This window comes from Hemicordylus capensis, chromosome 12 (genome assembly GCF_027244095.1).
Source record: "Hemicordylus capensis ecotype Gifberg chromosome 12, rHemCap1.1.pri, whole genome shotgun sequence".
Taxonomy (NCBI): Eukaryota; Metazoa; Chordata; class Lepidosauria; order Squamata; family Cordylidae; genus Hemicordylus; species Hemicordylus capensis.
In genome coordinates, this window is record NC_069668.1 from 17256096 (window position 1) to 17327203 (window position 71108).

General features: G+C 49.2%; 2 protein-coding genes across 2 annotated transcripts in view; one reads left to right on the forward strand and one right to left on the reverse strand.

The window, feature by feature from the left end:
* Positions 1–16318: 16318 nt before the first annotated feature.
* Positions 16319–47103, reverse strand: AKAP1 (A-kinase anchoring protein 1). The gene is made up of 11 exons (XM_053275261.1): positions 46880–47103; positions 29932–31576; positions 29381–29514; positions 27463–27589; positions 26344–26471; positions 24142–24319; positions 22032–22182; positions 21295–21362; positions 20109–20182; positions 18345–18410; positions 16319–17616 (listed from the first exon to the last, which is right to left on the reverse strand). Exons 2-11 carry the CDS (start codon positions 31550–31552, stop codon positions 17554–17556), a joined length of 2610 nt encoding a protein of 869 aa, XP_053131236.1. The 5' UTR covers positions 31553–31576; positions 46880–47103; the 3' UTR covers positions 16319–17553.
* Positions 47104–68911: 21808 nt separating this feature from the next.
* Positions 68912–71108, forward strand: part of LOC128336146 (nitric oxide synthase, inducible-like) — a 23781-nt gene continuing 21584 nt past the window's right edge. The window contains exon 1 of the mRNA XM_053275335.1: positions 68912–69036. Coding sequence (XP_053131310.1) covers positions 68927–69036 — 110 coding nt within the window. The 5' untranslated portion in view covers positions 68912–68926. The remainder of the gene's footprint in view (positions 69037–71108) is intronic.

The following is a 71108-nucleotide window of genomic DNA, read 5'->3' on the forward strand; positions in this document are numbered from 1 at the left end:
CTAAGAAAACGGTCAATACAGCCTCCCCCAAAGGCCAAGGGGGCGGGGGGAGAAGAGGGCAGAAAATGGGGACGTTGGAGCATGTGTTTTCCAAGTCGACACGAGCCCGATTCAGATTCGACACGAGCCCGATTCATTATGCTGTACAAATGTCCTTTTTTGTGTCCTTTTGTGTGTGTGTTTTTGTAAAAGTACCTGTGTCAATTTTTAATAAGTCGACTTAGAAAACAGGCCCTTCGAAGGCGTGGTACAGATAGGAAATGTGGTTCTGCCCCTGTGTTGGACAGAACCTGTGAATCTCTGTACACACACACACAGCACAAGTGCCGAACGTAATGTGTGAATGGGTTAGGGCCCATTAGTAGCCTGCACTGGTTTGAGCATTAATATAGGAGTGTCAGGTTCAACACACACACACCCACTTGTTAATGAAGCACACGGCTGTAGGGTCACACACACACCCCTTCTGCAGGCATGAGCATCCATCGGGGTGGGGTAGGATGGCTCTTGAAAGCGACCCTGGAGATTCTAACGGCTTCATCTGATGAAAAATGCAGAGGGCGGGAGATCTCCAAAAATAGCTTCTGTCTGAAGTTGGCAACGCTAGGACACCACATCAAGAGGACTCGGTGTTCGATGGGCCCCCTTGTGGGATGTTATCATTTCTCATCTCATTCGGGGCTTTGAGGACAACATAACTGTCGCTGGCAAGGATGCATTTTTTGTCACCTGCGTGAAGGATGAGCTTCAAGCCCCTCTAAGGTCTGGGCTCACTTCATCAGCTGCAGGATTTCTCTTCTCACCCCCCAAAGCACCAGACTTGCGAAAGAAGAAATAAGAGGGAGGAGAGCTGGCCCGGCGAGCATGAATGGTCCCCTTGGCTAAGCAGGGTCCACCCTGGTTTGCATTTGGATGGGAGACTGCATGTGTGAGCCCTGGAGGATATTCTCCTGAGGGGATGATGGAGCTGCTCCGGGAAGAGCATCTGTGGTTCCAAGTTCCATCTCTGGCAGCATCTCCAAGATATAGGTGAGAGCGTCCCGTGCCTGTAACTTTGGAGCAGCTGCTGCCAGTCTGTGTAGACAAGACAGAGCTAGATGGACCAAGGGCTTGACTCATCCCAAGAATTTGCTTAATTTATATACTGCCTTGCAAAAAAAACACCACCACCTTTTATCCCAGGGTGGTTAAACCCCTGCTAACTAAGCAAAGATGCACCTTTTTAACATGGAGAGCAATTGGCCCTATCCGTCCCCAGCACAACATCCCTCCAGTGACTGTTGCTGGTGTCTATCTTATGTTTCTTTTCGTCTGTGAGCCCTTTGGGGACAGGGAGCCTTCTTATTTATCTATCATTTCTCTATGTCAACCACTCTGAACACTTTTGTTAAAAAGCGGTCTATGAAGATGTGTTGTTAATAGAAATAAAATCACATGAACATATTAAAATCAAAAACTAAGACCATAAAAAGACACACACACCACAAAGCAACAGCCACACACACAAAAACAGGGGGTCTGGGGAGACTAGCAGCCCCTAAGGGGTACAAGCCTGAACAAATGTGTTCAGGCTTTTCAGTTTGTTTTATTTGTTAAAGCAGCCACAGATACCAGAGAATATATATACTGCCTTGCAAAAAAACACCACCTCCTTTTATCCCAGGGTGGTTAAACCCCTGCTAACTAAGCAAAGATGCACCTTTTTAACATGGAGAGCAATTGGCCCTATCCATCCCCACTAGGAGAGCATTCCGAAGCTGGGGGACCACAACCGAGAAGGCCCTGTTCCCTGTTGCACAATCTATGATGCAGCCATATATAAATCAAAGCACACCAATCCACTCATCCTCTCTACAGTATGGAAGCGAAGAGCTGGGCGCAGAAGCTGAACACACTTAAGGCCCAGAGGGAGAGCCAGTCTTGTGGTAGCAAGCATGACTTGTCCCCTTAGCTAAGCAGGATCTGCCCTGGTTGCCTATGAATGGGAGACTAGAAGTGTCAGCACTGGAAGAGATTCCCCCTCAGGGGATAATGGAGCCGCTCTGGGAAGAGCTGAAGGTTCCCAGTTCCCTCCCTGGCAGCATCTCCAACGAGATAGAGCTGGGAGAGAGACTCCTGCCTGCCACCTTCGAGAAGCCGCTGCCAGTCTGTGAAGACAATACTGAGCTAGGTGGACCAAGGGTCTGACTCAGTAGACAGCAGCTTCCTATGTACTTAGCTGAACCGAAGTGTCCGTTTATGGACCAGCATCCAGAAGACGGTACCTCCAGTTCATGGACACAGAGTGGCCATGGACGCCTGCCCCTGTCTTTCGTATCCCTCTGAATCTCTTTTCCAGCCCTCTTTCCCCATCAACCGACAGCGCTTCCGAACTTAGCATCGGAAAATGCAGAAAGCTCATCCGCTGGGACTCGTATTTTCATAGCACGAAGCAAAAGCACATCAGTGCATTTCACATTTCAGCACATTATTACAATTTTAAAGGGCAGAGGTTCTTTATAGAAATGATGGGCACAGGTGCTTTCCCCGAAATCTTGGATTATGGCTGCTTCCTGTTACATGGTAAGGTGTTTTTTTTTAAAAAAGAGAATGGATCTATATATATCTCCCCCCGCCCCGGCTTTATCACTGCTGGGAATGCAATTCCTTCACCTTTGACGTTCGGTTTTTGCGACCTGGAAATAGCAAGAGCTTGTCACTCCTGACGGACATGTGGTTCACTGCTGAAAAGAAGCCATTAACTGTTGTGAAAGTGCTGCTGGTTACTGGGTTTTTAACTCCGGCCAAATCTCTCTCTCTCTCTCTCTCTCTCTCTCGCTTCCTATGCCTAATTGGTTTTCTTGTGAGTTGCTAGAGTTGTCCTTGTGGATTCAGCTCCTTCCTCATCGCTGCTAGAAATGCAGTCTCCAAGTGGGCGGATTATGTCCCCAGCACACTTGTGGGTCCACGGGTGCACAACATGAGTGGACTTGGCCACACACCTCTAGCAGGGGGGATCCAATGTTCAGCGGGGTGGGAGGGGGGCATGGGCAGTCCTAGGGACATAGGAAGCTGCCATATACTGAGTCAGACCCTTGGTCCCTCTAGCTCAGCGTTGTCGACCCAGGCTGGCAGCGGCTTCTCCAAGGCTGCAGGCAGGAGTCTCTCTGCCAGCCCTATCTCATTGGAGATGCTGCCAGGGAGGGAACTTGAAACCTTCTGCTCTTCCCAGAGTGGCTCCATCCCCTGAGGGGGAATCTCTTCCAGTGCTCACACTTCTGCTCTCCCATTCAAATGCAACCAGGGCAGACCCTGCTTAGCTAAGGGGACAAGTCATGGATAAACATCTTGTCTGGGGTGCCCCGTCTAAACCCTTCCCATAAGTGATGCCATGCAGGGAGCATAGGAACAAGCTCCCCCCCTCCCCGCCCAACTCCCTCCTTCCCTCCCTCCCAATTCCCCCAAAATGCTGCACCCCTGTGAGACTCGAAACAGGGTCCCCAAACTGCTGAGGATTAGCACTCTTCTGCAGGAGATTATTGGAAGCAATGCTGAAAATGGTAAGGATGTGGTACAGTAAAGACTAGAGCATTGGGGGGAAAGCAGCTTCACATCAGTCCCGTGAGGTAGGTAGACGCCTGCTAACTGAGCAAAAAGGCAGCTTTTAAAGTGGTAGTTCTCTTGTGTTTCGCATGGGGAGAGCCACTGGCCCTATCTGACCCCAGCACAGCATTCCTCCAGTGGCTGTGGCTGGTATCACAAGCTCACATTCGTCAGAAAGCAGCCAATGGGTTCCATCAACTTTGGTAGTCCAAGATATCGTTTCCTGCTTTTGAAGCAAGGATTTTTATTTTGTTTTTTAAAACTGGATTACATTGGGTAGGATTTTGCCTTTGAAGGCAGCTTCGGCCAAAACGCATTGGGCTCTAATAAATAGGTTTACAGCACCGTGGGACTTGTGTGTCTTCATTTACCACTGTGGCTGGTATTTCCCTTATGTTTCTTTTTAGATTGCAAGCCCTTTGGGGCCAGGGGGCCATTATTTATGCATTATTTATTTCTCTACGCAAACCGCTTTGAGAACTTCGGTTGAAGAGCAGTTTATAAATATTTGTAGTATTTGTATTTTATTTGTGTATTACATTGTAATACACAATTCCTGCTCTATCCCGCTCTTCCTCCGAGGAATAGGAATAATCCGGAGATAGTGTGATAGGAATAATCCGGAGATAGTGTGACTGTCCCAAGGTCGCTTCGTGAATGGCATAGTTAAGAGGAGATTCAAAGCCAGGCCTCCCCAGATCTAACCCCTTGCTCTATGCGTCGCCCGACTGAAATACCTCCTCCCATCCCAGCAATCCTGTCTCCACCACAGTCTGTTTCAGCAGGGTGATAAGATTACCGCACAGAACCCAAGGGCTGCCTTTTGGACAGCTTCAAGATTCATTTTCTGAAAAGCATCCGAAAAAGCAATCTGCCCTCGCTCCAAACTGCATCGGGACAAACCAACTGGACGCTGTTGAGGGGGAAAAGCCACCTGCAACCCGAGACAGAGAGAGGGCAACATACCCCACCCAAGAAAGTAGGATCTCCAGGTTGCGACTTGGACAAGACCTTACAGAGAGAGGGCAACATACCCCACCCAAGAAAGTAGGATCTCCAGGTAGTGACTTGAACAAGACCTTACAGAGAGAGGGCAACATACCCCACCCAAGAAAGTAAGATCTCCAGGTTGCGACTTGGACAAGACCTTACAGAGAGAGGGCAGCATACCCCACCCAAGAAAGTAGGATCTCCAGGTTGCGACTTGGACAAGACCTTACAGAGAGAGGGCAACATACCCCACCCAAGAAAGTAAGATCTCCAGGTTGCGACTTGGACAAGACCTTACAGACAGAGGGTAACATACCCCACCCAAGAAAGTAGGATCTCCAGGTTGCAACTTGGACAAGACCTTGTGGAAGCAAGCCTTATTTGTCCCCTTTGCTAAGCAGGCAATGCCTTGGTTCCTGGTTTGATGGAGGTTGACGTGTGAGTGCTGGGAGATTTCTCCCTGAGGGGATGGGAGAGGGAGTCCAGTGCTCCCGCTAAGAGGGATTCCCAGGACTACAACTCCCAGAATCCCCAGCAGCAATAGCCATTGCTTGGGGGATGCTGGGAGTTGTAGTCATCAACATCTGGGAATCCCTCTTAGAGGGAACACTGCATGGAACCACAGCTCAGTGGAAGAGCATCGGGGGTCCAGTGGCCATCTGGAAATCCAATGCAATCCATGGCCCTTGGGAAGGAAGCAAGCAGGGCTTTTCAGTGGGCATTCCCTGCCTTGCATCTTCTTAGTACATTCCCCCGAGTACCTATTTTGCATTCAGAAGCTCCCAGATTCCCTCCCTGTGGCATGTGCAGAGAGAGACGCCTGCCCAAAAACCTTGCTTGGAGAAGCCGCTGCCAGTCTGGGTCGACAATCCGGAGCCAGGCGGACCAAGGGTCTGACTCTGTTTTAAGGCCGCTATCGAACCTCTCCAATGACATGACTGTGGAGGGAGGGAGTGTATGTAACCGCTGGGGAAACTGAGGCTCAACGAAAGCAATCCCGGGTCTCTGGGGCTGGGAACTCTACAGATTATTATTATTATTTTTACATTTCTATCCCGCTCTTCCTCCAAGGAGCCCAGAGCGCTGTACTACATCCTTGAGTTTCTCTTTTCACAACAACCCTGTGAAGTAGGTTAGGCTGAGAGAGAAGTGACTGGCCCAGAGTCACCCAGCTAGTTTTATGCCTGAAGGGGGATTTGAACTCGGGTCTCCCCGGTCCTAGTCCAGCCCTCTAACCACCACACCACGCTGGCCGCCCACTGAGACACACTTTCTTTTGCCAAAGCTTAGTCGGGTGTTTCTAAACCAGCGGCTGCGGGACGCCACCACCACACCTTGGGGTTGCCACTTTGGTCGTCCAACGCAAGCCCTGTGTGCGGCTTCCTAAAAGACTGTTCTCCCTGCACCAGCCAGCCATTATGCTGTGTGACAGGGCCCATCACTCTTTCCTGGACGAACAGATCCCTTAATCGACCATTTTTACAGCCTAGTTATATATATATATATATGCTCCCTCTTATGAAAAGGGTATACGTCTCCGGAACCACCACCTCTATTTCTCCATAAATGCGATCCTCGCGATAAAAGGGGTGAAAACACGATGCATCGAGGGAGCAGCGGGCGGCGTTCTCCTCCTCCTCCATCTGAAAAATTATTGCATGATTCATTAATCCTTCCCCTCTGTTCCTATACAAAGCGGCCCCCCCACACCTCAAACGCAGCAACATATAAATAACAATTTCTCTATCATCCACTCCAGGTGTCAAAAACTTCTGCAAAGTCATCCCAAGAACAGGGGCGATCAAGATAGGCGGAGAAGAGGGACCGGTTTCATCCAACCTTCCTTCTACATGTCTGCGGTAATAAAGGGACCGCTTTTAAAGTTTTTGTCACAGCAAGCCTTGTGGTGTCAGAGGAGTGGGAAGGAAGAAACACACACACACACACACACACCCCACAAGGCTTTTAGGCCAACAGATTTGTTAACCTACAAAGTTTACAGCCCTTTGGGGACAGGGGTCCATCTTATTTATTTATTATTTCTCTCTGGAAACCGCCCTGAGCCATTTTTGGAAGGGCGGTATAGAAATCAAATAAATCAAATAAATAAACCATATCTCAGTATTATAATATTTACAGCCGCAACACAGAAAAAGCAGCTTTTCAAATTCTGTCCGAGGGGTCCTTCTGGTGTTAAAAGCACGACAAAAAAAAGCACAGACAAAAGCACAATTTTTTGTAGGCAGATTCCATATCACACACACACACACACACACACACCTGCAACACAGAATGCAGTTTTTATGTCTTGTCTCAGTGGTCTCCACTGGAGTGGAACCAACAAACAAAAGCCTGAGCTTCCTAAGGTTGTGATCCAGACACATTGGAAGGTAAAAGGTTTAGGAGCAAGTTACAAAAAAGATAACACATAAGAACAGCCCTGCTGGATCAGGCCCAAGGCCCATGTAGTCCAGCATCCTGTTTCACACAGTGGCCCACCAGATGCCTCTTGGAAGCCCACAAGCAAGAAGCTGAAGGCATGCCCTCTCTCCTGCTGTTGCTCCCCTGCAAATGTGATTCGGAGGCATTGTGCCTCTGAGGTTGGAGGTGGCCTATAGCCATCAAGACTAGTAGCCATTGATACACTCATCCTCCATGAATTTGCCAGAGCCCTTTTTAAAGCCATCCAAGCTGGTGGCTGTCACCACATCCTGTGGCAGTGAGTTCCACAGTTTAATTATGCGCTGTGAGGAAAAAGCACTTCTTTTAGTTGGTCCTAAATTTCCTAGCCATCTGTTTCATGGGATGACCCCAGGTTCTAGTGCCATGCAAGGGACAAAATTTATTATTATTATTACATTATTGCATATTATTACATTACTCTTCCTCCAAGGAGCCCAAAGCGGTGTACTACATACTTGAGTTTCTTTTTCACAACAACCCTGTGAAGTAGGTTAGGCTGAGAGAGAAGTGACTGGCCCAGAATCACCCAGCTAGTCTCATGGCTGAAGGGGGATTCTAACTCGGGTCTCCCTGGTCCTAGTCCAGCACTCTAACCACTACACCACGCTGGCTCACTCTCTCCACATTAGGCATAATTTTATAGACCTCGATCATGTCAACTTTCAGTCTTTTTTCTTAACTAAGAAGCCCCAGGTGTTGTAAGCCCTGCCTCATAAGGGAGGCTTGCATGTGGTAGGGGGAAGCAGAAAAACTAGCATACCTGTGAGCTCACAATCCGGTTTTAAAAGTGTAAGGCAGTTTCCTATCCTGGGAACTGAAGTCATCTATCAAGATCACCAAGCCGGTACCAAAACCCCATAAGACAGGGATAGTAACCAATCCTCGGGGAAAGCAGGACTGGTCAACAGCCCGATAAATGTGCTGTTCCAGTGGAGACAAGAAAGGTGTCCCCTCTCAGGGATCCAACCGCCTCCTCGGAGTCCGCAGTGGAAACACATCTCTCAGGGCGAGGAGCTATTTTCTGTGTGGCTTCGTAAGAATCCCTGCCATCACCTCTGCCCACACCCAAACCCCACGTCCCCACCCCAACCCACCGGGCACAGCTCCCAGGGCAACATGAGGCTCTCCAGATGCTGGACGACAACTCCCATCATCCAATTTATTGCAGCTGGAGGTGATGGGAGTTGTAGTTGGAAAAGCCTCAGACTGGCCCACCCTGCATGCGATGAAGGATGAGTTTCAGGGAGGCAGAGACTGTTGGAAGTTAAAGGACTTTGCGCTGTCTCTTTGTCTCAGACAGTGGAGGACAGACTAGTGAGTCAGAGGGCTAGAGGGTCAAGACATTGGTCATCCCTTCTCCACTGCTCTGATGCTATCCCTTTGATATGTAGATTGCTAATCTCAGGGACTAACTTCCTTCCTCTCTCTCTTCCCTACCTGCCCTTCTAGCTTGCAACATGGCAAGCATCTCTCCCTGCACCACGTGTGCAGAGGGGATGCAGAATCCATCTGCATCCAGCTAGATCAGGGATTCTCAACGTGTGGGTCCCCAGATGTAGTTGGACGTCAACTCCCATAATTCCCAACCAAAGGCCACTGGGGCAGGGGATTATAGGAGTTGAAGTCCAATAACATCTGGAGACCCAACGTTGAGAACCCCTGAGCTAGATAGATAGATGAGAGATCCTGACTCCTCACTTTCCTATCTAGAATGGAGTTCTCTAATAAATACTACTCATATTGATTTGAGACTATGAATTGGCTCCAAGTTACTTTACTCTCAGCACACACGCATGCCTAACTAAATTTCCGCTGTGTTGTGTCTCTGTGCACTCTGCTAAAATGAGAAAGGGATTCTCTCACCACAGAGAGTTTCCAACAGAGACAGCGCAGAAATCTAGGCCTCAGCTAGTTATTTCCAAGCCGGTGTGCTCGGGCCGGTCGGTGACGGAAGAGGCCGCCTTGATTTGATCAGCCGGTGAACGCAAGTCCGAAGGCGAGCAAAACAACGTCCCCGAGGTGGCTGGTCGGAGACGGAGGGGGACAGCTGCACACCCAGAGCTGCACACACGGAGCGTCGGGGAAGAGGGAAGGTCACCGCGTTGCCAGCAAGTCTCAAAAGAAAGAGCGGTTATACATGGAGGGTTGCAGAGGACACCAGATGTTTCCATGCCAAGGCAATGCTAGAACGGTAATTACAGAGAGATCGAGCATCCTTCAGGCACGGGCGCAGGGAGAAGTGGTTTGTCTGGAAACCTGGGTAAAGGATGTGGTAATAGGCAGACAGCCCCGGCTATTTATTAGGACCCAGGCGGGAGCGAGGGAGAAGTGACAGTTCTCTGCATAAGAGCCGGCATACAGGTGAAACTCGGAAAATTAGAATATCGTGCAAAAGTCCATTAATTTCAGTCATGCAAATTAAAAGGTGAAACTGATCTATGAGACAGACGCATTACATGCAAAGCGAGGTAAGTCAAGCCTTAATTTGTTATCATTGTGATGATCATGGCGTACAGCTCATGAGAACCCCAAATCCACAATCCCAGAAAATTAGAATATTACATGGAACCAAGAAGACAAGGATTGTAGAATCGAACAATATCGGACCTCTGAAAAGTAGAAGCATGCATATGTATTCAGTACTTGGTTTGGGCACCTTTTGCAGCAATTACTGCCGCAATGCGGCGTGGCATGGATGCTCTCAGCCTGTGGCACTGAGGAGGTGTTATGGAAGACCAGGATGCTTCATTAGCAGCCTTCAGCTCTTCTGCATTGTTTGGTCTCATGTCTCTCATCCTTCTCTCGGCAATGCCCCATAGATTCTCTATGGGGTCAGGTCAGGCGGGTTTGCTGGCCAATCAAGCACAGTACACTGTATACTTTTCGGAGGTCCGATATTGTTCTATTCTTCAATCCTTGTCTTCTTGGTTCCATGTAATATTCTAATTTTCTGGGATTGTGGATTTGGGGTTTCAATGAGCTGTACGCCATGATCATCACAATTGATAACAAACTAAGGCTTGACTTATCTCGCTTTGCATGTAATGCATCTCTCTCATAGATCAGTTTCACCTTTTAATTTGCATGACTGAAATTAATGGACTTTTGCACGATATTCTAATTTTCCGAGTTTCACCTGTAATATCATCCAAGCGAAACGACCCCTCTGGACTGATCAGCAGGGACCGAATAGCCCCGTTATTCTTCCAACCCTCTTCGCCACTCACACTGGGAGGGGCACAGTCTTGAAACCAAGGAGGCCCCATTTGGTGTTTCCATGGGCTTCGAAAACCAACTGATATCCAATGGATGGGTAGCACTCTTTCCCCTAAGTATTTGGGTTTTTGTTTGTTTTTTTAAAGTAAAAAGCAAGAAGCCATCTGAATCAGCTTTTGCCCTCATATCTGATGGCGGCAAGAGCCAGTTGACGCCATCTTGAGAACCAAGAATGCCCTGAGACATAGTATTATTCCAGGGTAGTGTATATCCAAGCTCGTCACCTTAAGCAGAGCAGCGGGGAAATGCTTGACTAACAATCAGAAGGTTGCCAGTTCGAATCCCTGCTGGTACTATGTTGGGCAGCAGTGATCTAGGAAGATTCTGAAAGGCATCATCTCATACTGCGTGGGAGGAGGCAATGGTCAACCCTTCCTGTATTCCACCCAAGATAACCACAGGGCTCTGTGGGCATCAGGAGTCAACACCGCCTTGATGGCACACTGTACTTTACCTAGTGTCTATCCTATTATTCCTCACTTCCACCTGCCCCTCATCATCCCAAGATGGGGGGTGGGGGGGGGAGAAACGCAAGCCAAGCACCCTTCTAACAGGTAGGGAAATGCATCGTCTTTGCAAACACAAGGCGAGAACTGCTAAGACGTAGGGCAGAAGACCATTTCAAGGGACTCAACAAAAAATGGTTTACATCCCTAGAATAAATGGTTGGCGTCATTAAATAGCTCAAGAGACGCCTCCTTTATTGTTGCCCGTTTCAACTGGTTTAATCAATTGATTGAAAGCAACTCGTGTAATCAGGCGGGACACCCACCCCCACACCCACTCCAGTTGTTTGACAGGCCTAAAATCCAGGCCGCAATTACACAAACACAAACTCCATTTTCATCTGAGAAATGCTGGGAGGCAGTTACACCTTTCCCCGTAAGTCAGAAAGTGTTATTCTTCCCCCGTCCACCAACGCCCAGATTTCTTACTTCCTTAGCTGTCAAACCGAAAAGCAAATTTGCACCTGTCGTATCCCCCAAAGGGAGCGTGGTGTAGTGGTTAGAGGGCTGGACTAGGACCGGGGAGACCCGAGTTCAAATCCCCAATCAGCCATGAAACTAGCTGGGTGACTCTGGGCCAGTCACTTCTCTCTCAGCCTCGCCTACTTCACAGGGTTGTTGTGATGAGAAACTTAAGCATGTAGTACGCCGCTCTGGGCTCCTTGGAGGAAGAGCGGGATATAAATGGAAAAATAAATAAATAAAAATAAATTACACTTGAGAGCAGCAACCATTTCCCCCTGCACGGGGCGTTATTTTGTCAGCGTCAAACACAGCGATGCAAACATATGTAGACCCTGGCCTATGTCTAAAAGGTAAATAGGCTGGGAGCGGACGGGGGGGGAAAGAGAAAACCGTGCCTATACTTAAAGAGATTAGAATCGTTCGGGCCGTGGTTTTCCCCGTGACGCTCTATGGATGCGAAAGCTGGACTTTGAAGAAGCAAGATTGGAAGAGTGTTGACGCTTTTGAACTTGGGTGCTGGAGAAGACTTTTGAGGAGACCACGGACAGCCAGGAAAGCAAACCAATGGATCCTTGAACAAATCAATCCAGAATTTCCACTCGAGGCACAAATGACCAGGCTCAAATTATCATACTTCGGACACATGATGAGAAGACCCAACTCCCTTGAGAAGTCCATCATGCTGGGGAAAGTTGAAGGCAAGAGAAGAAGAGGACGACCAGCAGCCAGGTGGAGGGACTCGATGACGAGAGCCATGAAGGCACCACGGAGAGACCTTCAAGGCCAAGTGGAAGACGGACCATCCTGGAGAGGATTTATTTATGGGGTCGCTAAGAGTTGACACCGACAGCACTTACTTGATCAATCCAATTCTTATGCTGCTTTAGAAGCAGCAATTATATCACAGCGTAACGGCAGCTGCCCAGGGCAAGCCCCAAAATGTTGGCACCCAAGGCAATGGGGTCTATATCTGCAGCACTATATTTGTGAACAGGGAGAGCAGAGAATTCCCCTGCATTCACGAACAGAAGTTCAAATTTGTTTATTGAAAATATTTATACCCCGTCCCTCCAGGACACTACCGCTCTGGGCGGCTCACAACAAGTGTGTGTGTGTATATATGTGTGTGTGTGTGTCTTTTTAGGAAAAGCACAAGCATGACTGGTCCTTAGCTAAGCAGGGTCCACCCTGGTTTGCATTTGGATGGGAGACTAGAAGTGTCAGCACTGGAAGAGATTCCCACTCAGGGGATGGAGCCGCTCTGGGAAGAGCTGAAGGTTCCCAGTTCCCTCCCTGGCAGCATCTCCAACGAGATAGGGCTGGGAGAGAGACTCCTGCCTGCAACCTTGGAGAAGCCGCTGCCAGTCTGTGCAGACAATACTGAGCTAAGTGGACCAAGGGTCTGACTCAGTATATGGCAGCTGCCTATGTTCCACGGGGAAACAGAGCCTCACGGGATATTATTTTGCCTCCGCTGCGCGGCATTCAATGAAATTGCTTCTGCACCATCAAGCCCGGGTGGTTAGAGTGCTGGACTAGGACCGGGGAGACCCGGGTTCAAATCCCCATTCAGTCACGATACCAGCTGGGTGACTCTGGGCCAGTTGCTTATCTCTCAGCCTAACTTACCTCACATCGCGTTATGTTTTTAAGGAAGGGAAAGGGAAAGCAGCAAGAGGCAAGGAGTGAGGGGAAACCCTGCTGACCGGGCCAAGAGGCACCTTTTTAAGTTGTGGATTTAGCAGGAGGAGAGCAACCGGACCTGTTCGGCCCGCTCCTCTCCCAGTGGCTGAGGCCTCCCTTATATTTCTCTAGATTGTGAGCCCTTTGGGGACAGGAAACCACCGGCTGCTTTTTTTTAACAAACTGAACTACTACTACTACTACTACTCCTCCTCTAAATTTAAGTATTTGTTGCAGACCAGTAGAAATACTTCTAACAATAAATCTTCAAAAAATGGAGTTGCAGACTTTCTCCAGCTGCCACAGGCTCTCTTGCAGGCGGTGTTCCCTTGATCAGGGAATCCCAGATGTGGTTGACTACAACTCCCAGCACCCTCCGCTGCAATGGCTGGCTGGGGATTATGGGAGTTGTAGTCAACAGGACCTGAGGATCCCCGTTAGAGGGAACACATACTGCTTGCAGGTGTCTTCCCCTCCCATGTTATCCTCACACAACCAGCCTGAGGTCGGCTAATACAAAAGAGACATGCTAAGAGTCAACCAGTAAGCTTCCGAGTGGAAACTTGAACCCAGTTCTCCCCCGTCTATTATTATTTTATTATTTTTACATTTATATCCCGCTCTTCCTCCAAGGAGCCCAGTACTACATACTTGAGTTTCCCTTGCACAACAACCCTGTGAAATAGGCTAGGCTGAGAGAGAAGTGACTGGCCCAGAGACACCCAGCTAGTTTCATGGCTGAATGGGGATTTGAACTCGGGTCTCCCCGGTCCTAGTCCAGCACTCTAACCACGACACCACGCTGGCTCTCTATCCCAGTCTATCCCTGGCAGCATCTCCAAGTAGGGCTGGGAAAGACCTTTTATCTGAAACCCTGGAGGACTGCTGCCAGGCGGTGCAGGGCCTTCTCTGTGGCCACCCCTCTTCTTGGGAATACTCTTTCCCTGCCCCCGGATTCATTCAGCCCTCTTCCTGGCTGCTTTTAAGGCCCTGCTTAAGGCCCACCTGTTCCGCCAGGTGTTTGCCCTTTTATTATTATTTTAATTAATTGTTATTGATAGAGTTGTTCACCACCTAGAGACTTTGGAGGAGGCGGTATCCAATAAATGAATGAATGAATGAATGAATAAATTAATAAACAAAAAAAACACAAAAAAACACAAACACGCTTTCTCCCATCCAAGGACAGACCCTGCTTAGCCCCAGGGACAATTCATGCTGGCGACCACAAAGACCAGCTCTCCTCCTCATTTCCCACAGTCAGGGGTCCCCCAGCTGGGCTCCTCCAGATGTGGCTCGACTACAACTCCCAGCATCCCAAGCCATGAAAAACCGTAGCAGGGGATGCTGGGCGTTGTAGTTGAGCCGCCTCTGGAGGAGCCGAGATCGAGGACCAAGTGATGGAAGAGACATCCCAGAGGAGGGAAAACACTTGTTATCATGCTAGGTAACACAAGATGCTGGGGGTGGGGGGAGAAGCACACACACACACAAAATTAAAACTGCGGTTAGCTTGAAGGGCGGACCAGAGAGCAGGCGGCCACGCGGCCAGGGTCCCCTCTCTGGTCCTCCACCTCAATGGCATGATTCGAACACGGTTCAAAAGCTGGAGTGATGGCACCATCTACTGGCAAGAACCCGGCAGATTCGGGGATCCGCAGAATTCTTCAAGATGGTCACCATGCGCAGAGACCGAGGTGTTTTTTTTTTTTTAAATTTCCCCCATAAGTGGCCTGTCTCCTCACCGCCATCAGCCAAACGGAAAAACGGCCACGCAAATCCTTTGGCTCTCGGAGCAAGGGAAGGTGGATTTGGCACATTCCGACTTTGACCCGCAACAGACAGTCCTATTTAGTACTCTCCTTTGTTGGAATACTGCATATGAATAAAAACTAAATACTAAATAAAATATCAGACTTTTAACTTATAGCTTTAAAGCTTGGGTTTTTATCGAGTTTTTATTTGTATTTTTAAATTGTTTAGATTGTGTTGGATGTTTTGATGGTTTTTAAGAAGATTGCGACGCACCCAGGGACTTTTTTTGTGTCTAGGACGGTATATAAATGGGACTAAAATCAATCCAACATCCGATACCATTTTTCTGGATCACTACATAATAGCATTTGGGTCTGTTCTTACAAAGCCATTTTCAGAGTTGCTCAACAGCGGCTTCTGACACTATCACAGCAACACACTTAAGACCCAGAGGGAGAGCTGGTCTTGTGGTCGCAAGCATGACTTGTCCCCTTAGCTAAGCAGGGTCTGCCCTGGTTGCATATGAAAGGGAGACCAGAAGTGTGAGCACTGGAAGAGATTCCCTTCAGGGGATGGAGATGCTCTGGGAAGAGCAGAAGGTTCCCAGTTCCCTCCCTGGCAGCATCTCCAACGAGAGAGGGCTGGCAGAGAGACTCCTGCCTGCAACCTTGGAGAAGCCGCTGCCAGTCTGTGAAGACAATACTGAGCGAGGTGGACCAAGGGTCTGACTCAGGATATGGCAGCTTCCTATATCCCCTAAGATCTTTCCTGGCTCTGTACTTGAGATCTTTTTAGGAGAGGAAAGCTGGTCTTGTGGTCGCAAGCATGCCTTGTCCCCTTAGCTAAGCAGGGTCCACCCTGGTTACATATGAAAGTGAGACTAGAAGTGTGAGCACTGGAAGAGATTCCCCCTCAGGGGATCATGGAGCCACTCTGGGAAGAGCTGACGGTTCCCAGTTCCCTCCCTGGCAGCATCTCCAACGAGATATTATTATTATTATTATTTTTACATTTCTATCCCGCTCTTCCTCCAAGGAGCCCAGAGCGGTGTACTACATACTTGAGTTTCTCTTTCACAACAACCCTGTGAAGTAGGTTAGGCTGAGAGAGAAGTGACTGGCCCAGAGTCACCCAGCTAGTTTCACGGCTGAATGGGGATTTGAACTCGGGTCTCCCCAGTCCTCGTCCAGCACTCTAACTCCAAGTTCCTTCCCTGGCAGCATCTCCAACGAGATAGGGCTGGCAGAGAGACTCCTGCTTCCTGCAGCCTTGGAGAAGCCGCTGCCAGTCTGTGAAGACAACACTGAGCTAGATGGACCAATGGTCTGACTCAGTAAATGGTGGCTTCATATGTTCCTATGACCCAGAAGAGACAGGCAAACGCCCTCTTTGAATGAGACATCCGTGACCCTGGTACCCTGTAAATGGAGTCATTTAACTGGTAAAGTTTTACCATCTTCCACAGTTTCTCAAGAAGGACTTGCTCCAATTCTCGTTGGACAAGACAGCTCAGAGAGTTCTATAGAAAACCGGGTCAACGCACACAAGGCATCTGCCAACGTTTTCCCTGCTAGAAAAAAAGACTCCCCACTCAGTAATCATGTTTAAATTCATTTGTATTTTAATAGTATTAAATTAGCTTAAATTACTCAATTTTTTTTTCCCAATTCCACATTTGAAACCAATCTAAAAAGGAGCAAAAATGTTGACACACCACAGCAGTACTAATTCCAAATGTTAACTTTTTCTTCTTTTTTAAAGTCAGGTCTGTACAGCAAAAAGTAGCAAAGAGTCCGTTGATTATCATCCATACCATACAGCAAGCTCGGGCGGGCGGGCGGGCGGAAGGGGAGACATTCTGTACACAAGTGCGTGAAAAGCACTCCCACCTTCTAGGCTTAAGCTGTACCGACACACCCCAAACCATTTCTACCTACAGAGGATATTTTGGTGTAGGGGAAAACCAAACAAAACTGATTCTCTCTGAAGTTCCCTTTATCGTTTTCTCCAGTGTTTTTCTTTTTTCCCTCTTGTACAAAATATTACAATGATTTTATATATATTTACAGAAGTTTTTGCACAACTAGAAAAAACAGTATTACAATCAGGCTTGGCAATCTTCCTTTGTGTTCAACATGATCGAGAAGTTTAAAAGCGGCTGCAGCCAGTCGCGGTTCGTCCAATCACGCAATTTGAGGTGGTCTGCGACGATGCAGTTTACTTTCTGCTTCTTGTGCAAACTGAGCCTTAATTTAAAACAGGGAATCCAAGACAAGAAATGCAATGCCCTCAAGCTGACTACAGCCAGACTTTGAGAGCCCAGAAGGCCAAATGGTCTGTCCCACGCTCCCAACGTTAAATCTCTCCACTGTGGTTTTTTCTGGCTCACCAAAAGCAGTTTTTACTTCTGAGTAGTCAGGAAGACATTAAGGCAGCAGCCAACGTGGGGAACCATTTCACTCTTCCCAGGTAGTTTGTTTTTGCAAACTTCCTTCCCAGGACAGAATTTCATTCCTTATAAGATTTAGGTTTAATTTTGCTTTCGGGCTTAGGTCAGCGAGAGAGAAAACAAGAGCTGCGTTTTAAAGCTATCGTGTGGTTATGGCTTATGGTTCAACTCCCTGCAAATAATGAGGTATGCAACACGGAAACGTAACCGTCAGATGAACGTATTGCAGGCATAAGTGACTTTCTTTTTTTTTTTTTTAAGGGAAAGAGGGGAAAGAGATTGCCAGACCTAATTCTGAAGAAGTGCCAAAATAGAAGAAGGAAAAGAAAGAGATGGGGGGGGGGGGGATGGAGAAGACTGAGAAGGAAAGACCAAACAATGTTCCTAGTAGCTTTCGACCCATTGCGCAAACCCTTTTTCCACCAACGTCCGGTTTATAGACACCAACTGGAAAAGAAAAAAAGAAGAAAATTGGCATGTGACTGGAGAATGGCCTATTTGATTGCATCATGCATCCTAGGATTTTTTTAAAAAAATATTTTTCGGATTTTTAAAATCGAGAAATCTTGCTCTGAATGAGTACAACTCAAAGTCAGGCCGGTGGGAGCACCAAGCTGGGGAAAGGTGCAGAATAGGGTTGTACTGGGTGCAGAATTCTGCCCCCTTCGAACAGAACCACAGTTCCAGGCCTGTGGCTGTCGAGATTAATTTGCCCCGCTAACTGAGCAAAGAGGCACCTTTTCAAAGTGGTGATTCTCTTGTATTTAGCAGGGGGAGAGCAACTGGCCCTCTCCGTCCCCAGCACAACATCCCTCCAGTGACTGTGGCTGGGGTCTGTCTTAGCAGATTGTGAGCCCTTTGGGAATGGGGAGCCGTTTTATTTGTTTGTTTACAGTCTATCTATGTGAATGTTTTGTTTGAAAAGCGGTATATAAATATCCGTCATACGCGTATGGAAAAAAACTTTGGAACTCTCTGCCTTGGAACTCATGTGCGACATAAACAAACAAACCAAAACAAACCTTAAATTGAGCAAAAGCCCTCAAGGAGTGTAAAAGCCACTAGGCCCAACACGGAGACGCTCTATTTTGTGGCTTTGGGCCACACAGAATGCAGAACAGATGAATAACCTGCAATAACCTTCACCCAGTTGTCCTTCCTGACTGCGCACGTACCTCGTCTCCTATCATGCTCCACAGCTGAATTAAGGGTAAGCCAGTCGGACTGTCGTAATTTGTGACCTGGGAAGAGAGCAGGGCCTGTTAATACCTAGCAACGGACTGGCAGAATCGCGCCCCCGGCCCCACGACAGCTAATTTGAGGTATGCTTGCGACTGGGGGCAGAATCCCCCATTTTACACAAACCAGGTCACCAAAAATCCTATTAAAATGTTAAAACAAACAAATCGGCATGTCCTTAAAAACTATTTTCTGCCCCCTTTGGATACAACGGATCACAAAATGCAGCCTGCTATCATGTTGTATAGCATGGCCAGGTTTTGTGCAAAATCCACCGGATGCTGGCAGGCAGTGGGTCCTGTCAGCGATAGAGTGGCCACCGATGCTCAATGCACTTCAATGCGCTCTTCCAGCCTCATACTTTTACCATTCTATAGGAACAGAGGAAGCTGCCACATCCTGAGTCAGACCCTTGGTCCACCTCGCTCAGTATTGTCTTCACAGACTGGCAGCAGCTTCTCCAAGGCTGCAGGCAGGAATCTCTCTCAGCCCTCTCTTGGAGATGCTGCCAGGGAGGGAACTGGGGACCTTCAGCTCTTCCCAGAGTGGCTCCATCCCCTGAGGGGGAATCTCTTCCAGTGCTCATACTTCTGGTCTCCCTTTCATATGCAACCAGGGCAGACCCTGCTTAGCTAAGGGGACAAGTCCTGCTTGCGACCCCAAGACCAGCTCTCCTCTCCTAAAAAGATCTCAAGTACAGAGCCAGGAAAGATCTTAGGGAATATAGGAAGCTGCCATATACTGAGTCAGACCCTTGGTCCACCTAGCTCAGTATTGGCTTCACAGACTGGCAGCGGCTTCTCCAAGGTTGCAGGCAGGAGTCTCTCTCCCAGCCCTGTCTCGCTGGAGATGCTGCCAGGGAAGGAACGTGGAGCCTAGTTGCTCTTCCCAGAGTGGCTCCATCCCCTGAGGGGGAATCTCTTCCAGTGCTCACACTAGTCTCCCATTCATATGCAACCAGGAAAGACCCATAACTACCACAACAGAAATCCAGTGTATATCTGTTTCTAAGTCTCTGTCAAGTGTCCAAGTTTTTTTGGTTTTTTTTAGAGATGCTCTCTGAGTAAGGACTCTGCTTTTTGCAGCAATTCGAAGAGTGAAGCACACTTAATACTCTGGGCTAGAAGGATGTTATTTCATCTATGACTGCTTTCTGTTTTGGTTGACTGAATGACACACATTTGTGTTCGAAGGACTGGAAATATATTTTCCGAAGTGGAAATATATTTTCCGAAGTGGAAATATATTTTCCGAAGTGGAAATATATTTTCCGAAGTGGAAATATATTTTCCGAAGTGGAAATATATTTTCCGAAGTGGAAATATATTTTCCGAAGTGGAAGTCTGGACAAAAGGGAACATTTTCTTTGTATTTTTTTGGAAACAACTTGGGACACTTGGCAGAGATGTTTATATTCATCACACTCTCATACATGCACATTTGTTGCATCTATTGTATATGGTGGGATTTAACTTCTTAATTTGTCTCTTTAAGATATAGTTTTAAGCTGCATCTGGTTTTAAATTTTATGTTTTATCCATTTCACTTGTGCGAGCCACTCCGAGAAGTCGTGAACTGGGGCGACAGGGTGCAAATGCGTTCGGTGAAGAAGCAGAACCAGGTTTTCCACACTCCCGCACCAAAACTTCTCCGAGTCGCAAGGCGTCCTTAGGAGACTGACACACAGCCACGCTGCCTACCTGGGCAAGCAAGGGCGAGCCTCTGGTCATGTCGCTAACTGCCGTGTCTGCTTCCGATGAAAACTGGTCTTCGTCTTGCGGAAACGGGGAGAGGAACCAAAAGGAAGAAAGAAGGTCCGTTTTACACGCTGCTGGCAAAGGCCAAGCAAAACCAGGACACACTCCCTAAAGCAGAATGCCAACAGGACGGAGAAAGGGTACACGGCCCGGTCTGAGGGCACGCTGCCCCACCACAAGCTAGAGATCTCCCTGCATGCAGAAATCTAGCACGCCAAGCAGAAGGACCAATGTCGAAAGGCATCCTTCGGACGCCATTTCCCTTCCCCTCTGAACGCGCGGAATAAATCCGTTCCTAGGTAGCTCTGCCCAGAAACAACTGCCCAGAACCCGCCTGGGTGCTCTCCCACAACGTCACTCACAGGAAGGCGGGAGGGATGCATTTGTGGATGGTGCACCACGGAAGGGCATCCCCCCCTCGGAATAACCCGACAGGTGCGCCTAAATCGTGAGAACAGCCCTGCTGGATCAGGCCCCAGGCCTAAAAACCTCCAGGGTTTTTAAATTCCAGCCCGATTTTGGGGCTTTTAATTACTGGAATGGTTGAAATGCTGTTTTAAAATGTTTTTAAATTGTTGATCGTTGTTCTGTTGTTTTTAATTTGTTTTAGCTTTTTATTGTTTTGTTTTAATTGTAAACGCCCTGAGCCATTTTGGAAGGACGGTATATAAATAAAGTAAAAAAGAGTAAGAGTAAGAGTAAGAGTAAAAATTAAATTAAATATAATATAATATAATATAATATAATATAATATAATATAATATAATATAATATAATATAATAATAAATTTGGTCCAGCTTCCTGTTTCGCACAGTGGCCCGCCCGATGCCCCAGGGAATCCCCCAGGCAAGAGCCATCCCACCTCTAAGGCTGGAGGTGGCCCACAGCCACCAGGCCAGTAGCCATCAATTGAACGGTCCTGCACGGCCTAACACCACTTGTCTCTGCGGACGGAGCACACCGAGGCACCCCTCTTCAGACCCCAAGGGATCTTGGGTCCTTGGCTGCAACGTTGCACGCCCCTCAAATGTCTCCTCGCACCCTCCCCTTCCCACCCCCTCACGAAGCACATCATCGGCAAAGCACCATCGACGACATGAACCCCGACACGCTCCCCTCCATCATTACCTGGGAGTGGGACGACATTGTCCAGCAAGACTTCTGCTCCTTGGAAAGGCAGCGTGACGAAGTCAGACCTTGAACAAGGAGAGACGCAAACCGTCAGGCTCCAAAGCACCGCCGTCTCCCACGATGCAAGACGACAGCACTCGGGGCTTTTTCGTTTAGAAGGCAAACGGGGTGGTGGTGGTGAGGATGATGATGAGAGGCTTATAAAACCAGGCAGGGCGTAGCAACAGGAGCGAGACGTTTTCCTTCCCTCTCCCTTTAGCACGGGGACTCGGTTGTCCAACCCAAATGGAAGGCAGAAAGTCGAAGGCGGCCGGTTCTGGTGCATCCCGAGTGAAGGAACCATCGGACGCCACCCACTCCCAGGCGAGGCCGGCTTGGAAGAGGTGGCGAAGCTAGAACCCGAGGCCACCCCAAGACACCGGCCTCCTCTGTAGGTGGGAATTTGCTTGGGGGGGAAGCGCGAGGCAACCCAGAGGATTCTCGATTCGACTCTCCCGAGCAATCTCGCCATCAACCCAAGAAAGAGCAAAAAGGTGACGTCTTCAAGGTGCGGTGGGCAACCTCCAAAACTCAACAAAACTCCTGCCTTACGAGACAGGGGAGCAGGGAGTTCCCAAGGTAAGCAGGGCCGATGGCGTTCCCTCTGGGGGGCCACGCAGAATCTCCCACGCTCCCACCCACCCGAGAGCGGCCCAAGCGCCCCCTTCCCGGGAAGGCGTTCTCCCCCTGCTCACCTGATCTGCCGGAGCGTTTCGATCTTGACTCGCTCGTACCCGCCGTAGTCTACGTATCGGATCTCCACTTCGCCGGCGTCCTTGAAATAGCCCACCACTTGCGCCCGCCACCACGCGCCTTCCACGCCCGGCGCGGCGCACACCACGCCGACTGCAAAGCACCAACCAGACGCCTGTCAAACACCACAGCTCATGTACCCGGGTGGCCATTTCCCACACTATCTGGACCTGCTCCCTGCCAGCGTGGCGTCGTGGTTAGAGTGCTGGACAAGGACCGGGGAGACCCGAGTTCGAATCCCCATTCAATCCTGTAACTCACTGGGTGACTCTGGGTCTGTCAGGCGTATCTCAACTTGACCTACCTCAAAGGGTTGTTGCGAGGATAAGCACCACCACTCTGGGATCTTTGGCAGAAGAGCGGGAATGAAAACCCTTCTAGGGTCCTATTTCTTCTCATTCGTCAAGGGAAGCCACAGTCAAGGAAGCCACTGGTACATGTGTACCACTGGTAAATGGAGAGCCAGTGTGGTGTAGTGGTTAGAGTGCTGGACTAGGACCAAGGAGACCCGAGTTCAAATCCACATTCAGCCATGAAACTAGCTGGGTGACTCGGGGCCAGTCACTTCTCTCTCAGCCCAACCTACTTCACAGGGTTGTTGTGAAAGAGAAACTCAAGTATGTAGCACACTGCTCTGGGCTCCTTGGAGGAAGAGCGGGATAGAAATGTAATAATAATAATAATAGTCAGTTATTCCATGAGCAAGTCCAAGATCAACCTGCTTTTTATTCACTGGTCTTAAATTACGCACCTTCCGCTTCTCTGCAGAAGACGGCGATCCTCTTCCTAACAGTCCTTGAATTTTCGTAATGGCTTTCCCCATTTCCACTGTATTTACTAACCTGAGACATTTTGGAAGGGCGGTATAGAAATCAAATAAATAAAGAGAGGAGAGCTGGTCTTGTGGTAGCAAGCATGACTTGTCCCCATAGCTAAGCAGGGTTTGCCCTGGTTGCATATGAATGGGAGACTTGATGTGCGAGCACTGCAAGATCTTCCCCCTCAGGGGATGATGGAGCCGCTCTGGGAAGAGCATCTAGGCTCCAAGTTCCCTCCCTGGCAGCATCTCCAGATAAGGCTGAGAGAGATTCCTGCCTACAACCTTGGAGAAGCCGCTGCCAGTCTGTGAAGACAATACTGAGCTAGATAGACCAAGGGTCTGACTCAGTATATGGCAGTCTCCTATGTTCCTAAATAAATATATTTATATCCCACTTTTCCTCCAAGAAGCTCAAAGCAGCGCACATGGTTATGCTCACCTCCACAACCACCCTGTGAGGTAGGCAAGGCTGAGAGCTAAGTGGCTGGCCCAGCTGGTTCACTCCTTGCATCTTGCTGCTTTATTTTTAGCAATAAATCAATAATAATAATAATAATAATAATAATAATAGTAATATTTGCAACCTGCTCTTCCTCCAAGGACCCCAGAGCAGCGAACAAGGCTATGTTTCTCCTCACAACCCTGTGAAGTAGGTTAGGCTAAGAGATGAGTGACTGGCCCAGAGTCACCCAGTGAGTTCCATGACAGGGATTTGAACTCGTGTCTCCTGGGTCCTGGTCCAACTCTCTTCCGGAACCTGGCATCCCCAGCCGCCAGGACTATTCAGCTGATCTGGACTAATGAGATGTCCGAGATGCAATGCCATTTCTTTTCCCAAGGATTGCTCCTGAAGTATCCCAGTCTCTTCCCTTCTGTGACATCACAGCAGTTCAGCCAATGACATCCAGAGGCAGCACATAGGATAAGGAGGGGGCCATAATGGAGTTTAAACACGCACATTTTAGGTACTGGAGACCAGAGTGGGAAATGATCTTTTTTTCTTTTGGTTCGACCACTGAGAAGGACTTCAAGGACACAATATACAGAGCCTAAATTTGGAGACCGTCTTTAAATTCAATCCAACTACCAGTTTATCTGGGAAGGAGCCAGTTCTAGTGGGTAGACTGCCTTCTGCGAAGAGAGCCGGAAAAAGGCCCCGGAGGAGAAATCCTTGCCCGGATTTCATCCCACCTGCCGGGGGGGGGGGAGCCCCGAGTGTGACGCCCCCTAACCTTCCACCGGCGTCGGCATCGTCGGAATCCCCGGCTGCGAGTAGCAGAGATACATCTGCTGGTCTAAACTGCGAAGGACGTGGAACGTGGGGTGTGTGTGCTGCTGGACGAAGAGGTGTCCGGCGTTGATCTGGTTCACCACGATCACCTCCACCGTGACGCCGTCGGGAAGCATGAGCTGCAAAAAACACAGGGCGTGAGAGTGAATCCAGCTCCCGGCAGACGACGGGGCCATTGCCACAATCCTCGACAGGGCAAGGTGGTTGTGGTCGTCTTGGGTAGAATACAGGAGGGGTTGACCATGGCCCTCTCCCGCGCAGCATGAGATGATGCCTTTCAGCATTCTTCCTATTCTACCGCTGTTGGTGTTTCCCAAAAGAGTGTGGGAAACATGCCCGCGGGGATTCAAACCCTGCAACCTCTGGCTTGCTAGTCGATGCTCTTCCCAGCTATCCCATCCTCTCAGGGGGATATCTTCCATTTCAAACACAAATAGTCTCCCATTCAAATGCAAACCAGGGTGAACCCTGCTTAGCAAAGGGGACCATTCATGCTGGCTACCACGCAGCGGGATACGGCTTGAGCAGCAAGCCAGAGGTTGCCGGTTCGAATCCCTGCGGGTCTGTTTCCCAGACGACGGGAAACACTTATATCGGGCGGCAGTGATAGAGGAAGAGGCTGAAAGGCATCACCATCTCATACTCTGCGGGAGGAGGCAATGGCCAACCCCTCCTGCGTTCTACCCAAGGCAAAGCTCTGTGGTTGACCCTGACTTGACGGCACACTTTACCTTTACCATCGCCGTCGGCTTTTAGGAAACAACAACATCTGGTAACGTTGAAACAACTGCTCACGTTTTACTGCATTGTGAATATTACAGAGACATAAGACGCCAACAAATTGCCCCACTTTTGATTAATTTTCCGGGTCGTGGAGAGGATTTTTATTTAAACTATTTGCTCACTAATCCTAATTCGGATGTTATTCATATCGTGGCCAAATATTGTTATGTAATATGCCAAATGCGTATAAATGTAGTCTGATTTTATATCATCATCATCATCATCTTATTATCATGATTATTTTAATATTGTTGTATTGCTGGTCTACGACCGAAATAAAGTTTTATTTACTTTCTTACTAACTCAAGACCCATCTCTTCAGCCAAGCATTTTAGCTCTCTGGTAGTTTTTTCTGGGCATTTCAAATTTGATCTTTTCCCTCTGTTTTAATGGTGAAACTTTCCCCGTGGGTTTCATTCTTGGTTTGTGTCCTGCTGCAAACCGTGCAGGGATGGGGAACCTTGGCACTCCTGCAGATGTTGGCCTACAGTTCCCACAATCCCTAGCTATTGGCCTCTGTGGCTGGGGAATATGGGAGTTGTAGTCCAAAAAACAGCTGGAGTGCCAAGGTTCCCCATCCCTGGCCTAGAGACTTCGGTCGTGGGCGGCCGCACAAATCTCAACCAACCCACCCAGCCTTCGTCGTCTCCCTGCAGAGTAAGGACCGAACTGCTGTTGGCTTCTCTCTTCTGCTTTCCCGAAGGGAGGAGCCAAAAGTTGGGTCCGTTTTTCAAACCACACAGTTTTATTACTCGATGAAAAACATCCATATATAAATGCGCCCCCTGCTGAGATACGACCCTCCCCATCTCTGGCAATTTTCTGAAAACACCTGAAAACACATCTCTTCCTCAACCAGGCTTTTCCAGCTTTTTAAAACTGGTTTTCAAATTGTTCTGATTATTTAACTGTTGTTTTATGATGTTTTTTTTAACAGTTAGTCATCGTTTTATGCTTTATAATAATTTGTTTAATTATTAATTGATTTTAATGGTGTTTTAATGTAAACCGCCCAGAGCCTTTTGGAAGGGCGGTATAAAAGTTTTAATAATAAATAAATAAATAAATATTAACATAAAATAAAATAAAAATTAACATAAAATAAAATAAAAATTAACATAAAATAAAATAAAAATTAACATAAAATAAAATAAAAATTAACATAAAATAAAATAAATTAACATAAAATAAAATAAAATAAATTAACATAAAATAAAATAAAATAAATTAACATAAAATAAAATAAATTAATGCTGGGATTCTTCGCTGATGAGCTAGTAAGTCAACCCGGGCTGCTCTGACGGCAACCCGCCCTATTCCCAGGGAAGAGAGCGCCCGAAATCCCGGCCGCCGCATTTACCCAGGACGTCATGGGGAGGGAGTGGAGAGGCAGCGATGGAGGAGGTGGTGCGTAGATGTTGGTGAGGCTCAAGTCTTTGAACTTCTTGCCGATCAGACTCAGTGCTTTGTCGACGTTCTGCTGAGAGCCTGGGGGGCGGTGGGGAAGAAGAGAGAGAGACAAAGCCAACACACAGGCGTGAAGCAAGTCCTTCTAGATTCCCGCCGCATGACCAAGGCGGTGAGCTCCCCAACAGCCCCGCAACACGAGCCGTGAAGGATGCTCCGGAGACTCCGACCGGGATCTTTCCCAGCCCGACCCGGAGAGGTGATCAGGGAGGGAAACTGGGATCTTCTACGTTTCTCCCGCAAACCGGAAGCTGCCATTTCCGGCAGTGCGAACCGGCTCACACATCCCTCACGGGGAAGATCTGCTCTGACTGTATTGGCGCTGTTATTGCCGGCCTGTGACCAAAACACTGAATTGAACTGAAGCGGCCATCTACTGAGGCAGACGCTTGTTCCACCAAGCTCAGGATTGTCTGCACAGGCTGGCAGCGGCTTCTCCAAGGTGGCAGGCAGGAGTCTCTCTCCCAGCCCTCTCTCGTTGGAGATGCTGCCAGGGAGGGAACTTGGGAACCTCCTGCTCTTCCCAGAGCGGCTCCATCCCCTGAGGGGAATATCTTGCAGTGCTCACACATCAAGTCTCCCTTTCATATGCAACCAGGGCGGACCCTGCTTAGCTAAGGGGACAAGTCCTGCTTGCGACCACCAGACCAGCTCTCCTCTCCTAAAAAGATCTCAAGTACAGAGCCAGGAAAGATCTTAGGGAATATAGGAAGCTGCCATATACTGAGTCAGATCCTTAGTCCATCTAACTCAGTATTGTCTTCACAGACTGGCAGCGGCTTCTCCCAGGTTGCAGGCAGGAGTCTCTCTCCCAGCCCTACCTGGAGATGCTGCCAGGGATTGAACCCAGGACCTTCTGCCTGCAAAGCAGGGGGGCTTTCCCACTCAGCTATGGCCCTTCCCTTCTGGGACAGATCAGCCAATGGCTCAACGCTGCATATATCCATCTCACATCTCCATCCTACAAGTTCTAGCCGGACCATTAACTTGGCTGCAATTTCCTCCAACTCACCTTCTATATGGCAGATCTGGAAGTCCTGGGTGTAAGGTAGCGTGGAAATGTAGATTTTGGCACCGGACGCTTGTTTGAGGAAACTCACGTACCGCCCTTGCTTGCCTATCAGCCGGCCAACCAAATGCTGCAGGGGAGGAAAAGTGAAGAGAGAGGCAAGGGGGCCATCAGCTGGTTCAGAAAAAGGCCAAGCGTCGTTTTCCATTTGTGAAGAAGCAGGGGGGCTGCTCTGTGCTTTCCTGGGATGCACCCTCAGTCGAGAGAGAGATGGCTCTGATCCCAAACCGAGGAGCACGCCGCTCCTTTGAGGTAGGCTGCCACCAGTTCCAAGACTGAGCTAAAGCCACTGACCCGGCTTAGACACAGCTTCGAACAACCTAGAAGTGTCTGGCTTGGGACTTACAGGCACTGTGCAGACCGAGTCCACACAACGCAGCTCCAGGTAAAGGTAAAGTGTGCCATCCTGTCGGTGTCGACTACAAAGCCCCGTGGTTGTCTTTGGTGGAATCCGGGAGGGGTTGACCTTTGCCTCCTCCCGTGCAGTGTGAGATGATGCCTTTCAGCATCTTCCTCTATCGCTGCTGCCCAATAGAGGTGTTTCCCATAGTCTGGGAAATATACCAGCGGGGATTCGAACCGGCAACCTCTGGCTCGCTAGTCACGTCATTTCCCCACTGCGCCAATGTATTATTCAGAAAACTACTCAACTGTAGCGAATGACCTTACGAGGCACATGGAGAAGAGTTCTGCGAGTGACCCTCCAGAAGATGTTAAATCGGACTGAAGTCACCGAGGGTAGATCCCAGGAAACCCTAGAGCCACCCGTTTCCCCACACCATTTTTATCAGCTATATGGCCTTCAAGTTGTCATTCCAAAAGGTGTTCAAGGACAGGATATCAATGTGTTGCTATGGCCAACACAAGAGCATCGACTAAAACCTAGTAGACTAGTTCACACCATGAGTATTTGGGTAGGACAAGCATCCTACCCAGGTTTGGGAGCTGGGCGTGGGCGTACTCCCGCTTTCTGCTCAGGGGTTGATAAAATGCAAGGTGGGGGATGGAGAAGCCATCGTGTGCAAGGATCCTGCTGGACACAAGGGCTTCCTCTCCAACCTCCTTCCACAGCTGGGTAGAAGGGAGAGTGCCTTGCCCCCTATGTCTCAACCTGGACCTTAAGATCTTCTTCCGAGGCCCTCCTCCGAGTGCTCCTACCAAATGAGGCAAGGCGGGTGGCAACCAGGGAGAGGGCCTTTTCGGTGGTGGCACCCCGTTTCTGGAATAGCCTCCCCAGTGAGGTTCTCCTGGCCTCATCACTTTGTTCGTTTCAATGCCAGGTGAAGACCTTTTTGTTCACTCTGGCCTTTTAATTTTTTTTTTTAATCTTTTAAATTGTTTTGTATTCTAGTTTCAACTTTCAAACCCTCCACTCTTTTTTTGGTCAGCTGTGTTTTTATGAAATAAACCCCAAGATGTTATGGGGCAGCTAACAAACCAAGATGATGACCATAATGATGATGGGCAGGGCCGGGTTCTCCAGCCCAGCGTGAACCATCGGGAAATGCCAACGGGCCCAGCTCCTGGGAACCTGTCTTATCCAGTTACCGACTGCACAAACTGGTCTAAGTGAATTATCCACGAGTTCTCCAAGTGTGGAAAGAATTTTGTTTCTCGGTTTTATGCTCTGCCCATCTCTAAGACGGCAGCCAATAAGACATCATCAAAATCCTTAGAAAGCCGGGCCTACTCCTTGAGACATCCGGAACAGCTTTTGCTGCCTGTTGAATGGGGCAGGGGGATATCCCACGTTCCCTGGCCCCTCAAAAACCCTCTAGTGTCCACCTACGAAGGGCAAAGCAGCTTACAGGTGCCCGGGCCAGCCTGTCCCACCAGGGTGGGGGGATATTTCAGCCCTTACTTTTGGAACTTCGATCTCCCAGATGACAAGCTCCATCTTATTGGATTCCACGCCCGTTTTCGAGCTGGGGCAGCTATCTTTCTTCCGGAGAGCACAGCCACTGTCCACGGAATCCATGCTATTTACATCTGAACCTACAGAGGAGGGAGAAAGTGCCGCCGTGAGCCCCGTCTCCACCACACAGCTCTTCAAGCCAAGACCTGCCAGTTCTGCAGGCATCACGGCATCCAACTCTCTCGAGAACGTAGGAGAACCTAGAACCATTCCCACACCCAAAGACATCGCCATCATTAATACACCAGTTTCCAATGAAGACCTTCTCAGAAATGGTCCGTGTATATCACAGCGGTGGATGTAAGACCATGAACACCCAGAACACCCTGATAGTTTTAGTCTGTGTGCCTCCAAAGCCCCCACACCCAGTGAACCTAGACCACACTGAGGCAGACACAAGTTCATGTGCCACTGATCAGCCCCATGGCAGAGTCCCTGCTTCAGCCTCACCAAGGGGAAAATCAAGACACACCCAGAAGCCGAAGCGAAACTCTCACCTCCCGAGTGATCCGTATCGGCTTCCGCCGGCCACGGCTGGTCGTGCCTCCGATCCTGGCAGTCTTCCTTCAGCACCCCGTTGCTGTATGGCACTTGGTTTTCGGGCAGCGCTGGAGAGTGGGGTTTTCGGCTCGGTGCCGAATGGTGTGCCAAGTCTTGGACTGAGGTCCTGGTCAAAAAATCCTGCTCGCAAGCGGAAGAGTTTTTCAAGAGCTCTTCCGCACTCGTCCCGTCTTCCGAGGTGCACGCACTGCACCCGGAGTCCTCTGTCACCGTGTGTGCATCTTCGAAGGCCTCCTCGAGGTTCGCCACCACGGTCAGGTCGCCGCCCGACGGCACAAGACCTACGCAGTCCATCAGCCGCCGACCAGGGTTAGTCAGGAGACCGTGTGTCAAGTGGCTGGAAAAGGTCACGTGATGGTTGACGTGCTCTTCCAATAGAGGAGCAGGGCTGACTGTGGAGGCCTTTTCAGGTGGGATCTCAGCTCCCTTACTGGATTCTACTTGGCCGACAGGCACCTTCTCCAGTGGTGCATCAATGCGGCCAACGGTTACTTGACAGATTCTGTCCGACATATCGCCCACCGATCCGGAAAGCACTTCTTCTGTGGCTGCGAGGATGACCCTGGAAATGATGTGTATGGCAACCTGCTCAATCGTCTCGACTTCTCTCTCCAAGCCAACTCCTCCGGGCCTCTCTTTCTCCAAACATGTCTTGTATCCACCTTCTCGGACTCCACTGCTTGCCAACGTCCTATCCGTGTCCGAACTAGACATCTCTTCTTTCGGGGGCAACGCCGAACTAGCAGGTTCCAGCAGCCGCTGCGTCAACACCGCAACCTCCCTCTCCAGTCCACCACCAGCACCGCCATTGATCTCTTCCATTTTGGGGTCATCAACACCAGCCAAGGCCTTGGGCAGAGTTTGGCTCGCTGCTTCGGAGCAAGGGACAGGTGAAGAACCAGCACCTACCGAGGTCGATGCGAGCGAGAGCCCTTCTCTCCAGGGCTTCTCTGATGCATCTTTCTGGACAGCCACATCGGGGCTGTCCTCTGGCTCTTCCAAACGAGACGTCTCCGGTGGAGATGCCCAACCCACCTCTGGCATCTGCTCTGCACCTTGCGTGGGTTCCAGCTTCTCCTCGGCTGCACCCTCCGTATGGAGGGAGTCACCAGCTCGTCGTGTCTCCTGAAGAGAAGACATCTGTGCGGGAGATCCAAATCCACCTTGAGAAATAGCTGTCTCCAGTTTTTGACTGTTGTCCTGAAGAGTGTCCGATCCGACGGCGGGCTCTGGCACAACAGGGTGCGGCTTCGAGGGGTCCAAGCTCTGGGCGCTGGACTCCGGAGAGGGTGCCCGCCGCCCCGAAGACTCCAAGGCGAAGGCGCCTTCAGCAGTCTGTGCAACCGCCAAAGGCAGCGGCCGTTTGTCGCTGGCGTCATCTTTCGAGCCGGGTTGTCTCTTGGGACTGCCGATCCGGTCTTCTTCCAAGCCGGCCAAGTCCTGCCTGCCGCGATTGCTTGCCCGCTCCTTTTTCCGCGAAGAAAACCACCACCACCCGATGAGGGCCAGGACTCCCGGGATGGCGAAGGGCAGCAGCTTATGGAAACGCAGAGCCATGGTGAAGGTCCCTAGCAGTCACACCTAGGAGGAGAGAAGAAGAACAGAGCAGGTTACAAGAGGGGCTTCTGTGCTCTAGGTCTAGGCCAGAGATTCTCAGCGTTGGGTCCCCAGATGTTACTGGATTTCAACTCCCAGAATTCCCAACCAAAGGCCACTGGGGCTGAGGATTCTGGGAGTTGAAGTCCAATAACATCTGGGGGCCCAAGGCTGAGAATCCTTGCTCTAGGCAGCGCTCAGCTGGGCCTCCGTGGTCTTAGGGCTGCAGCGTCTAATGCGTTACTGCCCATCTAACTGGGAGGGGGACCCGTTTAAGAAAAGGTTAACTTTTAATGCAAGTACAGGTGAAACTCGGAAAATTAGAATATCGTGCAAAAGTCCATTAATTTCAGTCATGCAAATTAAAAGGTGAAACTGATATATGAGACAGACGCATTACATGCAAAGCGAGAGAAGTCCAGCCTTATTTGGTTATCATTGTGATGATCATGGCGTACAGCTCGTGAAAACCCCAAATCCATAATCCCAGAAATTTAGAATATTACATGGAACCAAGAAGACAAGGACTGTAGAATAGAACAATATCGGACCTCCGAAAAGTATACAGTGTACTGTGCTTGATTGGCCAGCAAACTCGCCTGACCTGACTCCATAGAGAATCTATGGGGCATTGCCGAGAGAAGGATGAGAGACATGAGAGCAAACAATGCAGAAGAGCTGAAGGCCGCTAATGAAGCATCCTGGTCTTCCATAACACCTCCTCAGTGCCACAGGCTGACAGCATCCATGCCACGCCGCATGGAGGCAGTCATTGCTGCCAAAGGGGCCCAAACCAAGGACTGAATACATATGCATGCTTCTACTTTTCAGAGGTCCGATATTGTTCTCTTCTACAATCCTTGTCTTCTTGGTTCCATGTGATATTCTAATTTTCTGGGATTGTGGATTTGGGGTTTTCATGAGCTGTACGCCATGATCACCACAATGATAACAAATTAAGGCTGGACTTCTCTCGCTTTGCATGTAATGTGTCTGTCTCATATATCAGTTTCACCTTTTAATTTGCATGACTGAAATTAATGGACTTTTGCACGATATTCTAATTTTCCGAGTTTCACCTGTACTTGTAAAGTTTTGGGACAGGGAGCTGACCGGGCTCCTTTTCCTGTGCAAACCACTTTGAGAACTTGGTTTAGACACTGTGGAAACGTATTAGAATCCAAGAACACCCCTGCACATCCAGTCCAACATCCCGCTTCCCAACACATGCCTCCGAGAAGCCCACAGCCAAGAGACGACATATAACATGACATACATACAAACAGAGCAATATTCTCGACACAATTCAGAGCCAGTTCACACAAAAGTTCATCCCTGAACCCCTCGTTTTTAAGAACAACCTTAAGGCACACCTGTTTTCTCAGGCTTCTGGTTATTAGAATTTTAAAATGGTTAGCTGTTTGTATCCTGTGAAAAAAAGTGTCCCGTTTTCATTTTTATATTCCAATTTGGATTGTGTACGCCACCGAGAGATGTAAATATCGGGCGATATATAAATATGACAGCGAAAATACAGATTAAACGGGGGGCCCCTTACAATCAATTGCTAACAGGGTTCTCTCTAATTTTTTTCCATCTGTGTGCGGAATGAGTTTTATTCTGGGCAGCAAAACCAGGCACTGTGTGTGCACACCATGTGCATTCAGAGTGGTGCCTTCCCGATTCAACCTGAGTGGGATTAATTGAGCAGACATCAAAAAACCTGTGAGCGGGCGTACGCCTTCGAGGGGACACTGATTGCTACCACCTTAAAGTAATTAGCCTGCATTTTTAGGGCTGCCAAGCTGTTTGGGAGGAACTTGGGCTTTGCAGAGGGCATTCCCTTGTCATTCATTATAGCACATTCCCCGGAGCATCTGCTTTGCATGCAGAACGTTCCCAGTCCCCTCCCTGGCAGCATCTCCAAGATAGGGCTGGGAGAGAGAGAGAGAGAGACTCCTGCCTGCAACCTTGGAGAAGCCGCTGCCAGTCTGGGTAGACAATACTGAGCTAGATAGACCAATGGTCTGACTCAGTATATGGGAGCTTCCTGTGTTCCTATGAGCATCCTGGGCTTGAGGCACCCCAAGGGCACAGAGCTGCACTCCCGAGCGCCGCACACGACCCAAGTCAACTGTAAGGACTTTCTCCGGGAAGTCATTCTCTCCGGACCGTTGTTTATCTCGACATTCCAGCCACAAGGCCTGTGGGTTCTCCACTGTTATGGAAAGGAATGCCTCCCTTTTCTTTTTATAACTCCAAGCGAGTCCTGGCACACGAGGGCGTCCGTCAGAGTGCTGCGACCTCCGAAACCACGCAGCTGCCTCGATCCCGACTCGGATTCCCGAGTCGGATACGAGATTCCCGAGTCGGATACGAGAAAACATCCGCCGTTTCCTCAAATGCGTTTCGGCTTGGCCAGGGCTCTGCCCGCAGAACCAGATGAGGGCAAGATTTCCCAAGGCACTGGACTGGACGTGAACGAACAACCCTCCACGCAAAGGAATTTTCAGCATGTAAGCAACTCAACGGGCGACGCCTGGGCTTTTATTTACATCCCACCGAAGAGCCCAGAGGGAGGAGGTCATCTTCATCCTCATAACCACCCTGTGAAGTCGCGTTCAGCTGAGAGAAGCGACTGGTCCGAATCGCCCAGCGGGTTTCATGGCTGGGCAGGGCTCTGAATTCGAATCTCCCTGGTCCTAGTCCAGCTCTCCAACCGTGCGCCACACGGGTGGGTTAGAACCCTTCTTCCCGACACACAGCCTTTCTACGCTCAGGGAATTCCTCTGTATAGCCCAACGCATCACATGCAATATATCATGCACAACTGCAGTGAAAACCAGACCACGCATGCAGCGCTTCTTTTGGCTCAATGAGCTGCAGCCACGTGGGAAGCTTCAGCTCTGGACACTACTTTTCACCAAGCAAGGCTGGTTATGGAGACTGTCCCGGCCACTCCATCGTTGCCGTCCCCCTTTGATCAAAATTTTGCCTTTTAAAAAGTCAGCTGTCGTAACACAACACCAGGGCAGAAATGTTCAACAGTGCATGGTTTTTAAAAGTAACGTGTGCTGTCAAGTCGGGGTCGACTCCTGGCGACCACAGAGCCCTGTGGTTTTTCTTTGGTGGAATACAGGAGAGGTTGGCCATTGCCTCCTCCCGCACAGTATGAGAGGATGGCTTTCAGCATCTTCCTAGATCGCTGCTGCCTAATATAGAAATCTCCCATAGTCTGGGATACAGACCAGCGGGGATTCGAACCGGCAACCTCTGGCTGGCTAGTCAAGCCATTTCCCCGGTGCGCCGTTCGGTGGCTCCACGTGGGTTTTAGGAGCAGACAAAAACCTCAAGGAAGCTCAGCCTTCGATCCCCGGCGCCACGGCCCAGATCCCGGGATACCGCTCTCGGCGTCAGGGGACCACAATGCATCCTAACCTCCATCCACAGTCACTTCTCTCTCTGCCTAGCCTACTTCACAGGGTTGTTGTGAAAGAGAAACTCAAGGATGTCGTACACCGCTCTGGGCTCCTTGGAGGAAGAGCGGGATAGAAATGTAATAATAATAATATGATGATGATGATGATGGTGATGAAGAAGAAGAAGAAGAAGATCTTTAAATCCCACCCCCAACTAGAGTTTCAAGCAGGGAAAAAACCTGTCGTGGGAGTTGCAAACAAGGGATCTCATATTGCCAAGGATCTAGTCCATGGTGAGCACTGCCAAAACGCAGGCGCTGGGACGCGCCGCTAAGGAACACCCTCGGACTAAATCAAGTGCCAAACCAACGACAGTGTCTATAAGTCATATTTTTATTCCCATTTCTTCGACAAGACTGCTAGGCCTTCCCCGCTCACCGATTTCCCCGAGGGGCCCTTGCATCACACCGGAGGATTTGGACGGCCCCGGCAAGCCGAAGCAATACCCTGCCAGGGCCCAGCGGGGATGAAACGGGCCGGTCCGAATCGCACAGCCCTCCGGCCCTGCAATCGCATCATGACGTCATGGCGTAATACTGCGGAATGAGAAAGGCAAGGCAGCTGTCTGGCGAAAGAGAGGCACACTGGAGAGGAACCCGTTGCATGAAAAGAAAAAAAACAGAGTCACGGGGGGAGGCTGGGGAATTTTTTCCATGCTAAAAATAGCCCCAGGAGAGAGGAGCTGCCTTATAAGCCCACACGGAAGCCCAAAGCTTCTAGCAGAGGGAACCCAGTGAGCTGGGTAGCCAAGTCCAGAATGGCCCCAACACTCTGAAGGGGGCGGATGTCAAACTTTCCCTGTTGAAAAGCAGCCCTGCCTAAAACGATAAAGCAATAGGAAAAATGGCAGTTCGGGGGGGAAGCGTCCACGCACACACACACACACACACACACACACACCCACCCCACGAGCCCCACACTGGAATAAACCAGAGCATGCACGGGGTAAACGACATCCAGGCTGCAACACAACCGAAATCCCGATTCGGGAACGGAGCTTGATTGTGGTCAACAGGAAGTCTTGGATCAACGGCAGGCCACCCCAATGGTCCATGAGCCGACTGGGATCTCCCGAGTAAGGAGAGCGGGGCTTGTGCGAGTAAGCGCGGCGTTTCCCCTTGTGCTAAGCAGGGTCCACCCTGGTTTGCATTTGAATGGGCAACTACAGGTGTGAGCACTGGGAGCGGTTCCCCTCAGGGGGATGAGGCCACTCTAGGGAGAAAGAGCCCCTGCCTGCTTGCATGCAGCAGGTTCCCAATTCCCTCCCTGGCCAAGCATCTCCAAGACAGGGCTGAGAGAGACTTCTGCCTGTGACCGGAGAATAGCCGCTGCCAGTCTGGGTAGACAATACTGAGCTAGATAGACCGAGGGTCTGACTCAGTATATGGCAGCTGCCTAGATTCCTAATAAAAATAACCACGTGCACCGCTCTGAGCTCCTTGCAGGAACAGCGGGATATAAATGCAATAAATAAATACAATTAAAAATAAATAGATCTACCTTCTAACCCACCCCAGCCAGCGATCTACCTTCGCAAACACAATATTACGTGGGGAAGCCAACCGAGAAGCTAGCAACTGAAGTTAGGATTGCTGATGACATCCTCAGCAGAATAGGCCCAGGATATCCCTATTATTAATTTGATTAAGAGATTTAATATACCGCCCAATCCACAGACTCAGGGCAGTTGTACAAACATGAACAGCATCTGAGATTTAAGGGGGAGAGAATAAATTAAACAAACAAACAAACAATTAAAGGACAAACGCCTGGCAGAAAAGAAATGCCTCCCAAGACAGATACGGCCCACCCATTAACAACAAAACACAAAACAAACACAAAACACAAAACACAAAACACAAAACACAAAACACAAAACACAAAACACAAAACACAAAACACAAAACACAAAACACAAAACCAGGTTAATAAGAATAAAAGTAGCTCAGGAAAGAGTGCCAAGGACACGGGTTGTGATCGAAAACAGGGCCGCAAGACCAGAGTGAGGCTATTAAGCCTAGTGGGGAAAAAACCACACCTGTTGTACTGCTGCCAGTCTGAGAAACCTGAAGCCTGCTTGGGGGTGTGTGTGTGTGTTTTTTTTAAATTGTGTGTCGCACATAAGCCGTAACCTTTTGAGAGCATTGCCCCCACACACACACACACACACACACACACACACACACAATGTTATTTGGAGATTAAACCGTCTCGGGAGCGTACTTTGCCCTGATGTGTACAAATAAAGCCTTCTGGCATGGAAGCCAACAAGACCAAGGAGGAACATGTGAGCAGGGAGAAGGGAAGCAAGAGCGAGAAGGAGAGCAAACAGAAAAGGACTCTCTGCCACCATAAATGCGGGGGCCTTTAGCGGCCACGCGGGGACGGGGCCTTCTCGGTGGCTGCCCCGGGAACTGTGGAACGTGCCCCCTACTGAAACACGATCGTCCCCATCTCTAACCATTTTTTAAAAGCCCTCGAAAACGCACCTCTTCACCTAAGCTTTTTAAACTGCTTAGGTTTTAATCTGCAATTTTAAATTATCTATATTGTTTTCAAGTTTGTGTATGTTTTAAAACTTGTTTTTAAGTTATTGTTAACCTGCCCAGAGACAAAGGTTTAGGGCGGTGTACAAATCTGATAGGTAAAATAAAATAAATACTGGCCACAAGACACTTGGGCAGAGACTGACGTTTGGGGTGGTATACAAAATTTGACAAATAAATAAATAAAAGAAATTAACAGAAATTAAGGCTCTGCAGAGATTGGCTGAGATGCGTTTGGGAGACGAAGTCGGGGCCACCGGATGAATCTGGGTTTTGTAGTTGCTGCTGGTAATTTATTAAGGGGTGAAACTTTGCAAGAGTATTTTTTTTAAAAAAAACTTTGTTCATTGCAGGTTCTATATCCTATTAGTCAGCTTGGATTGTCCTGGTGACCCATCGTTTGTCTGATTAGAAGTATTTGTAAGGCTGTATATGCAAAAATCTTATTTTTAATCTGAAGGAGAACTCAGTGCAACAAACTGGATCATCTGGCAAATCAACGTGGGGGGAATTTCTACTGCAGTTGGGCACAACTCTATTAGGCAAGGGAAACTGCCCACATCAGGCAGAAATCCACCTCTGCCTCCTCGCTTGCAGAAACGTGCTTGAGCCTAGACCTATGGAAATCCAGTGAAACGGAGAGGCAGCAGATTCAGGAGAGGCAAGAAGGACCTCTTCACGCTACCAGCTTGTGGAACTCCCTGGCACAAGACGCAGCAGCTTGCTTGGTTGGCTTTAGAAGGGAATGCAACGGGTTCTGCAAAAGGGAATGCCACGGGTTCTGCAAAAGGCAGGCCCATCAGCTCTGTGAGCCCAGCGCATTTTGTGCCATCTCCGACATTGGCAGCCGCCTTCTCCTTCAGCAAACGGCCGACAGCCAAGGGCCTGCCCTCCAGGTAACAAAACCCACACATAAACAAACACGGCTGCTTTTCCAGAAAAGGGCAGGCTTTGGTCTCGGAGACGCTGCCCAGGTGCACACGAGAAGCCATCTCAGAAGAGGCATTCCCCTCTTGCAGGGCAGAAAGCAGAATGCCTCTTCCAACACAGCAGCCGCCCTTTCTCGCACCTGTGTCCACAGACCAAAACAGTTCTCAAAGGCCTCCCCTTCAGGGTGTGTGTGTGAATTTTTGTTCTAAAAAAATTCAAACATTTTGATTCGTTTAACCTCTCTTTCTGCACCCAGGCTGGGGCAAATCTGATGCTTGCATCCCCTCCAGGTGGAACGAGGGTCATCATACTTGCACCGTACTTGCCCCTAAGAAACCGTCTCAAGACAAGCAGGGTGGTGAAATTCCAGGGAGGGAGCCACCCAAAATCTCCTTCCCCCCCCCACACATCTGTGCTGCAATGGCTTTTTGTCGCAACGCATCGCTCCCGTGGACTTGAGCACTCTGAGGCCGCCGCTCCACCCTCCAGAGACACCCTGGGCGTCGGAAAAGGCTGGACCGTGACTGGGGAAACCAGGACGTTTGGGCGAAAGGGCAGGGCGGCCTCAGGCACCCATTTTTCAACCCTCAACCCTGCAAGTCCGTTCGGCGCAGATACAAAATTGTGTCGTGGGGCAGAAGCCATCACCGCCCGCACCCCGTACAAGCTGCACACCGCACCGTAAGAGAGAGCCCATTTGGGGATATTTTTCATGAGTTCCTTGTACCTGTGGATAAGAGCAGGCATCAGTGCGAAAGGCAAACAGTGCAGCCAAGAAATGCAGGGCCTGGAGAGAGAGAGAGGAGAGCTGGTCTGGTGGTCGCAAGCATGACTTGTCCCCTTAGCTAAGCAGGGTCTGCCCTGGTTTGCATTTGAATGGGAGACTAGAAGTGTGAGCACTGCAAGATCTTCCCCTTCAGGGGATGAAGCCGCTCTGGGAAGAGCAGAAGGTTTCAAGTACCCTCCCTGGCAGCATCTCCAAGAGAGGGCTGAGAGAGATTCCTGCCTGCCACCTTGGAGAAGCTGCTGCCAGTCTGTGAAGACAATACTGAGCTAGAGAGACCAAGGGTCTGACTCAGTATATGGCAGTTTCCTATGTTCCTAGGAGAGGAGAGCTGGTCTGGTGGTCGCAAGCATGACTTGTCCCCTTAGCTAAGCAGGGTCTGCCCTGGTTTGCATTTGAATGGGAGACTTGATGTGTGAGCACTGCAAGATCTTCCCCTCAAGGGATGAAGCCGCTCTGGGAAGAGCAGAAGGTTTCAAGTTCTCTCTCTGGTTTCTCCAAGATAGGGCTGGGAGAGACTCCTGCCTGCAACCTTGGAGAAGCCGCTGCCAGTCTGTGAAGACAATACTGAGCTAGAAAGACCAAGGGTCTGACTCAGTATATGGCAGTTTCCTATGTTCCTGGTTACTCAAAGGGGACAGCATTAGGAGATGGTGTGTGACCTCTTAAGAGTGTCTACCTACCTCCTAAAAATGAAACCTAAATCTATCCCTGAATGAGGCACGAAGGTCCTATCAGAGAACAAGAATGGGCTTCGACTAGAAAATGAAGATGGAAATAGAATCCTCTCGACGAACAGTTTAAATCATTAAAACAGAGTCCTTCTGTGAAGCAATTTAAATCAATTGTTTTAATGTTGTTTTTAGAATATTGTTTTTTTTTAATTGTTTTTAAATTGCTGTGTTTTCAATTTTTGTTTTGTCCTGTTCTAACGTTTTATCTTTTGTTTTGATTTGGTTGTGAACCGCCCAGAGAAGCCAGTTTTGGGCAGTATAAAAATAGGTTAAATAATAAATAAATAAATTTAAACGAAGCCAACCCTGGAGGGTTTGGGCAACAGGAAGTCAACTCAAGAGCACCTGCTCGCACGCACAAAGTCCAAAGTCCAACCCATGGCAGCATCTCCAGGGACGGCTGTGCAAGGCCTGTCTGAGAGGCGCTGCTACCAGAGCGAGCTGACCATCCTGAGTGGGACGGACCAAGGGTCAGACTCAGGAAGCAGCGTCCCAGCCCAGCAGACACGATGCTAGGGTGGCTTCGGAAGCTACGGCCCCGTCTCTTGCAGCTCTCACGTGTCGTCTCCCACCCAAACGCAAACCAAGGCAGACCCAGCTCAGCAAGAGAGGCAATTCCTGCTCACGACAAGTCCAGCTCTCCTCCTCACTGGGCAGGTTTTGAGTACAATACTCTTGCCGGGGACTGAGCTTCTGAAAGACACAGGACCCAGGGGGTCCCCAACTGGGAACCCCTGGCGGCCGCAGCAGTCAGTCTCTCGGAATCTAAAAGGGGCCGCCCAAGTTTCTAGCCCTCATGTTGTAAAGGCGGCTTTGAAGTACACAGGGCCGTGTCTGGTGACTCCTCCGAAGCGAAGAGAGCTGGTAAGATGCTCCCACGGCTCAGAGGGGAGCCTGCCACGAACAGGAGCCCTTATGCAAAACCTGAGAATCCGCACACATTTGCATAACGGCCCGCAGGTCACAGAACAGACCTGTGTTTTGCAGGCAGAGCTGCACACAGCCCAGCTTCTAACACACACACACACACACACAAAACACCAATAACTCTGTCTCCTGCCAACTGGGCAAAAAGCACCGTTTTAAAGTGATGATTCTCTTTATCGAGCATGGGGAGAGCAACCGGCCCTCTCCGTCCCCAACACAGCGTCCCTCCCGTGGCGGCCGCTGCTGCAGTCTCTCTCGTCTTTCTTTTTTAGCTGGTGAGCCCTTTGGGGACAGGGAGCCCCCCTTTATTGTTATTTCTCCAGGCATGCCACTTAGGGAACTTCTTATTGAAAAAAATCGTGTCTAAATATTCTCCCGACACAACACCATGTGCAGGAAAGCAAACCGTTTCGATTAAAAGCACCGCTCTCCCCTGGCCGAATCGGACCGGCCTGCCCGACACACCCTCTCTTCGGTGCACTTCACCAACCCGATCCAGGCACAGCCTTCACCCCAAAGCAAGGGGAGGGGACCCGTACAGCACGGGGGGGGGGGAATCTCTTCAAGTGGCCGCTGTGCGTGCACATGCTGCAACATGCGCGTGAGCATGCGTGGCATGCACGCAGCAGCAGCAACATCTAGTCTCAGGGGGCACGCTGCCGCCCCGTCGGACCGTTTTAAAAGGGGGAGATGTGGTGGGAGGGGTAAGAGCCCCCTCCTCTGTCCTTAATGAGATTTCGAACCTTCGAACCACCGGGCTTTCGAACCCCACCAAGGGCTTCCGAACCAGTTCCGTGCACATCCCCAACAGAAACTTCAAACTACGCCAGGGACCCAGAGGTTGGCTGGGCTACAACTCCCATCACCCCCCACCGGCACCCTCGAAGTCAACTGCAGCTGGGGACGATGGGAGTTGTAGTCCAGCAGCATCTGGGGTCCCCTCTAACAGGGATTCCCAGATGTTGTTGACTACAACTCCCAGAATCCCCAAGCAAAGGCTAGGGCAGCAGGGGGTTCTGGGAGCTGTAGTCGACATCATCTGGGAATCCAGAGAGACATGTGTGCGTGGGGTGTTAAAATTGGATAATCTGCTAACTCGAGGCAGACCCTGAATTACACAATCCAGTGAGACCCACCCACACACACACAATACTCAATTCTCAGCAGCGTTCTAGCTAATTTTTTCTCATCTCTGCGTGCAGAATGGGTTTCACGCCCGGCACCAGTATCCAGGCAGTGTGTGCACACAGATGCATTCAGAGCGGGGCCTTCCCGATTCAACCTGAGTGGGATCTAAAATTAACTGAACGGGCCTCGAAAACCGTGTAAGCGTGCGCACGCCTTAGGAGAAAACACCGATTCTCAGCGTGACTCACTATCAGCCATTTCTATCCGCAGTCCCGCAATCTATAAAAGAAACAGTGCCAAAAAAAGTTACTAGAGTAGTCTGTGCCGTCGAATCGGTGTCGACTCGTGGCATCCACAGAACCCTGTGGTTGTCTCGGGTAGAATACAGGAAGGGTTGACCATTGCCTCCTCCCGCCCAGTATGAGATGATAATGCCTTTCAACATCTTCCTGTATCGCTGCTGCCCGATAAGAGGTGTTTCCCATAATCTGGGGGACAGACCAGCGGGGGATTCGAACCCACCACCTCTGGCTTGCTAGTCAAGTCATTCACTAGCCCTCTAGTTGAAAGCATGAGGGCAAAGACTTCTGGAATGCCAGCGGTTTAAAAAGAAACCCACCCAAGCTGATTGCCCTGGTAGCAGGGTGGATTTGATTTAAATCAAACTGATTTAAATCACGATTTAAATCACTAGCAGGGTGGATAAAAATAAAAAAAATCCGATTTAAATCAAAAAAATCCGATTTAAATCAAAAAAATCCGATTTAAATCCGATTTTTTAAAAAAAATCATTGATTTTTATCCACCCTGCTAGTGATTTAAATCAGTTTGATTTAAATCAAATCCACCCTGCCTGGTAGCAATTCCTAGTTCGCAGCGATGGCCCAAAGGACACAAGCAGTTGCTTCCTCACCTCCAGCCCTCTCCCACTCCGGCAATCCGGAAGCCCCGGCCCGCCTCGCAGGGATGCTGTGAAAGTAACACAACAGCACACCTTCTGCCCTCTAAAAAGCATAATACAAATACTAAGAGCCATTAGGAACCCGACTGGTACCTTCCAACTAGGCCGAAGAAAGGGAGGCCATCTATATCCTGTCCCGCAGAGTTTCCAAAAAGCTCTGTGTGTGTGTCTGTGTCTGTGTGTGTGTCTTCCACAGGAAGATGCCCACCTCCCTCCACAGATGTTCAACTTGTAGAAGAGTCCACCACCATGGAGAGGAGAGCTGGTCTTGTGGTTGCCAGCATAACTTGTCCCCATAGCTAAGCAGGGTCCGCCCTGGTTTGCATATGAAAGGGAGACTAGAAGTGTGAGCAGCACTGGAAGAGATTCCCCTCAGGATAGAGCCGCTCTGGGAAGAGCTGAAGGTTCCCAGTTCCCTCCCTGGCAGCATCTCCAAGATGGGGCTGAGAGAGAGATTCCCGCCTGCCATCTTGGAGAAGCTGCTGCCAGTCTGTGAAGGCAATACTGAGCTAGATAGACCAAGGGTCTGACTCAGTATACGGCAGCTCCCTATGTACCCCAGCGTCCTTTTACTTGTGGAGCCCAGGAAATGCATGCAAGCCTGATCCCCCAGTGACTAAACCATAAGCCCAATTATTTATTTATTTATTTATTTATTTATTTATTTATTTATTTATTTATTTATTTTTATTTTTATTTTTTAAAGGCTTGGCTACCTGCCTCTGGGCTCTGCCCGGCTCACGCCCCGTGTCTTCCGGCTACAGCAACCCTGACTTTACAGGCCACATCCCATGCCAGTGAGAGCGGCCACCCGGCCGGCCACCGAAACCCGCCTGGGGGGGGTCGCCGCTCCTTGGGGACCCCAGCCATGGTGGGGTCCCCCGTCGTCGGCACGGACGGCAGCAGGAGGGGAGAGGCGAGAAGGGCAAGCCGGCCTCCCCCTTCTCCGTTGTGCCTGCGGGAGGAGAAGAAAGCGCGCACACCGTAGGGCGTGAAGCAAGCCGAGGGCTCAAGTTACCGTTCTGCCTTGCAAGAGAGACGCCGCGGCCGCCGCGGCGGCCAGCAGGGGTGACCTCCGGCGGTCGCCGGCTCCTTCCAGGGAGACGCTCCTTCCTTGCCGACCTGCTGTGGCTAGTGGCCCCCTTGGAGACACCCCTCGCCCCGCCCCCCAGGAAAGCCAGGCTTTCTCTTCCCCCCCCACACCACGCCCAAACACCTTTCCCCTCTCCAAGGAGTCCTCGATTCGTTTCGGTTCCCAGCCTAGATGAGCGGCTCCAGATGCCACACGGAGCTCACGATATGCACAGAATATTGATTGATTGGTGCACCGTGTATAATCATTTGTTCACACACACCACGTGAGATAATTCTGCACAAATGTTATGCCAAAAGTTGTTTTTTTTAAAAAATCAAAATTACAATACAATAGATCGGATAGCATTCATAATTAACCCAAGATATGAATGTTTTGACACAAGTGTCAGTTGAACCTCAACATAGGAAGCTGCCATATACTGAGTCAGACCCTTGGTCTATCGAGCTCAGGATTGTCTGCACAGACTGGCAGCAGCTTCTCCAACGTGGCAGGCAAGAATCTCTCTCAGCCCTATCTCATTGGAGATGCTGCCAGGGAGGGAACTTGGAGCCTAGATGCTCTTCCCAGAGCGGCTTTATCCCCTGAGGGGAAGATCGTGCAGTGCTCCCACATGTAGTCGCCCTTCCAAATGCAAACCAGGGCAGAGCCTGCTTAGCTAGGGGGACAAGTCATGCTGGCTACCACAAGGCCAGCTCTCCTCTCCTCCTGTAATAAAGGAAGCCCGTTCCCAGAACAAGCCATTTCCAAAACAAAGCACCCACACCTCGTGGGGGCGAGCGGGTGTGCCGAGGGGGTCCTAGTCCACATTAAGGAGAAGAGGGCAAGGAAGGGGCAGTGATTCTGCTGGAGATGAATCCACCCCCGGGCAGCCTGGCCAAAATGATGCCACTATAGCAACACACACACCCCAGGTTAGACCAGACACTTCAAAAGTCACGAGCTTCTCCATCCAGGGGAGAGACCCACCATGGCAGGGGATGATGGGAGTTGTAGTCCACAAACAGCTGAGGGGCCTAAGTGGAGCAGGCCTGGCCGACCACCTCAACTCCACCCTTCAGCACAAGCCTCTTGACAAACACTCTCGGCACCACCGAAAGCCATTGCAACTTGAGAGTAGACCATTGCAACTGATTTTTATTTGTTTGTTTGTTTTTACAATCGTTTTTCTATTGTGTTCTTTGCTCCCCTTTTTTGGTCTGTGGTTGATTAAATGTGTGCTTTGATCTCATGCTGTGTTGTAAGCCTCCCAGAGAACAATTCGTTCTGGAAAGGCTAACAAATGAAGTATAGTAGTAGTAGTAGTAGTGCTTCATATCCTGTAAGTTGCATCCCTCCCCGAGTATCTCAGCAACACATCCACCCTGCAGAGCAGACCAGCAGGAGGTTCCAAGTTCCCTCCCTGGCAGCATCTCCCAGACAGGGCGGAGAGAGAGACCCCTGCCTGCCACCTCGGAGAAGCCGCTGCCAGTCTGGGTTGACAACCCTGAGCTAGACGGACCGAGGGTCTGACTCGGTAGAAAGCCTATGTTCCCCTGATAACAAATATTGATATACTGCTTTTCAACCCAAGTTCCCAAAGTGGATTACACAGAGAAATAAAGAGGGGCTCCCTGTCCCCAAAGGGCGCACGGCCTAAAAAGAAACACAAGATCGACACCAGCAACAGCCACTAGAGGAATGCTGTGCTGGGGACGGAGAGGGTCAGTCGCTCTCCCCATGCTCACAAACAAGAAGATCACCCCATTCCAAAGTGGCCTCTTGGCCCAGTTAGCTTGGCTGAAGCCACCCAGCCCCTTCCAGGCCCACCATATGTTCTCAAATCCGTATGCCAGGAGAAGGTCCCAGATGATGTTGGGACTCCAACTCCCATCATCCACAGGCCACCAACCCGGCACTAGATGCCAACACACACACTCTTGGCCAAGGCCAAGCTGCTTCCCAGGAGGCGCAGCGGGCAGCTCAACGCAGCCCGCGCCAAGCGGGGCTCAGACTAGGAGACTCCTCGGGGCAGCGCCCGAATAGCGAGCCTCTCCTCCAGCAGCGCCGCCGCCGCCGGGTGCAGGAATCCAGGCAGGGAGAAGGAAAGGAGCCGGGCAGCACAGCGTGCCTCCTGGCCGCGGCAGGGGAAGGAGCCCGGCCGCAGCCGCTGCCTGCCCGGGTCGGGGCGCCCCTGGCCAAGGAGACAGCCAAGGACGCCGCCGGCGCGCTGCCCTTTCCCCCACCCCGAGGGGCGCGGCGCCGGCTGCGGGAGCCAGGCTGCCTGCCTGCCTGCCAGAGGCCCCCAGAGGCTGCGGACAGAGCCGACAGAAGAGGCCGGGAGCGGGGCAGAGCCGGGCTGCGGCGCACGTGTGGACGGCGGCCCGCAGGGAAGCAGCAGCAGCAGCAGGCCGGCTTCCACGGCAGCAACAGCGCCATATGGCAAGGACCCGCCCCCGGCCGCCGAGCAAGCCTGGCTCGGGCGAGGCGCCGCCGAGGAGACGTTGGCAACCCTGAGCGCGGGGGACCAGGACGGAGTGCCTGGACTGGGGGGGGGAGAGGCGAAGACCCCCGAGCTGGCGCCCGCCCGGGCAACGGCGGGCAAGCGGGTGGTGTGTGTGTGTGGGGGGGGTGCTCCCGAGAAGAAAACCTGCCTCACGGCAATGAGGACTAGCGCCTTGGCCGCCCAGCTGGGGGAGCGCGAGCGGGGGGCGAGGGGCTACTCACGCGCCGTGGTCCGGTGCTGCTGCTGGCCCTCTTGCGGCTGTCGCTCGCCCCGGCGCCGCCCCCGAGTGTGCCCCCCTGCCCGGCGCAGCCCCACCACCCGCTCGCCGCCGCCGCTGCTGCTGCCGCCGCCGCCCCACGTGCCGCCCGGCCGGGCCTTTCGGAACGCTGAGACATTCGGCCCGATATACACAACGTTCCACTCGCCCCGCCCACCGTCGCGCTCCCGACGTTCCACTCGCCCCGCCCCCTCGCCCTCGCCCTCCCCCCCGCCCCTGGACCGCCGCTCGCGCGAGAGGACCTCCCGGCCCCCGAGGGCTCGACTGCGCACGCGCGCGCGCACCACCGCAGGCCCGCCTCCTGCCAGGCGTGGTCGCTTGCTACACTGTAGCACTACAAGCGCCCTCGGAGCCCGGAGCAGCGCCGCCGCCGGATTTCAAGCACGCCCTGCTCCCTCCGTCCTCCGGAAGCCAAGCAGTGCGCAGGCGCAGTAGCAGCGGGGGGGGGAACGTGCCACTCGCCCCGCCCCGCCCCGGGACTCCCCGTTTCGATCCCCGTTTTCTGTGCACAGTCGCCAGTTCGCAGCAGGGACCTTAAATGCCGCCCCCCACCCATGCACAGGACGAGCCCCGCCCTCCTTCTTGCCCACCCCGCCTCTCGTCTCGTTTGGCGGGCCAGCATGGGGTCCGCCAGCCCCCCCCCCCCCCCGCTCCCGCTCCCCTGCATCCTGCCTCTGAGCCGGGAGAAAGTCTGTCCTCCATGACTTGGGCTGAGCCCCTTTGGAAGCCATCCAGTGGCAGAGAATCCCACAGGTCCTCGGTTCCCTGGCCTCCAGTTGCGGCTTCACAGGCTGGCCCCTTTGGCCTCTCACCCGGCTCGGGGGGGTCCTGCCACAGTCTGGACGCAGGCAAGGAGGGTCACCTGAGGAGGGGGGGAACAGGATGCCTGCCTCGCCCCCCACCCACCCCAGCCGTGCATGATTCACACACACACACCCGGCTCCGGCTCCTGGGCGGTGGGTTTCTCACCTGGGTTCATGTTGCGGGAGGCCAGACCGGCTCCAGACAGCCCACAATAAACCCTGGAGCACGGAGGGAGGCGGGTTGAACTGCTCTCTCCAGGGCAGCCAAAACACCAACACCCCAACCCATCTCTGTGGGCTTTATGGGTTCCCCTTGCTAAAAGGCAATGTGTGTCTCCCCCCCCCCACCCAGGTGGGGAACACATACATGTACACACACACGGCTCATACAGGGTGTGTGTGTGTGTGTACATGTATTATTATTATTAATTATTAATTATTTATTTTTTACATTTATATCCCGCTCTTCCTCCAAGGAGCACTACATCCTTGAGTTTCTCTTTCACAACAACCCTGTGAAGTAGGCTAGGCTGAGAGAGGAAGTGACTGGGCCAGAGTCGCCCAGCAAGTCTCATGAGGCTGAATGGGGATTTGAACTCAGGTCTCCCCGGCACTCTAACCACTACACCATGCTGGCTTTCCCCACCCGTTTCCCCCACCCGTTTGGAAAACTTGTCTGTGCCTGTGTGCATGGAGAAGCCAGCTTGCTTGTGTTTTCAACCAGGGAGGGCCCTGCTTAGCTAAGGGGACCGGTCATGCTGGCGACCACCAGACATGCTCCCTCTCTTCGCCACCATCACCGTCATAGAGTAGGGGGCTGCTCTTCATTCTGTGCACGTTTTAAAAGGTTCATTTTGACGAAAGTTTTAGAACTTTCCTTCGGTCCCCTTCTCCCCCCCCCCCATTAGAACTGGCCGCTCCTACAAGTTTGCTGCCCTTACTTTTATTTTTATTATTATTATTTTACATTTATCTCCCACTCTTCCTCCAAGGAGCCCAGAGCGGTGTACGACATACTTGGGTTTCTCTTTCACAACAACCCTGTGAAGTAGGCTAGGCTGAGAGAGAAGCGACTGACCCAGAGTCACCCAGCAAGTATCCTGGCTGAATGGGGATTTGAACTCAGGTCTCCCCGGTCCTCGTCCAGCACTCTAACCACTACACCACGCTGGCTCTCTTTGCCTATGTATTTATTAATTCACCCCGGTGGGGGGTGATGGGAGTTGTAGTTCAGCGACCTCTGGAGAGCTACAGCTTAGGAACCCTGCCCTGGTTCTACACTGACCGGCAGCAGCTTCTCCAAGTCGTCTTTCCCAGCCCTACTTGGGACTTTGACACACCCGGCTCTTAGCTTGCGTTTCCTCCAGAACGGAGAGTGCGAGTTCACAGATCAGCCCGATTTACTCTGAAGTTGCTGCCAGATATTGGGGAGCACTTCACACACAATTCTGGTCCCCCTCCAATGAGGGCCCTGCATTCTAGCTTCGTTCTAGATCATCCTGGGGAGAATCTCTCGACGTGGACGCTAAGAGGCGACGCCGATTTGACGGCACTTCCATCAATCAATCAGGTCTAGCTTAGCACGAATTATCTCCAGGGTTAAACAAAAAATCTATTTGCAGCAGCTTTAAAAACACACTCCAAAGTTTGGGGGCTATGCCCCAATGCGTCTCCCGCGATGTGTGGAGGGGCCATTGCCAATAAATAATTCTTCCGTTTTCAAAATTCGCACTTTCGTTGGCTTCCCCCTCCATGATCTAGTGGAACGCCAAGTGTCAGTAGAGGACGCTGTTTGGCAACTGATCGATCTGCCACATGTTGGAAATTCTCTGTGGTGAGAGAATCCCTTTCTCATTATGGCAGAGTGCACAGAGGCACAACACACAGCGGAAATTTAGTTAGGCATGCGTGTGTGTGCTGAGAGTAAAGTAACTTGGAGCCAATTCATAGTTCCAAATCAACATATGGAGTATTTATTAGAGAACTCCATTCTAGATAGGAAAGCGAGGAGTTAGGATCTCTCATCTATCTATCTTGCAGATGGATTCTGCATCCTCTCTGCACACACGGTGCAGGGAGAGAGGCTTGCCATGTTGCAGGGTAGGCGGGCAGGTAGCGAGAGGGAGAAGGAGGATGGAAGTTGAATCCCCTGAGATTAGCAATCTACACATCCAAGGGATAGCATCAGAGCAGTGGAGAAGGGGTGACCAATGTCTTGACCCTCTAGCCCTGTGACTTACTACAGGCCTGTGGGTCTGTGAGCAAAAGGGAAGGAGGAAAATCAACACTGGGCCGTACCTGAGCGCGGCAATCTGGAGCACCCCCTCTCCTCCCTTCTCTGACCGTGAAAGGGAACTTTGGAAACTCACGCGTGTCAGCACTGACCGGCAGCAGCTCTACAAGGTGTGTCGGGCGGAAGGTTTCTTGGCCATCCAGCCTACAGAAAAGTTGCAGATCTGACTCAGAGACCCATATCCTCCGCGGAGGCTTCTGCAGATTGGCCTCCTGGCCAGGACAGGGTCACCCCTTGGCCACCCACCGAGGGAGGAAGACGAGGAGTTTGTGTCTCAGTCTTTATATGGCTTCTTCTTCTTCTTCTTCTTCTTATTATTATTATTATTATTATTATTATTATTATGACATTTCTATCCCGCTCTTCCTCCAAGGAGCCCAGAGCGGTGTACTACAGACTTGAGTTTCTCTTTCACAACAACCCAGCGAAGTAGGCTAGGCTGAGAGAGAAGTGACTGGCCCAGAGTCACCCAGCTAGTCCCATGGCTGAATGGGGATTTGAACTCGGGTCTCCCCGGTCCTAGTCCAGCACTCTAGCCACTACACCACACTGGCTCCCTCCTGCGGTGTACTACACATACTTGAGTTTCTCTTTCACAACAACCCTGCGAAGTAGGCTAGGCTGAGAGAGAAGTGACTGGCCCAGAGTCACCCATCTAGTCCCATGGCTGAAGGGGGATTTGAACTCGGGTCTCCCCGGTCCTAGTCCAGCAATCTAACCACTGTGCATCCTGCCCGGGAGGGGGAGCGCCAGACCCCTTGGCACCAGGTCGGCCCTCCCCACAGGGGCTGCTGCAGAGAGCAGAGCAGAGCCAGCACCCACGCTGTGGGGGGCTGCCTGGCTCCTGAGTGGGGAGGGAAACCAAGATCCCTTCCTGACGGTGTCGGTCTCTGCTGCTCCTGGAGGGAAACACTCTCGCCTGGATCGACGCCAGGGGGCAGAGAGCCTCTGCGTACCCTAGAACAGGGTTTCTTAACCTTGGGCCCCCAGATGTTGTTGGACTACAACTCCCAGAATCCCCAGACATGGCCTCTGTGGCTGGGGATTCTGGGAGTTGTAGTCCAACAACATCTGGGGGCCCAAGGTTAAGAAACCCTGCCCTAGGACACAAGAGTCCACGTGTCTGTGGACTAGAATCTAGGATACAGTCTCTGTGTACTTGTCTGTCCACAGAGAGTCCATCTCTGGACCAGGGGGTCCCTGCCTGGCCTCCTCCAGATGTTGTTGAACTACAACTCCCATCATGCCCAGCTGTAATTCACTGTGGGTGGGGTGGAGGGTTAGGGTTAATCCTTAAATGTCTGTGCAAGAAGAGCAGAAGTCTAGAGAGCGCCCTTGTAAAAAACGACAGATACTTCTCTGAATCAGCCAGACCGTGGACTGGACCGTCAGCCAGACATCCTCAGCTGCAGAACTGAATTATTCTTCTTCTTGCATTTCTATCCCGCTCTTCCTCCAAGGAGCCCAGAGCGGTGTACGACATCCTTGAGTTTCTCTTTCACAACAACCCTGTGAAGTAGGTTGGGCTGAGAGAGTCAACGGGAATTGCCCCCCTTGCTAAGCAGGGTTGGCCTTGGTTTGCACTGGGATGGGTGAGTCCATCTGAGCACGGACAGGGAACCCCAAACCCTCTGTAGCCCTTTGTTTCTGAAGCCGTCCACAGGGTGGAGCTGCTTGCAAACAGAACAGGAGTAAGAATTTCCGACTATATAGCACACTTCCCTCCCGCTCCCTGCTGCCCCACCTGTAACGGCAGCCGTGGTCCATGTGTCCTGTATTGACCTGACTAGAAAAGGACTCTGCATTGGACATGGACCCCCCTTACAGAACAGGTAGGGAGCAGATTTTTTTTTTTCAAATTCAATTTTTATTAATTTTAACAGTCATTCATTGCAAATACACACAAAAAGGTGGACTTCCCTTCCCGCACACATCTCTTCGTGAATCACCAGCTATAAAGTTTACTCTTGCTATAATAATAATAATTCAAAACATAAATTCAAACCCTGACAAACATAGCTAATCTACCCAACCTGCAGTTTTTGGTTTTTTTTTACTAAATTTCAAACCCTGCTGTAAAGTCCATAGTAGGAAAGTAATTCTTTAGATACAACAAGAATGGTTTCCAGTCTTCTTTAAAACATTCCAAGTTTGGGTCTCTTATTAGTGCTGTAAGTTTTGCCATCTCCGCATATTCCAAAATTTTTATCAGCCAGTCTCCTTTTGAAGGCAGTTCACTGGTCTTCCATTTCTGTGCATATATAATTCTGGCCGCCGTAGAAGCATACATGAAAAATGTTAAATCGGTTGTAGAGATTGCACCTTGTGTTATTCCGCCGTTATTTATTCGGCGGGTCATTTTGTGGCTGCTGCAGCCTGTCCAGTGGCTGCGGTTATGGCTGCTAGGACCCATCCAGGACCTCCTGGCTACCATCAATGCCAGGTAAGAAAAGAGTCTTGAGAGACCGTTTCCAGGCAAGAGAAGAAGAGCCCCAATGGAGAGGCGGATGCACGTTCCTGTGATGATGTGGGGCTCTCTGCCTCAAGGACTTGGAGATTAAAAAATTCTGTGTCTGTTTGACAGCAAAAATTCTGCCGGCAAGGAATAATGATGAAGAGGATTACAGGAAGGAAAATAAGAGGGAAGATCTCATGGCTTATCCTGGAAGATCTCATGGCTGAAGAGATCTTCCAGGATGCAGAAGGCGAGAAGGAGGCTGCACTGTTAAGGCGGGCAGGAAACACGAAACCGGACGACCCACCCATGGTTCTGTCTTGCAGGAGCAAGCCATCTCTCTCTTGGAGGTCATTGAGGAAGGGACTCCTTGCCACTTGCTGCAGTAAGGCGGGTGGTGCCTTTATTCCAGGAGGCCCTCTTGGGACTGGGTAGAAATATAGAGATATTGTTTGGCTCTAAAGAAGAGTTTGACCTTTGGGGTGCACTGTTAAGGCGGGCAGGAAACACGACACCAGACAACCCGCCCATGGTTCTGTCTTGCAGGAGCAAGCCATCTCTCTCTTGGAGGTCATTGAGGAAGGGACTCCTTGCCACTTGCTGCAGTAAGGCGGGTGGTGCCTTGATTCCAGGAGGCCCTCTTGGGACTGGGTAGAAATATAGAGATATTGTTTGGCTCTAAAGAAGAGTTTGACCTTTGGGGTGCACTGTTAAGGCGGGCAGGAAACACGACACCAGACAACCCGCCCATGGTTCTGTCTTGCAGGAGCCCCCACAAGCACCTTTTTGGAGACGTCTCCTGCCCCCGGAGTGGGCATGGGGTGGGGGCAACCTCCCCTTGGAGCCACCATCAGCTCACCCATCATCTTTGGAACGCCTAATTTTGGTAAGTGTCTGGGAAGCTCGTGGGGGGCTGAGGTGGGTCAGCCCTTGTGTCAGGGGTGCGAGGCCCCCATTCTCTGCCTTTTGGGGGCTCCAGCTTTGAGAAATGTCAGTGATGAAAAATAGATATCCCCCCACACACACACACAGCTCTATACGTGTGTGCATTAGTACTAAATTCTCTTTTAGCTTAAAAAAACAACAAGTTTAAATCTACCTAATTTAGGTAAAATGGACACACAACACCAAGGATTAGTTATCAAGTTATCAACGAACCCAGAAGCCATCCGAGAAGACACCATGCCAGGAAGCCTCCTTGCTTCATACCCTGAGAAGCAAGTGGAGGGGGTCTTGTGAAGGGGGAGGGATGGGAGGGGGGAGGAGTCCCCCTGCTCTTTGACAGGTCAACAAAGAGCTCCCTGCAAGGGAGCCTCCATGGGCAGAGGCAGTCTACCTTGGGCAGCAGTTTTGGAATGAGGTGGCACTCTGGGCTCCCAGCAAAAAAAAAACAACAAAAGGTAACCAACACCTCCTGACAACCACAGCACATATTTCTAAGGAATGTGGTATAATATTATTATTATTATGGCATGTATACAGTTATTAAATACATTGTTTAACATCAATAAAAAAATTTAAAAAAAGGAATCCCAGGAGAAACCGTCCATTGCGTTTCCAGAAAAAATGGGACATAGGGACATAGGAAGCTGCCACATATGGAGTCATTTCAGGGGCGGTTTCAGAGACCCAGCCGCGGGAAACAGGAGGGGTGGTGGCTCCACCCAAGGGGGCGGGGCTGGGAAAGGGGCCCAGCCCAATTAAGCTCGCTGTCCTGCGTGATCTGCCCGGCAGGGAACGCACGGAGTTGTTGTTATTGGGTTTTCAGCTGGTTTTAGAATTCGCTGACAGTTCCCCAAGTTGCATAGTTTGGCTCATAACTTGAAATCGGTTCAAAGGATGGTGGAGGTTGTGGCAAAAAAGAGAGCGAAAGAGGTGGCTCTTGGTCGGGTCCTCGGCCCGTTTCAAGACCTGCCTCTTCCCACACTTAGGGTTTCCCCTCTGGGGGTAGCCCTTGAATAGAGAACAACCAAGGATCAAAAAGCTGCCACCTCCTTAAGTGTTGGAAGATAAAGGACTTTGTGCTGTCTCTGTGCCTCAGACAGTGGAGGATAGACTAGTAAGTCAGAGGGCAAGAGGGTTAGGGTTGCTATCCCTTTGATGTGTAGATTGCTAATCTCAGGGGATTCAACTTCCTTCCTCCTTCTCTCTCTCTCTCGCTACCTGCCCGCCTACCTTGCAACATGGCAAGCCTCTCTCCCTGCACCGTGTGTGCAGAGAGGTTGCAGAATCCATCTGCAAGATAGATAGATGAGAGATCCTAACTCCTCGCTTTCCTATCTAGAATGGAGTTCTCTAATAAATACTCCATATATTGATTTGAAACTATGAATTGGCTCCAAGTTACTTTACTCTCAGCACACACGCATGCCTAACTAATCTACCGCTGTGTTTGTGCCTCTGTGCACTCTGCTATATTGAGAAAGGGATTCTCTCACCACAGAGAATTTCCAACATTAAGAAGTGGATCTTCCATCACTCTGGTGTCTACAGAGGAGTTATTGCCAAGAAAAGCTACACCAGACCTCAACATCATCACTTCCTTTCATTCAATGGAAGGAAGTTCCTTTCCATTGAACTTCCTTTCCTTCTGCAAGATCTGACACGTCTAGCTGTCAGATCTTGGAGAAGTCCCAGGCAAAGAGATTCCATGGCCCACAGGGCAGAGATGATTTAAAAGCACTTTTATCAAACCATCACATTGACTGCCTTAAGTGGTAAATAAAAAGTGATCCGAGGATTGCAATTTTCCTTTCTCAGCTACATCCGCTTGCTTGATACAAAACAATTTCCACGGTTTTGGAAATGGTTCATGAAGAAGAAGAAAAGAACTATTTTCTAATGCCTAAAAAAAAATTGGAAAATATATGGAGCAAGCTGTTTTCCTATGCGACTGCAGGCTAGATGCATTGTTAGGCCAAAGTGTTTGTAGCTGTGAGAAATTTTCCACCCCGTATTCTGAGAGATTGAATTCCATTTTGGATTTTAGACTTAGGAATTTCCCACAGAAATATTTTTAAGTGAACAAACATTGTAGGCTTCTATTAGATTTGTGATCAAATAGTCCTTTGGCCTGCAAAGCTCCTCTTAGGACTAGTATGGATAAGCCAAAGGGGGGAAAGTACTTTTGAGATCTATTATTTTTTCAGGAACTAACCCCGTTTTCTTTGCATTACCCAATTAAGCTGCTTCAGGAATCATTCACAAATCCCTCGGAACTATAGAGGAGTAAGGATTGCTTGGAAATGATCCTCGACATCTCCACAAACTATAGTTCCCAGAGGATTTAGGAGAAGCCAGGCCTAAGTGGTAAAAATGGATAAAAATGTGTCGTTTAGATCTACCCAAACAGACAAAAAATGTGCTGGAGATTTTATCTGGGAAGACTTGAATGTAATCTGAAATTTGCAACAAAACCTTTTTGTGCCCTTGAGTCAGTGTTGACTCCTGGCAACCACAGAGCCCTTTGGTAGAATACAGGAGGGGTTGACCATTGCCTCCTCCCACGCAATACAAGATGATGCCTTTCAGCACCTTCTGATATCGCTGCTGCCCGATTTAGGTGTTACCAGTTGGGATTCAAATCAGCAACCGCTTACTCACTAGGCAAGTCATTTCCCAAACGTAGCCAAATAGAATTCTCGGCACCTACAAACTTCTGTGACTCTAGTTCCATATCCCTTTATATATTTAAGAAGCAGGTTCTTTGCTTTGTCCTCTAGATGAAGGAGACCATGAGATGTAACTTATTGTTATTCTAATTTATACTGTGTTATTTTTAAGCTGTAGACTGTATACTATTTATCAGAGCCTGTCTGCAGGCCAGAAGTTCTTCTTCTCTCTTGGTGGCTTCCAATAATAAAAATGTCTTTTGATTTATCCATCTGTCTCTTGCCCAGTTTTTCTTTTCAAAGGCATTTTGGGTCTGCCTTGGGAAAAGGTATTGGTTCCGTGGCAAAAGGTGGTCCGAGATAGCCCAGAAAGGGAGGAACCATAGGCCCTTGTTTTACAAATTCAGGATGAAGTTCATGATTAATTGACTTGGCCAGTAAACAATCACCAAAAGATTCAGGACAGCTTGACTGGCACAAGACAGAAATCCATTGTAGTCCACTCTGTGGGGAGGCAGGTTGGTTGGGTCAGCCTGAAAGAGATTGATCTCGATAGATCTAGTGGTGTGATCTAGAGGAGGGCCCACAGTTATGTTCTGGTCTCAACCTTCTTCAATACAAAATGGGTATCTGTCCAGGCCCAGAGCTATATTCTGTGGTTAGATCCAGTCTTTCGTTGGCTTTTGAGGATTTCTTTCTTGCCAATATGCCACGAGGAACAGAAATGAAGTCAAGCAAAAACACCCTCGTCATTGTGGTGATTTTGATTTCCTCACACAACAAACCATGTCGGAAAGGGAGGGCCCATGGGAAGGCAACAACGGCCAAACTGGAAGGAACTGCACACTTGCATCAATCTGAACTCATTTGCAGCTTGCTTACTGAGCTTCTAGCAGTCTCTCCATAGAAATGGGGGCGTGGAGCAGGAACAGGAGTACAAGGGCTTCCCTCTTCAGACAGTCCCTCCTCCTCTGAGTTTGCTAGTGTCTAAAAGAGGTGAAATCTAAACAGAATGTTGTAATGTGCAAACCATGCTTCCCACCCGGCAAATGTAAGAAAAGTGAGACCACTATATTGTGAAAAAATAATGCACAAAGGTGAGATGCTGTACATTTCTATTGCTGTCCTCAACAGGTTAATTGCCAAGAGAGAGATTATCAATTTGTGCTGACCCAGATGATGACTATGTCAAGGAATGAATGGAAAGCCTACAACCTCCTTAGAGAAGTGGATTTTCTATCATTCTGATGTTAACTGTGGAGCTTTTGGTGGTGGCAGGGGGGGAAACCACACTCAGACCTCAATAGCATCGTTGCTGTTTAATTTAACTTTCTTTCCTTCACCAGCTTTAGGAATGATCAGAGTCCCAGGCAAAGAGATTCCATGGCTCACAGGCTCACAGGTTCCTTATGAGCACTTTAAGTCCATACATTTGGGAGAAGTTCCACTGCCTTTACATTGTCACCCAAAAAGCAGGGGTTTTGTTCCAAAAAGCAGAGGATTGATTGCAAGTTTCCCCTCTGCATCGACTTGCTGGATATTATTTCTGCTGCTTGGGGAATGATTCATGCAAAAGCAAAACTATTTTCTAGTGGCTCTATTTTCTAGTGGAAAAAGTATTTTAAAAGTATTAAAAAGTAAAAAACCACTATTTTCTAGTGGAAAAAGTACTGCAGTGCTTTCCAAAGCAGCTGCAGACCAGATGATGCATTGTTAGGCCAAAGTATTTGCAGCTGTGAGGAAATTTCCTCCCTATATTCTGAGAGCCTGCATTCGGTTTTTGGATTTCAAATCTAGGAATTTCCCCTAGAAATGTTTTTAAATGTGGATCTGTGAACATGGGCTTTGAAAGATGAAAACTATTCCTTGGCCTGCAAAATAGCTCTTAGATTAGTATGTATAAGCTGCTAGAAGGGGGTATTTTGCTTAAACAGTAAAAAGCCTATTTGCCATTTTGCTTAAGCAGCTAAACAGCATAATTAGTTTCAAATAGCCCTTCGCTAACTAGAACCTGGCTTCCAACAAAGCCAAAACACAATGTACTTCTGAGGTCTATTATTTTTGCAGAAACTATGCATGCTCAACTGCAGCTGCTTCAAGAATCATCCATTCATCCCTGGGAATTATAGAGAAGTAGGAATTTGAGGAAGGCTATTCTCAACAACTCACCAAACTATGGTTGCCTGAGAACTTGGAGCAAGTCAGATCTAAGCAGTAAAAACTAGGTAGTAAAAAATAGAGTACAAACAAGCAAGCCAGATCTAAGTAGTAAAGAAGAGTGTACAAACAAAAATTGTGCTGGTGAGATTGTATCTGGAAAGACTGGAATGTAGCCTGAAATTTGGAACCAAGTTTTGGCAAGCTAGAGCCCTGTCTGCTTAGGCATTTTAAAAAATAATTTATACTGTGTTCTTTTAAACCATGCTTTTGTATTTAGCAGAACCTAAAATGGTCTATCTTATTAGCTTCCAAAAATAAAAAATGTCCTTGGCTTTACCCTTTCCCTTGCTAAGTTTTTCCTTTCCCTTCCAAGGCAGTGTGTAGCTGCCACAGAAAAGGTTTATCAGGGCGAAGAGGATTCACACAGTCCCAGATCTCATAGGATATAGCTTTATAATTTCAGGATAAAGTCCACAGTTTCTTGGTTTGGTCACAGAAGTATAATCTAACCAAAGGATTCAGTACTGCCCAACTGGCCTAAGATCCAGGCATTGCCCCATGAAAGAGCGTGGGAGATCTCTACTAGCCTAACCTACTTCACAGGGCTGTTGTGAGGAGAAACCTAAGTATGTAGTACACCGCTAGCAGGGGCATATCTAGGGTAGGGCAGGCGGGGCACGTGCCCCGGGCACCACTTGAAGGGGGGCCCCATTAAAAAAAAATTTTTTTTTTAATGGCCACTGAAAACAAAATGGCCATGCCAGGCCTCGTAGAGGCCATTTGAGCATGCATGGCAGCCATTTTGTTTTCAGCGGCTATATATATATAGCCACCACACATGCTCAAATGGTCCCTGCCAAGCCCTAGAGGCCAGCTAGGGGAGGGGGAACCTTTGCAGACCCACCCCACAGCCTTTAGGGGCTACAGGTTTTTTTTTTTAAATTTAATATAATATGTCACTGTACACATATTCAGTTTGGCATTATGTACAGAGAATCAGGGCTTGTTAATACGGAGCTGAAGCTTATGAGCTAGGATTGTATTCATTTGCTCTTACTTTGCTTCTTGTTCTAAGTGAGTTAAATGTGATGTCTTAATAATATGGCTATCAATGGTGAGTTTATCTTTCAATCCGTGTGAAATCCTTAGTATTAAGACCCACTGGGAGTTTCTTGCTCTCCTTCTCTCATTTTAACTGTCTTTCTGAAAGACTAGAATGTATTCCAAGCAGTGACACAGTTTACTCTGCATATCTTTTAATTATTTTCAGAGTAAATAGGGAAAAGTCCAATTCTCCATTTCTTTTTAAAACTTATGTAATAGTGATGCTACAATGGATAGTAGAGAATTAGACATTAGTTTTCCAAGTATACCTCCACATAGTATTTGGGTATTTCATGAGCCCCAGCATACTGAAATTTGTAGTTTTCTAAATTGTTTTGGAAATATTAAAAGATTAACGAGCCTGACTTGTATTTTTCCGCTGATATTATGGTAAAGTTATCTGAAAGATGGGTGTCGGATGTTTGGACAAGGGGCGCAATTTCATTGCTTGCCCTAGGCGCTATTTTCCCTAGATACGCCTCTGACTGCTAGTCTGGGCTCCTTGGAGAAAGAGCGGGATAGAAATGTAAAAATAAAACTAAATAAATAAATAAAACTGATAAAACCACAGAAGACCCCCTATGCAGAAGAGACAGAAAAAGACAGAGAAATCTCCATGAGCTGATAAAGGAGAACAGAGGATTCCCAATGCAGAAGAGAAAGAGAGACAAATCTCCATGGGTTTGTTCAATAATGCTAGGTGCCTGCAGGGACTAAGCAAAAGTGCTTTTCATTGGCCCATCTAGCTCAGTACTGGGCTCTCCAGAGTTTTAGGCAGGAATCTTTCCCACCTCTACTTGGAGATGCTGCCAGGGATTGTACCCGGGACCTTTTTGCATGCAAAGCAGATACTCTACAACTGAGCTATGGCCCCATCCCCTAAGGGGAGTAGCTCACAGCTCTCACATGTAGCCTCCCATGCAAATGCAAACCAAGGCAGACCCTGCTTAGGCAAGGGGGCAATTGATGCACACTCCCACAAGAACAGGTCTCCTCACCCTTTCTCTTGAGAAGACAGGGACCCTGGAGGACATCAGATCTCATGCAATTTCCAGTTAGCTGCAGAGTCAGTTGTGCCATTATACCACACTCTCCTCTCCAGGGGTGGAAATTCTGGTGTTTCACCCACACATGCACACACACACCGTTTCTCTCACGGCGATAGCGGGTGTTTTCTATAAAGAGAGAGACTTAGTGACCATCACGGAAGCACTGGAGAAGAAAAAAAAATCCTGCTACTTTCACTTGTGGCTGCTGCCAAAGAAGCATAGATAAGCCAGCTGTGAGGAAATGTCCCGAGTCGGAATTCAGTTTTGGATTCCAGCCTCAGGAATTTCCCCAGGATTGTGTGTGTGTGTGTGTGTGTGTGTGTATGTTTAATTTAAGTCTATGAAAACAAAGCAAACCAGACCTTGCATTATGCACAGTAAACGGTGTAAGCCAAACATAAAACCTATACAGATTTATCAGTTGTTGCTGCAAAAACTAATCCTAAAGGTGTTAGGAGGAACATAGGAAGCTGCCATATACCGATTTGGAGTGGATGTTTGACAAGCTAGAGCTTTCGTAGGCACGGGGGTCATTTCCAGTTCCCTTCCCACGTGTATGTATTTACATATCTCGTTCCATTCTGTTTGTATTTATCTATTTAAGTACCAGGTTTTTGTGCTCATGAGAGACCAAGAGGTGCAGCAGAAGTATATTGTATTTCTACGGATGGTGCTTGTTATTTATTGGAGCCTGTCTGTAGATCAGCAGTCCCTTCTCTCTCTTGCTGGTTTCCAAGAATAAAGAGGTTATTTGTTCTTTCTCTCTCGGTCTCTTGACAAGTTCTTGCAAAGCTTACAAAGGTCAAGTCAGGCCCCAAAAGCTGCTCCTAGGACCTCTTATTACACTTCTGGCACCCCAATAGTCAACCACTGGAGGCATACACCTCACTTTTCTTCATGACAGGGCCGTCCCTGAAGGCATCAATTGCCAGAATCCCACTTTCTTCCAGACAATTAGGAACATGGGAAGCTGCCATATACCGAGTCAGACCATTGGTCCATCTAGCTCAGGATTGTCAACCCAGGCTGGCAGCGGCTTCTCCCAGGTTGCAGGCAGGAGTCTCTCTCCCAGCCCTGTCTCGTTGGAGATGCTGCCAGGGAGGGAACTTGGAACCTTCAGCTCTTCCCAGAGCGGCTCCATCCCTTAAGGGGAATGAATACCTTACAGTGCTGACATGTCTAGTCTCCCTTTCATATGCAACCAGGGCGGACCCTGCTTAGCTAAGGGGACAAGTCATGCTTGCCACCACAAGACCAGCTTTCCTCTCCTAAAAAGGTCTCAAGTACAGAGCCAGGAAAGATCTGAGGGAATATAGGAAGCTGCCATCTACTGAGTCAGACCCTTGGTCCACCTAGCTGAGTATTGTCTGCACAGACGGGCAGCGGCTTCTCCCAGGTTGCAGGCAGGAGTCTCTCTCCCAGCCCTGTCTCATTGGAGATGCTGCCAGGGAGGGGACTGGGAACCTTAGATGTTCTTCCCAGAGCGGCTCCATCATCCCCTGAGGGGAATATCTTACAGTAATGCTCACACATCAAGTTTCACCGGAGCTCAGAGTTACTCAAAGGAATTGATTGCCAGGAGAATTAGGTCAGTCAAAAGGGTGGGCTTCATCGCACCACAAAGGTGAATGGCCTTGAAAGGGGAACAGACCGACTCATGACCACTCAGCAGTCGTTGCCCCCCCCCCGCAATGACTAAATGGAGCTTCCAAGTCTAGGGGCAGTGTACCTATGAATGTCAGAGAAGAAGACCAATAGAGGAAGGCTATTATTACCTTTGCGCCAGTTCCTGTTGGGAATCGAATTCTGATCAGGTCTGATGTGAGAGGGCTCTTCGTATGTTCTTAACTGCATAGCCTTCCTTCCTTCTTTATAAATAGAAATCAATGGGGGGGGAGCTCAGGGAATGGGAAGTTCCAGCTGTTCCTTCAGATCACACTAGAAACAGCCACACAAGATATGAAGGTGCCTCTTGTCTTTGGCTAGTGTGCCAAAGCACTAAATATTGGCCACTAAATATGACGTGGAACTCTGTGCCACAATTGATCGGCTTTCCTGTTAGAACCTTTGTTCATGCGTTCAAAATATTTATCTACTGCCATTCTCCATAAATGAATTCATGCAGCCTGACAACCAAGTCTATTTAAAAACAACAACAGTAAAACACAACCTCTAACAGAGAGAAATGCAGCATAAGGCATTCTCTGAAACACGGCAGTCACCGAAAAATGTATAGAGGAGACTCTAGAGTCTATAGGGTTGAGGAGAGGCTGGCTGCTGGAATTTTAAAAAAGTCTTCAACTTCAAGGGGCAGGGAGTTCCAGAGAGCCAGGGCCACCATTGAGAAGGCTTGCCCATGCATTTTTAGACCTGGTCAAGCAGGTGCCGTAGGGTTTTGCCATGCTTCAAAAGCCTGCAATGCCTGTTTGATTAGGCAGCAGCTTCACTGTTTCTCTGGAATTGCCTGGAAGCATATGGTGTCATGCTTAGAGTGCTGGACTAGGACCGGGGAGACCCGAGTTCAAATCTCCGTTCAGCCATGAAACTTACTCGGGGATTCTGGGCCAGCCACTTCTTCTTTCTCAGCCTAGCCTACCTCACAGGGTTGTTGTTGTTGTTGTTGTTGTTATTACATTTATATCCCGCTCTTCCTCCAAGGAGCCCAGAGCGGTGTACTACATGCTTGAGTTTCTCTTTCACAACAACCCTGTGAAGTAGGCTAGGCTGAGAGAGAAGTGATTGGCCCAGAGTCACCCAGCTAGTTTCATGGCTGAATGCGGATTTGAACTCGGGTCTCCCCGGTCCTCGTCCAGCACTCTCACCATAAACACAACCCTGTCTACCCCTCTGAGGAAGCGCGGGATATGAATGTAAAAATAAAGAAATAATACTGCCACTTTATCCATTGACACCCTTCTTCATAGCCAAGACCCTCCTATAATGTTTACTCAGAAGTAAGCCCCTCTTAGCAAAGTTCGCTTGCAACTTTGACTCCTGCCTCTCATTTCTTCTTGGAGTCTCTTATCGTAGAGCCCAGCTCTGGAAACATTCCTGAATGGCCGCTTCTCTTCTGTCTCCAGCCTTGATGGCATTGCAGAATGCCACCAAATTACATGCAGAGGTTTTTCGGTTTCTTGATTGCCGCTAGAACTCTGTGTCTGCTGCGATGATAAGAAGCATCTCCCAGATAAAGCAGCAGAACTGATATGCAGTTTGGCACAGCAGCATGACTTCATTGACTGGTCTTTGCATTGGGTTGTTTTGGCCTTGAGTACTGTTGTGCGTTTTTTAACTATAAAAATATAATAATGTGTTTTGAAAACAAGTTCTGCCTGGAGCTTGACTGGGAGCCAAGTTTGTGCAAACCTTGGGCTGAGGTGGCTACAGAATGCAAGATCATTCTGGATCTTGGAGAGCTGGGCTTATGGAAGCAAGCATGAATTGTCCTCTTTGCTAAGCAGGGTCCAACCTGGTTTGCATTTGAATGGGAGACTACGTGTGATGTGAGCACTGAAAGATTTTCCCCTGAGGAGATAATGGGGCCACTCTGGGAAGAGCAGCTGCCTGCTTGCATGCAGAAGGTTCCCAGTTCCCTCCCTGGCAGCATCTCCAGATAGGGCTGGGAGAGACTCCTGCCTGCAACCTTGGAGAAGCCGCTGCCAGTCTGAGTAGGCAATACTGGGATAGATGGACCAAGGGTCTGACTCAGTAGAAGGCAGTTTCCTATGTTCCTATCATCGGTCAGTGGTCGCCGAAATTTTCCTCTCCTTTTCCCTGGCCGGAATCAAAACGAAATGGAAAAATTGGTTCAGATGTCACTTTGCAGGAAACGGAGAAAACTCCGAGTTTGTTTTCTTCCATGAGCTGTTGGCTGGCAGCGCTTTGAAAGTACCACCCACTTAATTCCCCGAAGCAAATGCGTCTCTGGCGTGACTTTCCCTGCCTTTGTTTCCATTCGATAACCGGCTTGCTGCTGGGCTCTATCTAAAGCAGCCTGGTGTTGCCGCCTCTTTGTTTGGCTGACTGGGTGGGTCTCAGACCTCTGCCTCTGCATCACCAGAAACACCCCCAGGACCTGCCATTTAACGAGAGGCCAGAGAGCCCGTCTCCTGTTTCCAAAGTGGCGTGTGCATCCGTTTGGTCTTTGAGGCATCCTCCCCGTTCCCAGGGGTGCTGCTTGCTGAGGGTTTCCAGGGACTTTGGCTGCCTAAGGAGGAGAGAGCATAAGAACAGCCCGGCTGGATCGGGTCCAAGAAGGCCCATCTAGTCCAGAGCCCTGCACCCCACAGCGGCCCACCTGATGCCTCTGGGAAGGCCTCAGGCAAGAGATGATGGAGACATGTGCCCTGGGATTCAGAGGCATCCTTTAGCCATCAGTATTAGTAGCCACTGGGGTACCCAGCCTGTGGCACTGAACGACAGTTGCTGAACTACAACTCCCACAATCCCCAGCCACAATAAATGGTAGCTGGGGGTGATTTATTTATTTATTTATCGTGTGGTGTGTTTTTTAATACCGCCTGATATGTACATCTCTAGGCGGTGTACAAGATTTAAAATATTTTAAAAAATCAACACAGATTAAACTGCACAAGACACAATAAAAACCAACCGTATAGAACAGTTATTAAAACCTATTATTAAAATTAATTCTGATGTAATGCTTGGAGAACAGGAGAGTCTGGAGGGTCTTCCTGAAAACAAACAGAGAAGGAGATGCTCTTATTTCAGCGGGGAGCATATTCCAAAGCCTTGGGAGTTGTAGTTCCAAAGCCCTGGGAGTTGTAGTTCAGTAACATCAGGAGGGTGACAGGTTGGGAATCCTGATTGATGATACTACTACTACTGCTACTACTACTACTTAATAAATAATAATTATAATATAACAAAATGTGTCTACAATACAATATAATAATAAAATATAATGTGAGAACATAATGTGAGGGGAAAAGAGCCGGTCCTGCGGTAGCACGCGTGACTTGTCCCCTTTGCTAAGCAAGATCCACCCTGGTTTGCATTTGAATGGGAGACATGTGAACACTAAGATCTTCCCCTGAGGGGATGGGGCCGCTCTGGGAAGAGCACCTGCACGCTTGCATGCAGAAGGTTCCAAGTTCCCTCCTCGGAAGCATCTCCAAGGTTAGGACTGAGAGAGAGACTCCTGCCTGCAAACCTGGAGAAGCCGCTGCCAGTCTGGGTAGACACTACTGAGCAAGATGGACCCAGGGTCTGAATAGGTATAGGGCAGCTTCGTATGTTCCTATGCATCTGGAACCTCTGGAAACTTAAGTTGTTCCTGTAATATTGACTTTATTTATAAATATGGATGTTGGGGTTCCAGCCCTCCTCCAGGTGTCTCTTAGATGCAATCCTGGAGGTCTCAATGGCTGGATCCTGTGAAAAATATTGGGAAATGCTAGCTGAACACATACTTTGCATGCAGAAACTCCCAGGTTCAGTCCCTCCCTGGCTGCATCTCCACATAGGACTGGGGAAGACCCATCTGAAACCCTGCAGAAGTGCTTCCAGTCAGTGTACAATGCTGAGCTACAGTAGATGGATCAAGGCTCTGACTCAGGATAAGGCAGCTCACTATGAGAATAACATGTTAGAGGTTGTTGATTTTTACCCACAATAGGTAAAACAGCAGAGCACTAAGGAATGAGCACACACTCCAGTTACAGAGTAGGTAGCGGAGGAGGGTTCGGATATTGCAGCTGTTTAGAGGAAACACATGGAGATCCTTGTATGACTAAACACTAAATATTTATTGGTTAAATACACTTGGATAGGAAAGACCTATCTCTAATCTAAAGGACTACATAGTGGATAGGTAAGGAGAGAGAGAGAGAGATGTTCCCATCTGCTCTCTAGGAGGAAAGGAAGGATTGTGACTCAGCCCAGGAAGTGCTGCAGAGTCAGTTCAGGGGTCATAGCTTAGGGACAGACAGGGAGACCCTGACTCACTGTCTCTACTCCCAATGCCCGTAGTGGTCATTAGGACAGCTGGTGCAAAAGGTCGATGCACAGGAAGTTCATCTCCAACATAACAATCCTAACCGAACCCATGAGCTGCGTCCTGCAGAGAGAGGAGGGCTGATAAACACGATGGTGCCCCATCACACAATTCTGATCATCATATTTACATATTTATTACATTTATCTTCCACCCGGCTTCCAAGGAGTTCAGTGGTGTACCGGTCCCTACCCACGCTGCCACTTAACCTCACAACAACTCTGTGAGGTAGGCCAGGTTCAATGCTGTGTTTTGGTCAGGGTGGATTCCTACAGCCGTCCTTTTCCTCCCATGGTCAGATGAAAGGTGAGGGGGGGGGTGTGCTTCCTAAAAACACAGCTAATGTTTTCTAATCTCTCTGTGAAGCAAGTGCTGATTTCATGCCTCAGTGTTGCGTGCTTAGCTGAGCCCCAAACGCCTCATAGAAGCATTTTTGCCATAAAACCGAATCCTCCGTCTTCTTCTCTAGCTCGGCAAAGCAGGAGAGTGCCTTGCCATTAAATGGCCTAAGCAAGACGCAGGATGAACTGATGCACGCTGTCCCTGCAAAAGAAGTGAGTCTGAATTTGCATGCAGAAGGTTCCAAATTCCCTCCCTGGCATCTCCAAGACAGAGCTGAGAGAGAGACTCCTGCCTGCAACCTTGGAAAAGCCACTGCCAGTCTGGGTAGATGGATCAAGAGTCTGACTTGGTATATGGCAGCTGCCTGTGTTCCTGTGTTCCTAACTTTAATTTTCCCTTTCCAAACCTTCCCTTTTTCCCCACACAGTGCCACCTAGTGGCCCTGAACTATATACAACTATTACCACTATATCCAACCTTAGAAAGGGTAATGGTTGTATATAGTTTTATATTGTATATAGTGGTGATTGATTGATTAAGTGCCGTCAAGTTGGTGTCGACTCTATGTGGTTGCTAATCAATCAATCAATCAATCAATCAATCAATCAATCAATCACCACTATATACAATATAAAACTATATACAACCATTACCCTTTCTAAGGTTGGATTACATTCCAGAACTACTCCACCACCACCACCCCGCCCCCAGCCATTTAAACGAAAATACAAAATAATTGTAAAGTCTTGTGAAGCCAGAATAGATTACCTGAAACCTCAGCTTTCTGTCGGGGATTATTCTGCCCTATAAAGTAAAGTAAAGTTGCACCGTTGAGTCAGTGTCGACTCCTGGCCCCCACAGAGCCTTGTGGTTGTCTTGGGTAGAATACAGGAGGGGTTGACCATTGCTATCTTCCGTGCAGTATGAGATGATGCCTTTCAGCATCTTCCTATATCGCTGCTGCTGGGAAACATATTAGCGGGGATTTGAACCGGTGGCCTCTTGCTCCCTAGACAAGTTATTTCCCCACTAAGCCTGAATGTGCTGCCTATTGGTGACAAAGCAAAGGCAGACTGAATAGGAAAAAGAAAGTAACCATCAGAACAATCTAAGGGGTGGTGTCTTTCGCTCCCTTCCTGTGGAGTTAACAAAGAGCCTGGACACCCTGTTGAGCCCAAACAGAAACTAACTTTAATCTTCCCTTTCCAAACCTTCCCTTCCTCTGCACACAGGGCCACCTAGTGGCCCTTAACGATATACAACTCTTACCACACTTTCAGTCCATTAGATCAAGGGTTCTCAAACTTGGGTCCCCCAAAGGCCTTTGTGGCTGGGGCTATGATCGGAGGCCCAACTTTGAGAATGCCTGCATTAGATTTTTTTTTTTAAAGGACTTAGAAATCAGTCAATTAATCAACTAGCATTTCTGCAATGGGATGGCTTTGAGTTTATGTCTTGGTGAAGCTGACCCTCCCAATCTCCTTCACACAAGAGAAAAATAAATGTGGTGGGTTCAGTTACGACCCTCACTGAGGGACCGTAGACAATATTTGCCTACCTTATGGAATAGTTGTGAAAATAAAAGTCAGAGAACCTCCCCATGTGCCAGCCTGAGATCTCTGGAGGCAGGCCAAGGAGAATGGGATGAAATGCCAACCACTGAATCAATCCATAACATGTTTCCCCCCCCTTCTCTCTTTTGTTCAGATTGATCCTTCCCAAAATGGCGCCAAGCAGATTTCCCGATGCCCAAGACATCTACAGATTAAAAACTGGGAACACGGAACAAGCCTTCAAGATACGTTGCACAGTCAAGGAAAAGAAATAAGAGGAGAGAGCCGGGGTTCCCATCTGGTGGTCCTTCAGATGCTGTGGAAGTGCCACTCCCATCATCCCCAGTCACCATCCATTGTAGCTGGGGATGATGGGAATTGTAGTTCAACAACATCTGGAGCGCCACCGGTTGGGAACACCTGGGGCAGAGGAGGGTAGGAATCTACAGTCCCTAATTCTGGTGCCGAACCGGCTCCAGCCTCATGCCCGATCCTGCCCATGGCTGATGCTATTTGTCAATTTGGGGGATGCTTAGCTCCCTGCCTCTTTGCTTCGTGTATTTCAGGTGCTCAGCTGCAGGACCAAAGTGTGCCGAGGGTCTCTCATGAAGCCGGAAGGTTTGGTCAAAGGTCCCCAAGATGGACCCACCCCCAGAGAGGAGTTACTACCTCAAGCAAGAGAGTTCATCAACCTGTACTACAGTTCCTTTAAAAAGTGAGCTGATTTTCCACACTTCCTACTCCTGCTAATATTTATATACTGATTTTCAGCAAAAGTTTCCAAAGCGGTTAACATAGAAAAACAAATGAATAATAAACAAATGAATAAGAGGGGTCCCTGCCTCCAAAGGATTCCCCGTCTAAAAAGAAGCACACAAAGGAGAACCCAGCAACGGCCACGGGAGGGATGCTGTGCTGGGGATGGATGGGGTCAGTTGCTCCCCCCTCCGCTAAATATGAGAATCACCACTTTAAAAGGCGCCTCCCTGTTCAGTTTGCAGGGGGAGCCTTTCCTGGGATCCTTCCCTGTGAATCAGTTGGGAACAGTCGTCTCTAAGGTTCCCCTGCTAACTGGGCAAAGAGGCACCTTTTACCGTGGTGATTCTCTTTATTTAGCAGGGGGAGAGTAACTGGCCCTATCCAGCCCCAGCACAGTAGCCCTCCAGTGACTGTTGCTGGTGTGTGTCCTATGTTTCTTTTTAGAATGTGAGCCCTTTGGGGACAGGGAGCCATCTTGTTTGTTATTTCTCTTTGTAAATCACCCTGAGCCATTTTTGGAAGGGTGGTATAGAAATTGAATTATTATTATTATTATTATTATTATTATTATTATTATTATTATTATTATGTCATCTTCTAAGGGTCATTTTTCTTTTTAAAAACCCGCACGACATTTTAATGGTGTATATTAAAATGTCATTATCTTAGTTGCATTATCTTAGTTGCATATACGATCATAAATACATTTATAAAGTGCCATCAAAATTAGAGGAATCACTAATTTGGAATACTCTCACTGAGGAAGACCCAAGTGAGGTCAAAATGCGTCTGGCAACTTCAAGTTATTCCTCTAGTTTTGAGCCTCTTTTCGATAGAGTCCTTGAATTTTAAATTGACCTTGCAGCAAGGTTCTTTAGAATTTCAACTGATTCTGAAAGCGAATTGGCTTCTTTTGTCCTTTGGACTTTTAAAGCCTATGATCTTCTGTGAAACCCTACTCTGTGAATCAATTGGGACTGTATTTGCCCTGATATCATCCGGATAGCTGTTGTCTTGGGGTATGTGCATGTAGAATGTATCGATTATATGGCTTTCTTCACTATAGTGATTTGTGTTAGTTGGATATGTGTATTAAATATTTATTACTTATATCATCATAAATAAAATACATTTATGATGGTATACGATTGTGTTTAGCATTACCTCTTTGGATTCTGTTAGATATCTTTTCTAACATAGATAGATTCTGTCTAGATATCTTTTCTGCCTCTTAAGCACTTCAGGGGTGGAGGTGGGGTGGGGTGTCCTCTTGGAATTTTTTTTTCATTTTATGAACGTATGCCCCAGTTTTTAAATTATGAACAACACTTTATTGCAATGTATGTCATACACAAGCAATGTATGATTTCCCCCCTCCCCCACTTCTAATATTGAAAAGCTTCAAATATGTAGGCAGTTTCTCTTCTAATATTTAGAAGTTTTGCAAAGCGTCTAAGATTTGGAGAAAGCTCCGTTGCAGAGTATTTTCTGTGCACGCAGAAAGGCCCAGACTCCAGTCTCCAGCCAAAGAACCTCAAGTGGCCTCAGGCTGGGCAAGTCCTCCAGCTGCGTGGATTAGCCGGCCCACCAGACCAGGGCCCACCCAAGGAGATAATCCGCCTCCAAAAACAGGCACCTTCATCGGTCCATAAAGCCAAGGGTCTGCCTTTCCCCTGTCATGTGACTTTCTGGACATGGGGAGGGGTTAGCTTTATGGGCCAGCATTCCAGGGTGTGATGATGGCAGCTGAAAGCAGTACAGTCCGGAAAAACGGTGTGTCCTTGAAACCGCTGCTTGGCTCCGTTGCTGCCTTGGACTCTCCTGAACCAGTTTTCCCTGGTGTCTGGGGAATGTCATGCTGAACAGCCGCTGGGTCATTCTTTAAAGCTAAAGAAGGCGAAATGGAGCTGAGGTCTCTAAAAGTTTCCCACTCTGCTTCCCCCCCCCCCATCATCTCTTCAGCTCCCAATTGTTCCATAAGTGATCAACATAGCAAGTCGCCATATACTGAGTCAGAACCTTGTTCCA

What these genes read in the sequence shown, in the direction of transcription:
- AKAP1 (XM_053275261.1), bottom strand. Translation starts at nt 31,552, where the DNA reads ATGGCTCTGCGTTTCCATAAGCTGCTGCCCTTCGCCATCCCGGGAGTC. An exon ending in GATGCCGACGCCGGTGGAAG is followed by an intron (nt 22,183 to 24,141) that starts GTTAGGGGGCGT and finishes GGTGCTTTGCAG; the next exon opens with TCGGCGTGGTGTGCGCCGCG. An exon ending in CAATGTCGTCCCACTCCCAG is followed by an intron (nt 20,183 to 21,294) that starts GTAATGATGGAG and finishes CGTTTCCGCAAG; the next exon opens with ACGAAGACCAGTTTTCATCG.